This window comes from Aegilops tauschii, chromosome 7 (assembly GCF_002575655.3).
Source record: "Aegilops tauschii subsp. strangulata cultivar AL8/78 chromosome 7, Aet v6.0, whole genome shotgun sequence".
NCBI lineage: Eukaryota > Viridiplantae > Streptophyta > Magnoliopsida > Poales > Poaceae > Aegilops > Aegilops tauschii.
In genome coordinates, this window is record NC_053041.3 from 121,932,858 (window position 1) to 122,004,405 (window position 71,548).

At 45.0% G+C, this 71,548-nt stretch overlaps 5 protein-coding genes across 5 annotated transcripts; 1 reads left to right on the plus strand and 4 right to left on the minus strand.

Moving 5' to 3' along the window:
* Nucleotides 1-15,371: 15,371 nt before the first annotated feature.
* On the minus strand, nt 15,372-16,175 carry LOC141026916 (uncharacterized). Its single transcript, XM_073503795.1, has one exon. The coding sequence runs from the start codon at nt 16,173-16,175 to the stop codon at nt 15,372-15,374; it is 804 nt and encodes a 267-aa protein (XP_073359896.1).
* A 17,154-nt stretch (nt 16,176-33,329) lies between these two features.
* LOC109747941 (phosphopantothenoylcysteine decarboxylase) lies at nt 33,330-36,617 on the minus strand. The gene is made up of 3 exons (XM_020306985.4): nt 36,396-36,617; nt 34,086-34,434; nt 33,330-33,969 (listed from the first exon to the last, which is right to left on the minus strand). The coding sequence occupies exons 2-3, from the start codon at nt 34,413-34,415 to the stop codon at nt 33,652-33,654; spliced, it is 648 nt and encodes a 215-aa protein (XP_020162574.1). The 5' UTR covers nt 34,416-34,434; nt 36,396-36,617; the 3' UTR covers nt 33,330-33,651.
* Nucleotides 36,618-47,557: 10,940 nt separating this feature from the next.
* Nucleotides 47,558-48,343, minus strand: LOC123494686 (uncharacterized). The gene has a single exon (XM_045230724.2). It carries the CDS (start codon nt 48,199-48,201, stop codon nt 47,821-47,823), a length of 381 nt encoding a protein of 126 aa, XP_045086659.1. The 5' UTR covers nt 48,202-48,343; the 3' UTR covers nt 47,558-47,820.
* Nucleotides 48,344-50,438: 2,095 nt separating this feature from the next.
* Nucleotides 50,439-55,067, plus strand: LOC109747940 (G-protein coupled receptor 1). The gene is made up of 9 exons (XM_020306984.4): nt 50,439-50,762; nt 51,581-51,612; nt 51,930-52,099; nt 52,682-52,776; nt 53,155-53,256; nt 53,401-53,457; nt 53,686-53,829; nt 54,289-54,359; nt 54,477-55,067. Exons 1-9 carry the CDS (start codon nt 50,571-50,573, stop codon nt 54,628-54,630), a joined length of 1,017 nt encoding a protein of 338 aa, XP_020162573.1. The 5' UTR covers nt 50,439-50,570; the 3' UTR covers nt 54,631-55,067.
* Nucleotides 54,632-57,379, minus strand: LOC109747944 (polygalacturonase-like). The gene is made up of 6 exons (XM_020306988.3): nt 57,191-57,379; nt 56,944-57,075; nt 56,681-56,851; nt 56,512-56,532; nt 55,893-56,408; nt 54,632-55,808 (listed from the first exon to the last, which is right to left on the minus strand). Exons 1-6 carry the CDS (start codon nt 57,377-57,379, stop codon nt 55,575-55,577), a joined length of 1,263 nt encoding a protein of 420 aa, XP_020162577.1. The 3' UTR covers nt 54,632-55,574.
* Between the last annotated feature and the right edge of the window lie 14,169 nt (nt 57,380-71,548).

Genomic DNA, 71,548 nt, shown 5'->3' on the forward strand with positions numbered 1-71,548 from the left:
AGAGAGGAAAATATGGTTGTAGAAATTTTCATGTTACTAAATTACCTCTCGTTATGTTGAGATTGCTATTGTTTCTTTCCGCTTCCTTGCATATGCTAGTTTTTGCTTGCCTTGATAATTTGTTTGCCTATAAGATGCATATGTATAGAAAGTATGTTAGACTTAGATGTGTTTGTCACTTTTTTTATGATGCTCTCATTGTGCTTCAATTCTTGTCTTTCTTGTGAGCATCATTGAAATCTCAATGCCTAGCTAAAAAGGCTTTAAAGAAAAGCGCTTGTTGGGAGGCAACCCAATTTTATTTTATTTTCTTGCTTTTTACTGCTGTTTAGCAATAAATATTTGATCTAGCCTCTGTTTAGATTTGTTTTTATGTTTTAATTAGTGTTTGTGCCAAGTAAAACCTATAGGATCTTCTTGGATAATAGTTATTAGATCTTGCTGAAAAAGTCAGAAACTTTCTGCTCACGAAAACAATTGTTAAAAATCACCAGAAATTGATAAAATACTGATTCCAATTGCAGTATATCAATAAACAAATTTTCTAGGACGCACTATTTTGGTAGATTTTTATGAGTTCCAGAATTTTGCGTTAGGTCCAGATTACTACAGACTATTCTGTTTTTGACAGATTCTGTTTTTCGTGTGTTGCTTGCTTATTTTGATGAATCTATGGCTAGTAAAAGAGTTTATAAACCATAGAGAAATTGGAATACAGTGAGTTTAACACCAATATAAATAAATAATGAGTTCAATACAGTACCTTAAAGTGGTGGTTTGTTTTATTTCGCTAACGGAGCTCATGAGATTTTCTGTTGAGTTTTGTGTTGTGAAGTTTTCAAGTTTTGGGTAAAGATTTGATGGATTATGGAACAAGGATTGGCAAGAGCCTAAACTTGGGGAATCCCAAGGCACCCCAAGGTAAAATTCAAGGACAATCAAAAGCCTAAGCTTGGGGATGCCCCGGAAGGCATCCCCTCTTTCGTCTTCGTCTATCGGTAACTTTACTTGGGGCTATATTTTTATTCACCACATGATATGTGTTTTGCTTGGAGCGTCTTGTATGATTTGAGTCTTTGCTTTTTAGTTTACCACAATCATACTTGCTGTACACACCTTTTGAGAGAGACACACATGATTTGGAATTTATTAGAATACTCTATGTGCTTCACTTATATCTTTTGAGCTATATAGTTTTTGCTCTAGTGCTTCACTTATATCTTTTAGAGCACGGTGGTGGTTTTATTTTATAGAAATTATTGATCTCTCATGCTTCACTTATATTATTTTGAGAGTCATAAACAGCATGCTAATTTGCTTTAAATGTGAAATTAGTCCTAATATGATAGGCATCCAAGATGAGCATAATAAAAACTTCCATATTGAGTTCATTGAATATCATGAGAAGTTTGATACTTGATAAGTGTTTTGAGATATAAAGGTGGTAATATTAGACTGTGCTAGTTGAGTAATTGTGAAATTGAGAAATACTTGTCTTAAGGTTGGCAAGTCCCGTAGCATGCACGTATGGTAAAAGTTGTGTGACAATTTTGACGCATAAGGTGTTCTTTTATTGCTTTCCTTATGAGTGGCGGTCGGGGACGAGCGATGGTCTTCTCCTACCAATCTATCCCTCTAGGGGCATGCGTAGTAGTACTTTGCTTCGAGGGCTAATAAACTTTTGCAATAAGTATATGAGTTCTTTATGACTAATGTGAGTCCATGGATTATACGCACTCTCACCCTTCCACAATTTTCTAGCCTCTACGGTATCATGCATTGCCCTTTCTCACCTTGAGAGTTGGTGCAAACTTCGCCGGTGCATCCAAACCCCGTGATATGATAAGCTCTATCACACATAAACCTCCTTATATCTTCCTCAAAACAGCCGCCATACCTACCTATCATGGCATTTACATAGCCATTCCGAGATATATTGCCATGCAACTTTCCACCGTTCTGTTTATTACGACACGCTCCATCATTGTCATATTGCTTTGCATGATCATGTAGTTGACATCGTATTTGTGGCAAAGCCACCATTCATAATTTTTTATATATGTCACTCTTGATTCATTGCATATCCCGGTACACCGCCGGAGGCATTCACATAGAGAGTCATATTTTGTTCTAAGTATTGAGTTGTAATTCTTGAGTTGTAAGTAATAAAAGTGTGATGATCATCATTATTAGAGCATTGTCCCATGTGAGGAAAGGATGATGGAGACTATGATTCCCCCACAAGTCAGGATGAGATTTCGGACTAAATAAAAAAAGAGGCCAAAGAAAAAAAAGAGAAGGCCCAAAAAACAAAAAAAAAGAGAAAAAAAGAAAGAAAAAAATGAGAGAAAAAGAGAGAAGGGACAATGTTACTATCCCTTTTCCACACTTGTGCTTCAAAGTAGCACCATGATCTTCATGATAGAGAGTCTCCTATGTTGTCATATACTAGTGGGAATTTTTCATTATAGAACTTGGCTTGTATATTCAAATGATGGGCTTCCTCAAAATGCCCTATGTCTTCGTGAGCAAGCAAGTTGGATGCACACCCACTTAGTTTCTTTTGTTGAGCTTTCATATATTTATAGCTCTAGTGCATCCGTTGCATGGCAATCCCTACTCCTCTCATTGACATCAATTGATGGGCATCTCCATAGCCTATTGATTAGCCGCGTCAATGTGAGACTTTCTACCTTTTTGTCTTCTCACATAAACCCCATCATTATACTTTATTCCACCCATAGTGCTATATCCATGGCTTGCGCTCATGTATTGCATAAGGGTTGAAAAAGCTGAAGCGCGTTAAAAAGTATGAACCAATTGCTCGGCTTGTCATCGGGGTTATGCATGATGAGAACGTTTTGTGTGACGAAATTGAAGCATGGCCTAACTATATGATTTTGTAGGGATAAGCTTTCTTTGGCTATGTTATTTTGATAAGACATAATTGCTTCGTTAGCATGTTTGAAGTATTATTGTTTTTATGTCAACATTAAACTTTTATCTTGAATCTTTCAGATCTAAATATTCATGCCACAATATAAAGAATTACATTGAAAATTATGCTAAGTAGCATTCCACATCAAAAATTCTGTTTTTATCATTTACCTACTCGAGGACGAGCAGAAATTAAGCTTGGGGATGCTTGGTACGTCTCCAACGTATCTATAATTTTTTATTGTTCCATGCTATTATATTATCTGTTTTGGATGTTCAATGGGCTTTATTATACACTTTTATATTATTTTTGGGACTAACCTATTAACCGAAGGCCCAGCCCAAATTGTTGTTTTTTTTGCCTATTTCAGTGTTTCGAAGGAAAGGAATATCAAACGGAGTCCAAACGGAATGAAACCTTCGGGAACGTGATTTTCGAAACAAACGTGATCCAGAGGACTTGGAGTGGACGTCAAGCAATCAACGAGGAGGCCACGAGGCAGGAAGGCGCGCCCCCACCCTCGTGGGCCCCTTGTAGCTCTCCTGACCAACCTCTTTCGCCTATATATACTCATATACCCTGGAAACAACAGAACAGGAGCCGAAACCCTATTTCCACCGCCGCAACCTTCTGTACCCGTGAGATCCCATCTTGGGGCCTTTTCCGGCGCTCCGCCGGAGGGGGCATCGATCACGGAGGGCTTCTACATCAACACCATAGACTCTCCGATGATGTGTGAGTAGTTTACCTCAGACCTTCAGGTCCATAGTTATTAGCTAGATGGCTTCTTCTCTCTCTTTGGATCTCAATACAAAGTTCTCCTCGATTCTCTTGGAGATCTATTCGATGTAATCTTCTTTTGCGGTGTGTTTGTCGAGATCCGATGAATTGTGGGTTTATGATCAGGATTATCTATGAACAATATTTGAATCTCCTCTAAATTCTTTTATGTATGATTGGTTATGTTAGCAAGTCTCTTCGAATTATCGGTTTGGTTTGGCCTACTAGATTGATCTTTCTTGCAATGGGAGAAGTGCTTAGCTTTGGGTTCAATCTTATGGTGCTCGATCCCAGTGACAGTAGGGGAAACAACACGTATTGTATTGTTGCCATCGAGGATAAAAAGATGGGGTTTATATCATATTGCTTGAGTTTATCCCTCTACATCATGTCATCTTGCTTAAAGCGTTACTCCGTTTTTATGAACTTAATACTCTAGATGCATGCTGGATAGCGGTCGATGTGTGGAGTAATAGTAGTAGATGCAGGCAGGAGTCGGTCTACTTGTCACGGATGTGATGCCTATATACATGATCATACCTAGATATTCTCATAACTATGCTCAATTCTATCAATTGCTCGACAGTAATTTGTTCACCCACTGTAATACTTATGTTATCTTGAGAGAAGCCACTAGTGAAACCTATGGCCCCCGGGTCTGTTTTCCATTATATTAATCTCCCGTTAACAAGTTATTTCTGGCGCCATTTATTTTGCAATCTTTACTTTTTATCTTTATCATAAAAATACCAAAAATATTATCTTATCATCTCTATCAGATCTCACTTTTGAAGTGGTCGTGAAGGGATTGACAACCCCTTTATCGCGTTGGTTGCAAGGTTCTTATTTGTTTGTGTAGGTACGTGGGACTTGAGCGTGGTCTCCTACTGGATTGATACCTTGGTTCTCAAAAACTGAGGGAAATACTTACGCTACTTTACTGCATCACCCTTTCCTCTTCAAGGGAAAACCAACGCAGTGCTCAAGAGGTAGCATGCATCTGGGTACGGTAATTTATTTACTGTTTTTTTAGTGTTTCAGCCCACCGATTGGTGGGTGGACACATATGCAGGTGTTCATGTGTGTGCTGACATTTCATTGTTCACTTCTTACCAGGTCACGGGCCACGGGTTCGTACTGACGGGGAATGGCGCGAGTGCTTCTATTCAAGGTGTTGGCACGGTCGATCTGAAGTTTACTTCGGGAAGGATCATGCAGCTGAAGAACGTGCAGCATGTCCCCGCCATTAAGAAGAACCTCGTTAGTGGCTCCCTTCTATGTAGAGAAGGGTTTAAGTTGGTTTTCGAGTCTAATAAATTAGTTGTTACCAAATATGGACTATTTGTTGGAAAAGGTTATGAAAGCGGAGATGTTCCGCCTTTCCCTCGCAGATTTTTGTAATAAAGTCGTGAACCATATTCATTCGAATGTTAATGAATCTGAAGTTTGGCGTTCACGTCTTTGTCACATTAGTTTCGGTGTTATGACGCGGCTAGCTAAATTGGATTTTAATCCCGAATTTCACTTTAGCCAAAGGTTCTAAGTTCCTTTCTTGTGTGCAAGCTAAGCAACCTCACAAGGCTGCGGAGGAGAGATACATGGCACCATTGGAACTCATACATTCTGATCTTTGTGAGATGAATGGTGTGTTGACTAAAGGTGGAAAGAAATACTTCATGACATTGATAGATGATTCCACTAGATATTGCTATGTGTATCTGTTAAATACTAAAGATGAGGCTCTACACTACTTTAAGATCGATAAGGCAGAAGTTGAGAATCAACTTGAAAAGAAAATTAAACGAGTCCGGTCAGATCATGGTGGAGAGTACTTCTCGAGTGAGTTTGATTCCTTTTGTGCGGAACACGGCATTATTCATGAGAGGACGCCTCCCTATTCACCCCAGTCAAACGGGGTTGCCGAGCGGAAAAACTGTACTCTAACTGATTTGGTTAACGCCATGTTAGATACATCGGGTTTATCCAAGGCATGGTGGGGGAGGCTATATTGACGGCATGTCATGTCCTGAATAAAGTTCTGACAAAGGATAATGAGATCACTCTCTATGAGAAATGGGCAAAGAGAAGGACAACACTCTCGTACTTGTGTACTTGGGGCTGTTTGGCGAAAGTCAATGTGCCGATCCCCAAAAAGCGTAAGCTTGGACCAAAGATTGTGGACGGCATTAATTTGCGATACGCTAAGAACAGCATTGGCTATAGATTTCTAGTAGTGAAATCTGAGGTACTCGACCAGAAGGTCGATACAATTATGGAGTCTAAGGATGCTACATTCTTCGAGGATATTTTTCCTATGAGATATATGCAAAGCACTTCTAGACAGGAATCTGAGGAGACTCCTGAGCCTGCCATTCCTATGGATTATTATGAACAAACACATGATGAAAATTCTGAGGAGGATGACGAGGAAACCTTTGGTAGGGGCAAGAGACAAAGGACTGCAAAGACCTTTGGTGATGATTTCTTCGTGTACCTCGTGGATGATACCCCCACTTCTATTTCAGAAGCATATGCCTCTCCAGAAGCTAATTACTGGAAGGATGCGGTCCGTAGCGAGATGGATTCTATCATGGCTAACGGGACGTGGGAGATCACTGAGCATCCCTATGGTTGCAAACCATTGGGATGTAAGTGGGTGTTCAAGAAGAAGCTTAGGCCCAATGGTACGATTGAAAAGTACAAGTCTAGGCTTGTGGCCAAGGGCTATGACCAGAAAGAAGAGGAAGATTTCTTCGATACTTATTCACCTGTGGCTAGCCTGACCACCATTCGAGTATTACTCTCGTTGGCGGCCTCGCATGGTCTTCTCGTCCACCAGATGAATGTTAAGACGACTTTTCTGAATGGAGAGCTAAACAAGGAAATCTACATGCAACAACTAGATGGCTTTGTGATAGATGGTCAGGAAAGAAAGGTGTGTAGGTTGCTGAAATCATTATATGGCCTGAAGCAAGCGCCTAAGCAATGGCATGATAAGTTTAATACAACTCTGACATCTGTTGGCTTTGTTGTTAATGAAGCTGACAAATGTGTATACTATCGCCATGGTGGGGGCGAAGGTGTTATACTGTGCTTGTATGTTGATGACATACTGATATTCGGAACAAACCTCAAAGTCATTGAGGAGGTCAAGACGTTTCTATCTCAGAACTTTGAGATGAAGGACCTTGGTGTGGCTGATGTTATCTTGAACATCAAGCTACTGAGAGATAATGAGGGTGGGATTACACTTCTGCTGTCCCATTATGTTGAGAAGGTGTTGAGCCGTTTTGGATACTCGGACTGCAAACCATATCAAACACCATATGATCCTAGTGTGTTGGTTCGAAAGTTCGAAGGCACAGCTAAGAATCAACTGAGATACTCTCAAATCATTGGTTCACTCATGTACCTAGCGAGCGCAACGAGGCCTGACATCGCGTTTGCTGTGAGCAAACTGAGCCGGTTTGTTTCCAACCCGGGTGATGTGCATTGGCATGCTATTGAGAGAGTTATGTGCTATCTGAAGGGTACTATGAACTACGGACTTCACTATACGGGATACCCGTCGGTACTTTGAAGGGTATAGTGATGCGAATTGGATCTCTGATGCTGATGAGATGAAGGCCACAACTGGGTATATGTTTACTCTTGGAGGTGGCGCTGTTTCTTGTAAGTCTTGCAAGCAAACGATCTTAACGAGACCGACAATGGAAGCAGAATTAACAGCATTAGACACATCTGGTGTCAAAGTAGGATGGCTTCGAGATCTTGTGATGGAATTGCCATTGGTTGATAAACCGGTTCCGGCTATCCTTATAAAATGTGACAATCAGTATGCCATCACCAAGGTGAAGAGTTCAAAGGACAACATGAAGTCCAACAAACACATAAGAATGAGATTAAAAAAGCTGACAGAAAATTAAGAAACTCCGAAGTGATAGCGTTGGAGTATGTCCATACGGCTAAGAATCTGGCAGATCCCTTTACAAAAGGGCTATCACGTGTTGTGATAGATAGTGCATCGAGGGAGATGGGTATGAGACCCACATGAGTTGCCATGGTGGTAACCCAACCTATGTGATCGGAGATCCCGTGAAGTAGGACCTGGGGAAAACAAGCCAGTGGTGAACTGAGGAGAGTAACGATACTAACCCACTCTGTTGGAGATGGAATACTCTCGACACTGTGGTAGGATGACTACTGTCTCAATGTGTTCCAAAGCTTATGTAAGCAAGATGCTATCCTACAAAGTGATCTTTGGAGGAACACACCTATATGAGCCCGACTGCTGGTCACAGTCTATGAGATTGGAGTGATCTCTAGTAAGCTCATGAATAGGCCAGTAGTGTGACTTATATGTTCCACCCGAGGGGCCAGCCTTCCGCAGCCTAGTACTAGTAAGACATGTGGTGAAGCTTCTTTGCGCCAAACTGAGAATTCAAGGCTTAGTCCATTGTTCATTTGTGAAGGAGTGTAGCTGCTGGATCTAGGTGAAGTTCAACCTTAACAGGTCTTCACTGAAACACTGGTATATCGAAACAACAATTGGAATAGAGGACACAATAGGCCCTCGAGATCTGGTGGGGGACTGCTGAAATTTGGGGTGGGCTTTAGGCCCATCTAGCAATTTCTGAAAATCTCTAAGTGCCCATGTGGGTTTATTGGCACTAGGTGTAGTGGGAAGTTTAGTCCCACCCCGCTAGTGGAGAAGGAGTTGGACCTCTTTATAAGGGATTGTCTTCTACATGCTATTGGAGTTTGAGAAGAGAAGAGGCTCTCACACACTCCTCCTCCGCCGCCCGCCTCGTCACGCCACGCCACGCCTCGCCACGATGCGCCGCGGGTTGCGGGAATGAGCCGAGCCGAGCTCACACCTAGGCGCTTATTTTTGCCAGTCACTAACGGAGAGTTTCTGACAGCTGGGCCACGATCTGAGACGTCGGATCGTGGTCTGTCACGGACTCGGACGTGGGTCGAGCCCACATCCGCGCCTACGCCTAGATAAGTGTGCGGTGTCTCCTAACCCTAACTGCCACGAACAGATCACATCTGCTCCACGTGCACACCCACCGTCGTTCCTCTGTTGCTGCTCCTGCCGCCGGTGACTCCATCCTGTCCGCCGCGTACACGGTCGACGGGAGAGCAGGTCTCCGAAACCCCGCCCCTCCGGTTCCTGTACGGGAGAGGGGCGAATAGGTTTCTGGGAAGCGACTACGCGACTGCTCGCCTCCGTTCGTCTGCTTCCTCTACGTCCGCGTCATCTTCATCATCACCATGTCGCAGTCCGACGCCGACCGTCTCGCTGCCGAGAAACTCGAAGCCGACAAGAAGGCCGCCGAGGACACCGCTGCTGCCGCCACCGCCGCGGTGGCCTCTGCATGGCCTACTGGAGGGTATAACTCGTTTATCCTGCTCCTACTGTTTTCTGTTATAGCTCTAGTAGCATTATACGTAGATATATCTGCCATTAGCATAGCATGTGCTTGCGTGATTCAATATCAGCATGTTGTTAATTATGTCAATGCCATGCTAGTGATTTTTTTATGGATTAAGTTAGTCAAAAAGTTGCCTATTTACTCAACAGATGGTGTGTGGCGATGCTGCGGTGAGCCCGTCGGAGCATCTTTTATTTTAACTTTTAATTTAATAAATAAAAAAGGAACACCCCGACCTCTACATCATGCAAGTCCACGTCGGTGGCTTCTGCTCGCCAACTTGGACACGGACTCTTTCTTTCTCCCTGCCTCTCCCGCTCTGGTTTTATCCGTTTCATCATTGCCGCTACACAACATGTGATTGATTATGATGATGTCGACGACGGTGCAGCGCCGCCGCCACATGGATCGCCAGCTAGTCTGCACGCACGCACACGCACTCCGCTCTCCGGCATGGGAAGAGAATTAGGCCGCAAACTCTCCTGTGTCCCGATGAGAAGAGAAAAATTCACTGTAGGTCACAAAACTTGAGCTGGCTGACACTTAAGTACCACTACTTCAAAATACCCGAACTACAGTCCATGTACTTGCGCAGAGGGTTCACTTTGGTCCTTATATACGAATTGAGCTACGTATTCGCTGACTTGGCCGAGTCAGCCGTTGCCAGCTAGGCTTTGACCGCCACCTGTGTAGCACCTGGTCGGGGGGGTTAATACTAGTAGTCTGGTTTTTTTTTGCAAATGCGCCAACACCTGGTCGGAACGCTCCCGCACCTGGTCGGACCGCACCCGGTCGCTCCCTTATCCCCTCGCTCTCCGCCTCCTCTCCTCCGAACCCTAGCCAACTCCCGTCCGCGCCGCCGCAGCCATTGTCGACGTCGTCGCCCTCCGCCGCCGCAGCCATTGCCGACGCCCTCCTCCGCCTCCTCTGTCTCCTCCTTCATGTCGTCTTCCAGCTCCATCCGCTCTGCGCTGCGTGGCTGCACCGTTGTTGTACCACTGATCGGGTGCCCGAATTGCGGCGAGCAGGTGAGGTTCTACCGGTCTAGCACCGATGAGCACGATGGATGGATCTTCTAAAAGTGTGTGAACCACCATGTAAGTGCCAGTTCAGTAGATTCATGCTGTGTCAACTCACTGTAGTAATGAAGCAGAGCACTGATTAAATTGGTCTTTAGGTTGCAAAATCAGTTGGTTAACTAATGCAGTAGTTTAGACTGTCCTTGTATGCGAAATTATTACAGTAGCTCATGGTCAGTTGATACTGATTAATACAGTAGTTGGTTAACTAGGTTGCCATTGATTCATTCACTCTGTAATTTTGTGGAGTTGGTTAACTAGTTGGTTAACATGGTTAACTAATTTTACCACTGATTAATCAGGTCACTTGTGATTTCTGGCACTGGGAGCTTGAATATGTGCATCATCTGGTTGAAACAAGGCGTCTGGTTGGTGATGCTGCTGTAGATGCAATTGGTGCAGCTGAGGACAGGAGGGAAGAGCTTGAGAGGCAGAGGACTGAATCAATGGCAGGCAGAGGCATAGCTGGAAGGGTCATGGCTGGGAGAGGCAGGGCTGGAAGAGCTAATTATGTCAGCTCCAGTGAGAATAAGTATGCTACCAAGCAGCAAATTGCTATGCTTTTAGGATTAGGCAGAGAGATTTTGATGCTGCTAAAGCTGATGATTGCTTTTGTTATAGTGCTTTGTGTGATGTGTTTCACCTTAATTATGAAGAAGTGAAGTGTTATTAATTGAGTAGGTGCAGGTGTGTAAACTGAGCATACTAAAATGGTTGCTTTTGTTTGCTCAGTATGAAGTCTTAGTTGTAATGCTTGTTGTAATGGTTAATATGTCAGTAATGTGAAGCCCGCTTGACCTACTTGCTTTGAAATGCTTGACCTAATTGCTTTGAAAAAACGGATAGATGTATTTCATGTCACAAGTGTAGTTAAACTAATTCTCACAGAAAGTTACCTAATTCAAATTCTGTCAAATTGAATTTAGTTTGCAGTTCACTGAATTTTTATAGTTAACTGGATTTAGTTTGTAGTTCACTGAATTTTTATAGTTAACTGAATTTAGTTTGCAGTTCACTGAATTTTTATAGTTAACTGGATTGTACTTAACCTCATTGCTTTCAAATTACTGACAGAAATTCCTGTCACAACTGAACTAACTTTGCAAACTAATTGTTGTACTAAATGAACTAAGTTATTCCAGGCCCCCTTTCTCAGCACAACTGAACTCAAAAGCAAGCATGTACTTGCACCTGCTGCAAACACCCACCCAGCAACTTGCACTCTACATGTAGCTTTGGTCCACCACCAGTCCACCACCACCAGATCCCCTTCTTCTTCCTCATCTTTCATCTTCAATTTTGTGCACCACTAGATCCCTTCTCTCCTCTGTCCAATAGCACCAACAGATCCCCTTCTCATCTTCAGCTAGCAGCAACCATGGTGTCCTGGGATGATCTTCCCAATTCTTCTGAAGATGACTCTGTGACCAGCAAGGTTAGTGTGCTCCTCAATCTCACACAAATCTAGTATAGGGTTTCTCAGCTAGGGTTTCTCTCTCAATTGATTCCAAATGTCTCTCTTTGTTTAGCCACCTGCCACAATATCCTGTGAGGAATGGAGTGGCTTGGCTACAGATCTGCCTAGCTTTAGATGTGGGCATGGATCTTTGTGTGAGAAGCATGTGGCATTTGAATCTGTTGCTACTGGCAGAAGGTTTCTAGCTTGTGCACAGAAGGTTAGTAATTTTTTGCATTTGGCACTGTTAAACAGGAAGTGATTTGTAGTATTTTTAAGTTCCATCATCATGCACAGAACTGAATACTGGCAGTTAACTGAATCTCTTTTTTGTATGTTCTAAATTGTTAGGAGGTACCTAAATGCAGATATGTTGAGTGGGTTTGACCCTGAGTGGCCCGATGCTCTGAAGATGAGCCTAGCTAGCATATGGACCATGTATGAAGAGGAGAAAAAACAGAGGTTCAGACAGAATGTTGTGAGTGCTGAAGAAAACTTGAAGGTTCTTGAAGAGAAGAAGAAGATGGAAAATGAGTTGAGGCATTTCAAGCTTGATTTTGCTAAGACGGTGGCAGAGAAGGAGCAGGCAATCAGCCAATTAGGCAGCACACAACTTGCTCTGACTGATCTGAAGGAAGAACTTGAGAAGAAGAAGATCACAAACAAGTTAGTAACCAACATTCATCAGGTATTCAGGGTTAAAGCAGAGAAAGAGAGGGACCAAGCAGTGCAGGAGAGGGACCAAGTGATTCAAGAGAGGGATGACTTGAAGCATGAGAAAAGGAAGCTTGAGTACATGATTGGTGACCTATTCAAACACAAAGAGGCCACCAAGGAGAAGATAAGGAAGCTGAAGGGCATGCTGAATGAATTTGATTGAATCTGTGTCATTGTGAAAAAATGACTTTGTATCTTTCCTCCTGGATTTGTGTCAGTTGTACTTTTGTCAAATGTTAACTTAATTGGGTTAAGATAAGAAATTGAAGTGGGTTCAGATAAGAAATTGAAGTTGGTTCAGATAAGAAAATGAAGTTAACTGTCTCTGTCTTATATGACTGGATTTGCCTGAATTTATATGTCTGCAGTTGCTGTTTTATATGACTGAATTTGCCTGAATTTATATGTCTGCAGTAGCTGTTTTATATGACTGAATTTGTATGCCTGTACCAAATTTTTCTTAAAGAGAAAAAAATTACACAAAAAGAGTTTTGCCTGGGTCTCGAACCCAGGACCTGTGGTATTGAACATTGGTGGCAATGCCAGTGTGGTAAGTAGTAGTGCTTTGATCCAGGGTAGGTACTAACCTAGCTATTTAGCAGTTGCTAGTTGCCCAATGGCTCACGCCTCTTCCGTTTCCTTGTCTGCTCTTTAAGCCCACCCACCCACCGCTCCACTCTCCACTCTCCACTCAGTCCACCGCGTCGCCTCGATTACCCCGCACCAAACCCCCACTCAGCCGTCAAGAAAACCCTCGCCGCCGACCACCACACCGCCGTCGCGGACATGGAGAACGGCCCCGCCTGGAAGAGGGTCATTGATGACCTCGCAGGCGACGACAAGGCGATGCGCGCAGACCTGACAGAGATCGGGAAGTGGTTCCCTAGCATTGGGATGCTGCGTTGCCACGCGCGTGGCCTCCTCAAGGTGATGACCGACGACGAGTTGGACCGTGCCTGCGACGACCCCCAAGGTATCCCTCCTGCGCTTGTCCTCCGCTTCGCGATGTAGGAGACGCGCTCCAACGACCCGGGGCAGCGAGCCCGGTGGTGGATGTACCGGTCCGCCAGCGCGCCGCACCAGCCGGATCCGTTGCGCGTTGGCTCGCGAACGGAGCGCGTCCACAACGTCGACCTGGCCGTCCCCGCGCCTGTCAACACGGCGTACTGGGACCACTACCAGCCCGACCGCCTCGGGCGCGACGATGTCTCCGAGTACATCTCTTCCGAGTCGAAGTACGACTCTGGCTACGCCGCCGACTCGTCCTGGTCGACTGGCTGGGAGGAGCCGAAGGTGATTGTCCTCTCTGACGACGAGCCGGAGGTCAAGGTGGCGGCGCCCGTCGTCCCTGATCAGGAGGTCCAGATGGTAGTGCCCGTCGCCAGGGAGGGTGACAAGCACCGCCCCATTGTCGTCGAGCTTCTTCCAAATGTTCCTGACATCGTCAAGCAGGAGGTGGAGGTGGTCTTGGCCCTTCAAGCACAGGTGGACGTCGTAGCGCAACTAGAGAGGAAGAAGAAGAGGAAGGTGGCAGCTGACATGGAGGTTCGCCGCTCGGAGCGCCTCCAGAAGTTGAAGAACTGAAGATGAAGATGCAGTAGAAGGCATGAAGAAGATGCAGTTACAGTAGTTAGGTATGCTGAAATATACAGATTTTCAGCATATAAGTTATAAAAAATTAGTTTGTTAGGTGTGCTTGTATATTAAGCACATAAGTTATTTGTAATTTCTGGCTGTTGAACTGGCTATATAAGTGTTGAACTGGCTGTGATGCTATATGAGATCTCATGCTACATATGTGCTGAACTGTGTTGATGCTATATAAGTGGCAGTAATCCAAAAGTGTTTTGTTGGTATATAATGTTGTTGATGCAGTCTTGTTGCTATATAAGGCAACAATCCAAAATTGTCTTGTTGCTATATAAGGCAACTGAAGTAGCTGCTAAGGTTTTGAATCCTAACTAAATTTTTGTCTGAATCTTTGTCTTAACTGAATTCTGTCTTAACTAAATTCAGACAACTGTTAAGATTCAGTTAACTGTAAAAAAATCAATTAGCTTTTCAAACTAAATTCAGACAACTGTAAAAAAACAGTTAGTTTTCAAACTAAATTCAGATATCTTTGCAAACTACATTCAGACAACTGTAAAAAATCAGTTAACTTTGAATTCAGTGAACTGTAAAAATTCAGTTAAGTAGGTTGGAGGGGAGTGGAAGAATAATAAGTAGGTTGTCAAGTAACACTTGAGCAAAGCACCGTTCCTATCACACTGGCATTGCACGCAGTTTATCACACCACATGTCTTGGGTTCGACACCCAGGCCAACCTTTTTTGTTTTATTTTTTTTTATTTTTTTATTTTATGCAGTTAATTATCTATACTCCAACAGTGAATAAAGCAACTGATTCATTGCAGTTTTCAAATTAAATTAACTGAATAAAGCCAACGAACATGTTATTGTGATTCCATGTCTGCTCATCACCTTGGTTCCATCTTTCTTTTCAATCTCATAAGGCTGTTTTCTCCTACTCTTGTTTGAAGGCTTTCCTACTTTTTTTTCAAAGACAGGTGGCTTGATTTCACAGCCATTCATCTTCTGCCACTCACTCCTATCTCTGCAAGGCTTGATAATGGGTTTGTATGCTAGCTTGAATGCTTCTATACTGTAACAGGAGTGCACCAAACTCTCAGGATCAATCCTCTCATGTCTGCAGCATGCAATTGCATGGTGACATGGAACTCCACTAAGATCCCACCTTTTGCATGTACAGCTTTCTTCCTTCAGGTCAACAATGTATGTCATGTTCCTTTTGTCAACCTGAAAGATGCCATCACCAGCCCCTGAAACCATGCATGTAGCTGACAGCTCTATATTCTTCTCAATTCTTTTCCTAATTTTTGGGCATATTGAGCCAGGCCAGGTCTCTGCCTCTTTTCTTTTGTTGTAGAACCTGACCATGAGCTATGTTTTGATCTTGTCAATCATTGATCTGAGATGCATCTCCCTAGCCTCAAGAATATATTTGTTGAAAACCTCACAGTTGTTGTTCAGAAGGATATCACACTTGACCAATTCTCTTTGGAAGCCCCTAACCCAAGTGTTGGGTGGTAGCTGCTCAAGCCACTTGTATGCTTCTAGGCTTATGACCTTCATTTCCTCCATGCTTGCAGCCCACAGTTCTGGTGTTGTGCTCCTTGTACACTTCCATAACTGGTTTTTAAGAACATCTCCTTTGTGTGTTTGCTGAAAATTCTGCCATATATGCCTAACACAGTGTCTGTGCTCTGCATCAGGAAAGTGCTGCCTCACTCCCTTGATCAGGCCCTTTTGCTTGTCTGACATTATAGTCCATGGGTCTGTGTTTACAATTCCCAAGTCACTCTTCAGATTAGACAGAAACCATTTCCATGTGTTAGTGTTCTCTACCTCAACAACTGCAAAAGCTATAGGGTAAATGCAGTCATTAGGATCCATGCCAACAGCACACAGCATAACACCTCCATACTTTGTCTTCAGGTGGCATCCATCCAAACAAATGACAGGCCTACAAGCTTGCATGAAACCCCTTTTGCAGGCATCCAGAGAGAAATAACAACTTGCAAATATGCCATTACTGACACCCACATAGAAAGAACTCCCTGGGTTTGATCTTCTGAATTCTTGTGCATAATCCCACATGCTGCTGTACTGCTCCAACTCATCTCCTTCAATCACTTTCTTCAATAGCCTCTTAGCCCATCTAAGCTTGCTTCTTGTTGCTGTCATGTTCCAATCTTTCTGAACCACCCTTGCAAAAAAATTCATATTCATGTTTTCATCTGCTCTGAAAGAATCAAGATATTTTCCAGCCATAAAAGGAGCAGTGAATGACTTAACACACCATTTCTTTATGCATGTATGCTTTGGGTTGTATTTCTTGATCATGAAGTAGTTGATTCTCCCATCAAATGATGCAGACAAGGTCCAAGGGCACCCATCTTCACATATGGCATTCAGTCTTTTCCTATCATTTCTGGGGCATTTAATGTCAACTCTCTCCTGACAGCTATACTATTTGATAGCTTTCCTCAGGAACTCAACAGATCCAAAGGTCTGGCCAACTTGAAACTATGGTTTAGTCAGGTCTTCCTCTCTAAAACTTTTGAAATTCAGCTTCACCTTATCTTCATTAGAAGATGGCAGACACATATCCACATCTTCACACTAGTAGGAAAAGGGGCTTTTACCCCGGTTCATAAGGGCCTTTAGTCCCGGTTCTGGAACCGGGACTAAAGGGTCGTTACTAATGCCCTAGCCCTTTAGTCCCGGTTCTTACACGAACCGGGACTAAAGGCCGTCCACGTGGCCGGTGCGGGGAGCCCAGGCAGGAGGGCCTTTTTTTCCCGGTTGGTGTCACCAACCGGGACCAATAGGCATCCACGTGTCAGCACCTGGCAGGAGCTGAGGTTTTTGTTTTTTTTTAAAGGGGGTGGTTTAGGGGTTTTGGGGGGTTAATTTAGGTGTTTCATATATTGTGTTAGCTAGCTAATTAATAGAGAGAAGTGTCCTCTCTTATCTCCGTGCTTGGTCGACGCTACGTACTATATACGTATGGAGAGGAGTAGACACGCTAGCTAGTAATCAAATGAAGGAAACAGAAGATCGTCATGAACATATGCATACAGAGAGAAGTGATATCGACCACCTCTCCCTCTCCGAGATATTGGTCGAACAACAAGTTCTCGTATATCTATCCGACACTACCGGCTACATATATACAATAATTATCTCTTACAATACAATCTCCTAATTATATTGTAGGAACACAGGGTCCACATAGTATTCTCTGTTTTCAGCGATCACGTGGTCAAGGAAGAATGCCGCCAATTCCTCTTGAATTGCTCGCATACGATCTGGTGCTAGGAGTTCATCCCGCATCCGAAAGATCTAATTTGAAGAAGGGGGTCAATACATATATATATATATATATATATATATATATATATATATATATATATATATATATATATATATATATATATATATATATATATATATATATATATATATATGAATAAATGAAACTCAACACAAATGATGGTAATAAAATAAAATTGTGAATATTATTGCTTACGCACTTCATATTGTTCTTCAGTGTAGCCCCGCTCACAGGTCGTGTGGCGGATGGACTCACAAACGTAGTATCCACAGTAATTATTCCCGGGTTCCTGCCACAACCACTTTACAAGAAATAGAGGTCAATCAAACTGATAAGCAAGCATGCTAAATGGTATTGATGAAACTAGCGCTTGAATCACTAGGAGATGCGCGGAACATGCTACTATGGTACTTACTTTCGGGTGTCTAAATTGCAGCTTCTTCGGGAGTCCCGGAGCTTTTGAGGTGAATTTTCTCCAAACCCTGCCAGACAAAGAAAACAATTACTTGATATCAGGAAATGAACAAAGTTGCTGATATGGTGGATAATGATCGATTTAACTTACTTCTGGAGCATTTGAGTCATGTTCGCATAGTCCTGGGGATCTTTTCGTCTCGAGTCTAAGACGGTTACTATTCCCGGCTCAAGCTTAATCTCTAGGAGAATATAGTGGAAGCTGCGCATGCATGCATAAGTCATCAATTACATTACCATAACCTGGACTAATAAGGGAAACCGAATATGCACAAGACAGTAACACTCACTTGAAGTTGTAAGGAAAGAGTATTATATCTTTGTTTTGATTTAATACCAACGATTGTAGCAAGTTGGCCTCGGCTTCTTTGGGATGTTTTTCAACCGTATATGCATCTATGAGATTTGTGTTAATGAACCCAATATCACCGATTTGTCTTTTCTTCAATTCGGCGATCTTCAATCTGCATAATATAGTGAGGATAAGTATAAATACATGCAATGAAAGAGCTGACCTATATAGAGAGACTTAATGACAGAAGTAGTACTACTTACAGACAGTAGCAAGTGATCGTTGTTCTATCGAGGGACTTTTGATTGTAAAACTGGAAGAAATCCTCAAATGGAACATTCAGCAGTTCAATTCCAACGAGGTCATGCTCCGGTTTAACTCTCAGCGTCAAAGTACTCATCCCATCAGACTCTCTGCAGGTTTTCATGTACCAATCATGTAGTCTTCGCATCATCGTGCTTAGAGATCTGACATCTTTGACGAGAGGCTTCCCGTAATGGTATTTGTGTTCGTCCACCTCCATGATTTCATAATGTACATCGTCGGGCAGGTAATCTCCAAGATGGCTATAACCGGGCACCATACTCGGATCATTAGCGATGATGTCTTTTGACACCTTGAGCGGGGGCACGATTGGTTCGCTTGTTCGCCGAGCTGGGCAATTTTTTTCCCAGCTCGTCGTTCTTTCATCCTTTTATCACTGACAGTACTTCCCGACCGCTCCGCTTCGGCATATGCCTTTGCAAGAACGCGCTCATAGTTGCCTCTCGGCGGAGACTTTGGTGGTTTTGTCAGGGCAGCCAGAGTGCGCTTTGCTTTCACCGGATCTACCTTCTCCTCCGGAGGTGGATGTTTTCTTTGCTTTCACCCCTTCAAAGAAGTTCTTCACTTAGGCTCGCACGATCTTCGCGTTCTCCTCCTCGGTCCTCTCATATGGTAACTTCTCTAGAGTCTTCAAAGAAGGACCGAATCTGTATTGCCTCCCGCCTCTGGCAGCTGTACTGCTAGACGCCGGCAGAGCAGACGGAGCGGCTGCGGCTGTCTTCTTTCCTTGCTTACGAGGCGGAGGAGAAGGACTACGACGCGCCGGAGCAGCCGCAGCGGCGGCGGGTCTCTTCCGCCCTTGCTGACGAGGTGGAGACGGAGGAGGCTGGCTGCTCTGGCGCGTCGGCGCTGGCGGAGAAGGAGGCGGAGTGCCGCCACGCGCCGGAGAAGGAGGCTGAGTGCCCTGATCACTCGGCGGAGGAGGAGGCGGAGGAGGAGGCGGAGGAGGAGGCGGAGTGCCCTTACTCGTCGGAGCCGTCCAGTTCGGAAGCTTGATGAGCTCCTTCCGCCATAGGCATGGAGTCTTCAGAGCTAAACCCAGCCGAGTCTCCCCTTCACCGGTAGGGTGGTCAAGCTGGAGGTCCTCAAATCCCTCCGTTATTTCATCCACCATCACCCTATCATATCCTTCTGGAATCGGCCGGCAGTGGAAGGTTGCGCCGGGTTCAGTAGGTAAAACAGAGCCAACAGCCGCCTTGACTTTCAAGTTCTGCCATTCCGCCATAAGGTGGCAATGTTGAGACTCCGTGATAGCATCCACGGGGTAGCTAGCAGGAGCCGCATGCTCCAGCTGAGGCAACTCGGTGGAAGCCACGCTGCTTCTCCGCTGAGATGGCGGTGTAGCTTGGGGGGCAGTTTCGGCATCTCGATTGCCGTCTCGTTCCTCTAGCGCTTGAACCCTTTCGTGCAGCTTCTGAATTTGGATCTGCTCCACTTTTTTCCTCCTCTCCTGGGTTTTGTAACCGCCCGCGTCCGGAAAACCAGCCTTCCACGGAACGGAGCCTGGCATGCCTCGTGTCCGTCCAGGGTGCTCAGGATTCCCGAGGGCCATTGTGAGCTCGTCGTTCTCTCTGTCTGGAACGAACGTCCCTTGCTGCGCTGCATCGATATAGTGCTTAAGCTTCTTGACGGGTATTGCAAGTTGCTCGTCCGTCCAACGACACCTCCCTGATACAGGGTCCAAGGTTCCGCCAGCCCCGAAGAACCAAGTCCGGCAACGGTCTGGCCAGTTCATTGTCTCTGGTTCGATCCCTTTATCAAGCAGATCCCTCTCAGACTTGGCCCACTTAGGCCGGGCTTTGAGGTAGCCACCTGACCCCGTGCGATGGTGAAGCTTCTTCTTGCAGCATTCTTCTTGTTTGTCGCTGACATCTTCTTACTCTTTTTCGATGTCTTGTGGGCCACAAATGCGGGCCAGTGATCTCTGATCTTCTCATACCAGCCGATGAATTCTGGTGTCTCTTCTTTGTCGACAAACGTTTTCAGCTCATTCTTCCACCTCCTGAATAGGTCTGCCATCTTCTTAAGAGCATGAGACTTGATTAATTGCTCTATAACTGGCTTCTCCGGATCCTCCTCTGGCGGTAGGGTGAAATTTGCCTTCAGCTCAGTCCAAAGATCATCTTTCTGCATATCATTGACATAAGACACCTCAGGGTCTTCCTTCTTAGGCTTATACCATTGGTGGATGCTGATCGGGATCTTGTCCCTAACTAGAACCCCGCACTGAGCAGCAAAAGCATCCTTTGTCCGGAGGGTTTCAATCGGTTGGCCGTCGCGCGCGATTGCTGTGATCTCAAACCTTTCATCCGAGCGCAACTTTCTCTTCGGGCCTCGTCTCTTTACCGCAGTTGTGCTCGATCCGGAGGGCTAGAAAAAAGAAGAAAGACGAGTGTGTTAATTAATATGTGTACATACCAAAACAATGAATGCATCAATTAGCTAGTCAGCACAGGCTTAACTAATATATTTACCTGGCCGGACTCTGTTCGGTCACCGGAGCCGTCACCACGGGCTCCTTCTTGCACCAGCATTGGGTCACCGTCATGTCTTTCCTCCTCCACTCTTCGATCACCGTAGCCTGCTTCTTCACCCTGTTCTTCCAGACCATCATTGTCGTTAAGATACGACAAGATATCACCTCCGGCTAAGATTATGTCCCCCAACACCTCTTCTGCTTGCTCATCTCGTCCGTGCTCCATTGTTTCTGCAAATATTACAACATGGCAATTATTACACAAACATGACAGCAGGTGGATATATTAGTGCAAACGTAGACCTAGCTTATTCCGGGTTTGGGGTGGCCTAGGCAATGCTTCAAGGGTAGGGGCGCGGCGGGAGGGGGTAGGAGACCGACATCGTTTTTTTCTAGGGTTTGGGTGTCCTCGAGAGTTTTGGTCGAGCGAGAGGGCCGGGGGGTGCTCCCATGGTATAAGTTATCACGGTCGAGAGGGGGTATACATATCGACCGTCCATCATGTCGAAGTTATCTGGGAGGGAGTTATATATATCGACAACGACGACATACATACACGGGAAAATAATGTTATCGGGGAGGGGGTATATCGACCCCCCCCCACGTGTTGAAGTTATCGGGAGGGGGTTTTATATCGACAACGACGACATACATACACGGGAAAATAATGTTATCGAGGAGGGGGTATATCGACCCCCCCTCGTGTTGAAGTTATCCCCCCTCGTGTTGAAGTTATCGGGAGGGGGTAATATCGACAACGACAACATACATACACGGGAAAATAATGTTATCGGGGAGGGGGTATATCGACCCCCCCCCCACGTGTTGAAGTTATCGGGAGGGGTATATATCGACGACGACAGACCCAATAAAACATAAGAAAACGAAGAAGAAATAAAAAGAGGAGAAGAAGAAAGGAATAGAGGAGAGGATTGAAGAAAAAAAAAGAAGAAAAAAAAAAGAGGAGAAGAAGAAAGGAATAGAGGAGAAGAAGAAAAAATAGAAAATATTCTATTTTTTCTTCTTCTCCTCTATTCCTTTCTTCTTCTCCTCTTCTTTTTCTTCTTTTTTCGTCTTCTTATTTATTTCTCCTCTTCTTCCTCTCCTCTTCTTCTTTCTTTCCTCTTCTTATTTTCTTCTTTCCTATCCTTCTTTTTCTTCTTCTTCCCTTCCTAGCTAGATATATAAAACTTTTCTAAAATTGTAACTTTTGCATATATAAAACTCTTCCATGTGGATCATCATTTCTCATATATATCGAATATATATCCATTGTCATATATAAAAACTTTCTATATATGAACAAAAAACTTTCTATGAACAAAAAAACATTTTTGACATATATATTCATACATTTTGAACATCTACATACATACAAAAAAAAATTTGTTCACATATACATTATAGCCACATACACATATACATCACATATGAACAAAAAAATTAAACTAATAAAAATAAAAAAAAACATATAGCCACATATGAACAAAAACATATAGCCACATACATACACATATACATTATATATATATGATCAAAAAACAATTAACTAATAAAAAACAGAGCCGGGGCGGCGGCTCTCACAGCGGGGGCGGCTAGGGCGATGGCGACGGCGGGGGCGGCGAGGGCGCCGGAGCGCGGGGGCGGGACGGGGCGAGGGCGCCGGCGAGCACGCGCGGGCCGGGCAGGGGGGCTCGGGGCGCCGAGGCGGCGCGCGCGAGTAGGGGAGCACGAGGCGGGGCGGCGCATGGGGGCAGGGCGACGGCGACGAGCATCGGGCGGCGACCCGTCGAGGCAAGGGCGCGGGGCGACGGCGACGAGGAGCGGGCGGCGACGGCGAGCACGGGCAGCCTGGCGGTGTCGGGGGCAACCGGCGAGGTATCTGAAAATTTTCCAAGTGTTGCATTATACAGGCACACCTTTGGTCCCGGTTGGTGGCACCAACCGGGACCAATGCCACCCTTTAGTCCCGGTTGGTGCCACCAACCGGGACCAAAGGTCCCTTTTCAGCAGCCCAAAGGGCGGGAAGCGGCGGCCTTTGGTCCCGGTTGGTGCCACCAACCGGGACTAAAGGGGGGGCATTGGTCCCGATTGGTGCCACCAACCGGGACCAAAGGCCTTGCGCTGCCCGCGGCCAAAAGTTTAGTCCCACCTCGCTAGTTGAGAGGGGCTCGGAGTGGTTTATAAGCCCCACTGCGGCTGCCCTCTCGAGCTCCTCTCAAATGCAGGCTTACGGGCCTAATGTCATACTGTGCTGTCTGTGGGCCTATTGGGCCTTCTGCGGGCCTGAATCCTGGCCCAGGTTGGGTTTCTAGTCGTATTCAGGCCGTGGTGGCCCAATAGGTGGCAGTTTTTTTTTAAAAATTCCACTTTTTTGGTTCTGTTTTTTGCATTATTTTTTTTTTTTTTTTTTGCTTTATTTTTTAATTCTTTTTGCTTTTAGGTCAGCAAAATTATAAACTGTCTGTTAGTGCCATTAGTTTTAGAAAAAAATATAAACTTTCTATTAGTGCCATTAGTTCTTTATGAAAATTCTTTTTGCTGTATTTAGTTTTTTTTGTTTTCTTTTTTGCTATATTTATTTTGTTTTGTTTCTACTTACAACAAAAAACTTATTTATTTTATTTTATTTTGTTTCTAATTACTTATTTATTTTACTTTATGATAATTCTTTCTGCTATTAAAGTTTCTATCAAAAAAAGTTCTTTATGAAAATTCTTTTTGCTTTTAATGATTAAAAATAAAAAAGAGGCGCAATGCGCGTTGATTTGCTTCAAGCCTTTCGGAATAGTGTAGACTGCACTGCACATAGCTCGATGCAGTCTACCTTATTCCTCAAGGCTTGAAGCTAAGCAACGTGAGCATTGCGCCTCTTCTTCATCGTCTCTGCACTCAGGGCTTATAAACCGCTCCTAGTGCCTCTCAGCTAGCGAGGTGGGACTAAAAACCTGCTTAGCTAGTAAGAAACTCTAGTACCGGTTCATGCCACGAACAGGTACTAAAGGTGCTCGTGGGGCCACAGCCTCATAAGTACCGGTTCGTGGCACCAACAGGGACCAAAGGGTGGAATTGGTCCCGGTTCGTGCCACCAACCGGGACCAATGGCCTTGCACAGCGGCGTGGTGGTGAGTTTAGTCCCACCTCGCTAGCTAAGAGATAGTTGCACCTGTTTATAAGGTGCGGTGCGCCTGAGCTGTCGAGCTCCTCTCTAAAGCAGGCTTACGGGCCTAACCTCTCTGTACATGCCTGTGGGCCTACTGGGCCTTCTGCGGGCCTGAATCCTGGCCCATGGATGGGTTTCTAATCGTATTCAGGCCGTGGTGGCCCAGTAGGTGGCATAATTTTTAATTTTTGGCCTGTTATTTTTCATGCATTTACTAATTATTTTGAGCTATAAGACCCTAAAATTGAAAAGCATTTCAAATGAACTCTGAAAAGGTTGAAAGTTGGCATGGTATCATCATTTCATCCACATAGCATGTGCAAGAAAGTTGAGAGGGTTACGGCAAAAACTAGATGCACTTCTTGTACAAAACGGACAATGGTATCATACTCGTCTATTACAAAGTTGGCATGGTATCATCATAATAGTTGCGGGAGAAAGTCTTCACTTTTTCTTCGCTTGTGTCATTTTCTTATTGTGCCGTAACCATGGATAATCTTCATCGTTTATCAGGATGCTTGGGTCAGCCTTGACTTTGAAAGGAGGAATTTCATGAAACTTTTCATAATCTTCAGACATGTCTGTCTTGCCCTCCACTCCCACAATGTCCTTTTTTCCTGAAAGAACTATGTGCCGCTTTGGCTCATCGTATGATGTATTCGCTTCCTTATCTTTTCTTTTCCTCGGTCTGGTAGACATGTCCTTCACATAGATAACCTGTGCCACATCATTGGCTAGGACGAACGGTTCGTCAGTGTACCCAAGATTGTTCAAATCCACTGTTGTCATTCCGTACTGTGGGTCTACCTATACCCCGCCTCCTGACAGATTAACCCATTTGCACTTAAACAAAGGGACCTTAAAATCATGTCCGTAGTCAAGTTCCCATATGTCCATTATGTAACCATAATATGTGTCTTTTCCCCTCTCGGTTGCTGCATCAAAGCGGACACCGCTGTTTTGGTTGGTGCTCTTTTGATCTTGGGTGATCGTGTAAAATGTATTCCCATTTATCTCGTATCCTTTGTAAGTCAATACAGTCGAAGATGGTCCCCTGGACAACGAGTACAACTCATCACAAACAGTGGTGTCACCTCTGAGACGTGTTTCCAACCAACTGCTGAAAGTCCTGATGTGTTCACATGTAATCCAGTCGTCACACTGCTCCGGGTGTTTGGAGCGCGGACTGTTCTTGTGTTCATCGACATACGGGGTCACCAAGAATATCCGTCCCTGCATATTATTGAGTCCCCCCCTCCAAGCGTGCCTTTTCCAGTCAGTCTCCCCCCATACCGCGATTTAGGGAGACCTATCTTCTTAAGGCCAGGAATGAAGTCAACACAAAACCCAATGACATCCTCTGTTTGATGGCCCATGGAGATGCTTCCTTCTGGCCTAGCGCGGTTACGGACATATTTCTTTAGGACTCCCATGAACCTCTCAAAGGGGAACATATTGTGTAGAAATATGGGCCCCAGAATGACAATCTCGTCGACTAGATGAACTAGGACGTGCGTCATGATATTGAAGAAGGATGGTGGGAACACCAGCTCGAAACTGACAAGACATTGCGCCACATCACTCCTTAGCCTTGGTATGATTTCTGGATCGATCACCTTCTGAGAGATTGCATTGAGGAATGCACATAGCTTCGCAATGGCTAATCGGACGTTTTCCGGTAGAAGCCCCCTCAATGCAACCGGAAGCAGTTGCGTCATAATCACGTGGCAGTCATGAGACTTTAGGTTCTGGAACTTTTTCTCTGGCATATTTATTATTCCCTTTATATTCGACGAGAAGCCAGTCGGGACCTTCATACTGAGCAGGCATTCAAAGAAGATTTCTTTCTCTTCTTTCGTAAGAGCGTAGCTGGCAGGACCTTCATACTGCTTCGGAGGCATGCCGTCTTTTTTGTGCAAACGTTGCAGGTCCTCCCGTGCCTCAGGTGTATCTTTTGTCTTCCCATACACGCCCAAGAAGCCTAGCAGGTTCACGCAAAGGTTCTTCGTCACGTGCATCACGTCGATTGAAGAGCGGACCTCTAGGTCTTCCAGTAGGGTAGGTCCCAAAATATAGATTTCTTCTTCCACATGGGTGCGTGTCCCTCGGCGTCATTCGGAACAGCTAGTCCGCCGGGACCCTTTCCAAAGATTACGTGTAAATCATTGACCATAGCAAGTACGTGATCACCGGTACGCATGGCGGGCTTCTTCCGGTGATCTGCCTCGCCTTTGAAATGCTTGCCTTTCTTTCGACATTGATGGTTGGTCGGAAGAAATCGACGATGGCCTAGGTACACATTCTTCCTACTTTTGTCCAGGTATATACTTTCAGTGTCATCTAAACAGTGCGTGCATGTGTGGTATCCCTTGTTTGTCTGTCCTGAAAGGTTACTGAGAGCGGGCCAATCGTTGATGGTTACAAACAGCAACGCGTGCAGGTTAAATTCCTCCTGTTTGTGCTCATCCCACGTACGTACACCATTTCCATTCCACAGCTGTAAAAGTTCTTCAACTAATGGCCTTAGGTACACATCAATGTCGTTGCCGGGTTGCTTAGGGCCTTGGATGAGAACTGGCATCATAATGAACTTCCGCTTCATGCACATCCAAGGAGGAAGGTTATACATACATAGAGTCACGGGCCAGGTGCTGTGATTGCTGCTCTGCTCCCCGAAAGGATTAATGCCATCCGCGCTTAAACCAAACCATACGTTCCTTGGGTCAGCTGCAAACTCAGCCCAGTACTTTCTCTCGATTTTTCTCCACTGCGACCCGTCAGCGGGTGCTCTCAACTTCCCGTCTTTCTTACGGTCCTCACTGTGCCATCGCATCAACTTGGCATGCTCTTCGTTTCTGAACAGACGTTTCAACCGTGGTATTATAGGAGCATACCACATCACCTTTGCAGGAACCCTCTTCCTGGGGGGCTCACCGTCAACATCACCAGGGTCATCTCGTCTAATCTTATACCGCAATGCACCGCATACCGGGCATGCGTTCAGATCCTTGTACGCACCGCGGTAGAGGATGCAGTCATTAGGGCATGCATGTATCTTCTGCACCTCCAATCCTAGAGGGCATACGACCTTCTTTGTTGCGTATGTACTGTCGGGCAATTCGTTATCCTTTGGAAGCTTCTTCTTCAATATTTTCAATAGCTTCTCAAATCCTTTGTCAGGCACAGCATTCTCTGCCTTCCACTGCAGCAATTCCAGTACGGTACCGAGCTTTGTGTTGCCATCTTCGCAATTGGGGTACAACCCTTTTTTGTGATCCTCTAACATGCGATCGAACTTCAGATTCTCCTTTTGACTTTCGCATTGCGTCCTTGCATCGACTATGACCCGGCGGAGATCATCATCATCGGGCACTGGTTCCTCTTGATCTTCAGCAGCTTCCCCCCTTGCAGCATCATTGGGCACATCGTCTGGTTCCTCTTGATCTTCAGCAGCTTCCCCCGTTGCAGCATCACCGTATTCAGGGGGCACATAGTTGTCATCGTCCTCTTCTTCTTCGCCGTCTTCCATCATAACCCCCATTTCTCCGTGCCTCGTCCAAACATTATAGTGTGGCATGAAACCCTTGTAAAGCAGGTGGGCGTGAAGGATTTTCCGGTCAGAGTAAGACTTCGTATTCCCACATGTAGGGCATGGACAACACATAAAACCATTATGCTTGTTTGCCTCAGCCACTTCGAGAAAATCATGCACGCCCTTAATGTACTCGGAGGTGTGTCTATCACCGTACATCCATTGTCGGTTCATCTGCGTGCATTATATATAATTAAGTGTGTCAAAAACCATTACAGAACATCATGAATAGATAATTAAGTGACCAAATTAATAGAAGTTCATCATCACATTAGAACCAAAGTACATACATAGTTCTCATCTAACAACATATATATAGCTCTCCAGAGCATCTAATTAATTAAACCATACATTGAAACTATGTAAAACATTTCAATGCGAAAACAAATGCAATCATAATCGCAACCAAGGTAACAATTGATCCAACGGCATAATGATATCAAGCCTCGGTATGAATGGCATATTTTCTAATCTTTCTAATCTTCAAGCGCATTGCATCCATCTTGATCTTGTGATCATTGACGACATCCGCAACATGCAACTCCAATATCATCTTCTCCTCCTCAATTTTTTTTTATTTTTTCCTTCAAGTAATTGTTTTCTTCTTCAACTAAATTTAACCTCTCGACAATAGGGTCGGTTGGAATTTCCGGTTCAACCACCTCCTAGATAAATAAAATCTATGTCACGTTGGTCGGCATAATTGTCATAAACAATAAATGAACCAAATAGTTATAAAAGGATAATATATACCACATCCGAATCATAGACAGGACGAGGGCCGACGGGGGCGGATACCAAAACCATTGCACTATATAATAACAAGGAATAATAAAAGTAACAAAATTAGACAAGTAACTATCTGAAGTAAGAATTTTTTTCTTTCAGAAAGAAGATAAGAACAAGAGGCTCACCACGGTGGTGTCGGCGACGAGATCGGCGCGGGCGATCGACGGCGGTGAAGACGGGGACGGGGCGTGATGGACCGCTAATATAAACCTAGACAAATCTCGAGAAAAATGGAGCTAGGAGGTCGAGCTTCGAGAGGAGAAAGCTTAACTAGTGTGGCTCGGGCATTTCATCGAACACCTCATGTGCATAGGAGGTGAGCTAGAGCACCCAAATGCCCTCCCCTCGCCAGCTAGCAAAAATCAGAGCACTGTGGAGTGCTCTGCTGCAGCGATGGGTTATATATAGGCAACTTATTTGTCCCGGTTCTTGGCTGGAACCGGGACTAAAGCCCAGCCTTCTGTCCCGGTTCAAGCCAAGAACTGGTACCAATGGTTGTGGGCCAGGAGCGAGGACCATTGGTCCCGGTTCGTGCCCAGAACCGGGACAAATGGGTCCACATGAACCGGGACCAATGCCCACGAGGCCCCGGCCGGCCCCCTGGGATCAAGAACCGGGACGAATACCCCCATGGGTCCCGGTTCGTGACTGAACCGGGACTAATGGGCTTGCCATGCCCGAACCAAAGCCCTGTTTTCTACTAGTGTCAGTAGGATCATCAGCTTCTTCTTGGACTGCTTTACCTTTGCCTTTCTCACAATCAACATTTTTGTCAAACAAGTCATCATCGTCCTGCAGATCAATGTCTGAATCAACAATTTGTGGAATGTAATCTTCATCTGAATCCTGCACTACTGAACAACCAACTGTGTCTGCTACATCCATGTTCAAAAACCTACAGGATTTCCTGGCCCTAAACCCAAACTGAGATGAAAGGTAAGTAGTTCCAGGCTGGGGTGGACTTGGTATGAAGTCATCTTCTTCTGACTCTGCTACACTTTCTGACTTTGCTTCATCTTGCTCATGCTCTTGATCATGCTCATGCTCTTGATCATGCTGAGGCAGCTCCTGTTCCACTTGAGGGAGCTCAGCCTGCTCCTGTTCCACTAGAGTGAGCTGAGCCTGCTCCTCTTGCTGCTGTTGTCTCTGCTCTGCTTGCTGCTGGTGTGCATTCTCCTTCTTTGGCCTAATGCCACTGAACCTGACAATTGGAGGATCCTCATCATCAGAGTGGACTTGTACAACAGAAATATATGATCTCATGCTCTCATCATGATCAAGGAATATCTGTTGGAAGTGGTTGCCATTCAGAACACAATCCTTCATGTTTTCTGTCATAGTGTTGTCCCCTATCTTGATCTCTCTTAATCCATTCTTATACACTATCAATCCAGGAACACACCAATAAGCCCTGATCCTGCCCTCAAACTCATATCCAATTTCCTCCACTAGACTGGCAACAACATTAGGTGTCCAATTATCTATGTCACAGTAATCATACCAAATGGAGTGACCTTTGTGATAATCCCTATGCTTGCCAGCACACAGAAAGTAGCCACCATGTATGACCTCAACAGAGAAGTGGTTGCTTAAGGGTCCTGCAAAACAATCAAGTTGAAAAAGTTCAGACATTTCAGACTACAGAGAGGTTCAGACAGAGAGGTTCAGACATTTCAGACTACAGTTCAGACATTCAGACTTTTTTACTTTTTCAGAAAGAAAAGCAGAGATTCATGGCTCCAATTAACAAATGTATGGTCTTACAGGTCGAAAAGCAACCATCTTTGGTAAATCTGACACAATGTAATTGCAAATTACAACAATTTTTGGTCCAATTAACACTCTGACACTAAAAGCAAACTTTACTGCTTAAACCCTAGACCCCTGGACCGATGAAAAATTGGGGGGAGAAAGAACCCTAACCACTCCAGATCTCTGCAAACATGGCCATCTACTGCAAACCCCCCATGACGCAGCCCTATTTTTGGCCTGCCACAAAGATCTTCAAGAAACTGCTAAAACCCTACCACCCCACACCCAATCCGTCAGAGAGTTGAACGAACGCCCAAACCCTAGCTCGTACGCGCAATTGATGCGGCCAAGAACTCTACGGGAGCTAAATTGCACAGATCGAGCAACGGAGCTGCTGGCAACGGCGACGTACCGTACAGGGGCGGCGAGGCATCATCACGACGACGCGAAGGAGCAAGAGGCACATCACGCAGGCCCCTCCCGAACGGCGCAGACGGCGGCGGCTCAGCGTCCGACGACGTGCTCATGGAGCCGTCGTCGACGCCGACAAGCAAACGCACTACCTCGGCAGCGACGACGAGCAGAGAGGGTGCGGGAGGGAGGAGACAGGTGCGGGAGGGAGCGACCGGGTGCGGTCCGACCAGGTGCTGGAGCGTTTAATGGTCATGTAGAAGTGCATGCTCTAGCCAATGCAACCAAAAGACCGATCTTATGGAAGAGACTAGGCAGCACATTATACGTCAACACTCCCCCTCACGTGTGGCTCCCTCAGGCCTAAACGTGGACCGAAAGTGGGATGCAATCTAATTGCGCCAGCCGGGTCTTGAACTCAAGACCTCTTGACTCTGATACCACGTAGAAGTGCATGCTCTAGCCAATGCAATCAAAAGACCGATCTTATGAAAGAGACTAGGCAGCACATTATACGTCAACAGGTCAGGTTGGCGCATTTGAAAAAAAAAAACCGAACTACTAGTATTAACACACCCCCCCCCCCCCCCCGACCAGGTGCTACACAGGTGGCGGTCAAAGCCTAGCTGGCAACGGCTGACTCGGCCAAGTCAGCGAATACGTAGCTCAATTCGTATATACGGACCAAAATGAACCCTCTGCGCAAATACATGGACTGTAGTTCGGGTATTTTAAAGTAGTGATACTTAAGTGTCAGCCGGCTCAAGTTTTGTAACCTATGATGATTTTTCTCCGATGAGAACCTGTGGTTCAGCTGCGCAAGCTGATGCGTACTCCACCGGCTAATTCCTCTGCCTGATGCTGATCCACATGTAGGAGTATACATGCTGGTTAATACTCCGTACTTCAAAAAAGTCAAAGGCTTCATTCTCTACTCCAGATCGACCTCGCAGCGCAGTTGCTCGTGTCACGCAGTACATTTTAGCTGTGTTGGAGAGTCAGAGCTCTGGTATAACCGTATGAGTTTCTTAAGACATCGTGTTCGTTTTTTTTTCTCTTACAGGGAAAAGACGATCTGGAGTAATAACAATTTACTTCCACCACAGCAATCCCGTGCGAGTAATAATTTCTCAGCCAAACAGCTACTCTGCCCTGTATCCATCAGGTCACCGTATTCGCCTTGGTGAAATATAGCACGTGTATAGCGCAATGCATCGTGTCATTTTCGTCCCGAGAGACAAAGAAATACGTACCGGGAGAGATATGGTGACATGACACCTTGTACAGTGCTACCTTCGTCCCAAATTATTTGTCGCTTAAATAAATAAATAAATGTATCTAGTAGTACTTCTTTGAGTACTACTTACTATTTAAAAGATTTAGCAGGAGTTATACTAACCATGAAAGTGCCCACGTAATGCACTTTCCCAATGTAAACACGGTTACTTTAATATGTTGTCACACATTCCTCGGTTTTAATGTACTTCAAGTTCCTCGTCTTTTCCCTCAAAAAAATAATTGTCATCTTTCCTTCTAAATTATTTGTATTTCTAGTCTTGTACTGAGTTTTTCAGGCATTGTATTTTTTTAACAGTGATTGCAACGCAGACATGCACATGCATGTAAAAGCTCAAACCACCACACACATACACCCACACACCAGATCGGAGATTCAAGATTAACGAAATCACCACAGACATCTCGTTATCAACGAACGTCGCCTCCTATTTAAGCGAGACACCAAAGCATTAAAGCTAGGGTTTGATTCTTAGCGAGCTGAGGCCATCACCCTCCTAGCCATCCAACCACTACTTGGTTCTCTCAAACATTATATTGATCATAAATAAAATTATTCTTGATGAAACAGAGCACATGCATAGTGTCGTAAATCATGTCACTTCCGCCACGCGAAATAGAGAAATGTTGATTTATTTTCTGAATTAGTCGTGAGGCACAGAGACTGTGACATGACCTTTTGTATTTCAAAAATCTACACGTTTTCAGCGAGGATTGTTACAAAATACTAACCGTCCAGCCTAATTGGTTCGAGGCACTGAAGGTGCCCACGTAATTCTCTTTCGCGGTGTAAAGATGAAAAGGCGATAGCTACTTTTGTTTTTATTATTTGGGCAATTATCAGGTTCACCATTTATTTGTGATTCGGAATTTTCCACGCCGCAAAACACCTCAAACTCAAAGGCCCCTCTCTCTCTCTCTCTCTCTCTCTCTCTCTCTGATTTTGGTTGAAATATTCCAACTATAATTTCATGGCCGCCTCTTTCCTGCATTTTCTTGGAGTTTCATTTACTCGCAAAAATACGAAGTTCTGACGCGCTGGAGTGGACACGATTATCCGTTTATCCGGACGAGTCAACACTGCACCAACCATTCATCTCTCTACCACAACCGTGTGGCCTTGTGGGGGCTACGAAACCAAAACGTCCCTGTTACTGCAGGTAGCAGGAAGGCCAAGACGGTGACTGAACTGAATCCGCAACCTCCACCTGATGCTTATCTGGATTTGGACTTATCTTATCTCGTTGCCTGGTCACAGGTTCTGATTCACCCGAGCACTTTGCCGGGACACGTCACGTTCACACAATGCTCCGATCCTGACAGTGCAGACGTGCAGTGTCCAGCACCAAAATGGAGAAAGAGAATTTTGCCTCTTGCCGACGAGTTCCAGCTGGAGTCATTTGCAAAGCATCCCAGTAAAATTCAGAAGAGAAACAACGGAAGCAGATTCATCCATAGATAACATAACATAACACTGTGGCTGGAATAACATCAATTCCTCAGTCTCTATGGCCTAATAAGTACCTCTGTCCCATAATATAAGAGCATTTTTGACACTACACTAGTGTAAAAAACGCTCTTATATTATGGGACGGAGGGAGTAACATCTACTACAGTAACAAATATGCTGATCCATAGGTACTACATGTTGGGTCAATACAGACATCGCCGATAAACACCCAGATGTTGGCGGCACAGAAGAACTCAAGTACTAAGCATAAACACCTGAACACACTGACCCATCATCGCATCAGCTAGACAGGGCGGCTGCTGGAAGGGTTCGCAGGCGAAATGCCCATGCCGAACGTCTGCGACTTGCACGCGAGCCTCACGGTCGTGTGGATCTGCGAGGGCTCAGCCATCGCGCCGTTTCCGTAGTCGCCGCAGGCCAGCCTTTTCGTGGTGGGCGGGACCAGGGAAATGCCGAGTTGACTGATCGTCTCGATGTGGCGCGCCGTGAACGGGTTGTTCCACATGAAGGTGTTCATGGCTGGCGCGACGAAGATCGGCTTCTTGTAGTCCCATGCTCGCACTATGCACGTCAGGAGGTTGTCGCATAACCCACCGGCGATCTGTGAAGCTAATGAAATGTCAGTCTGTGCTGGAAAGAGAGCGGCTTGCTGTTCTCTTAACTGATTCAGGCATGCAACATCGAATCTAACGGTTCATGGAAGAAGAGACAACAGACCTTGGCCAGGGTATTTGCAGATAAGGGGGCGATCACCATGATGTCTGCCCACTTCCGCAGCTCTATGTGCAGAACCTCGTCTCCTATCTTCGTCCAGGTAGACCACTCATCATCATCAGTGTAAAGAATGACGTCGCTAGGGAGAGATGATCTATCAACAAAGTGCAATGATGACTTGGTGGCCACAGCTCGGACTTCCGCCCACTCGGAGAAGACACGACAGAGGCTCTCGAATTTTATAGCAGCTACACTCCCTGAAGCAGCAAGGAGGACCCGAGGCCTGCTGGGTTCCAGCTCCCAGCTTCCCTGTACCGGTTCTGATGTAGTCATCTGCTTTACTTGGATCGCCCTGCATTTGAGTTACAGGTATTCAGAGGATTTATGCTGGTACAGGAAAACATGATCCACAGTGCACACTCTGGAATCAAAATCAAGAAGAAAAATCATTTGAAAGATGCAAACAATATGTTATGTTGTCCCAAAATTCAAGCGGCCCTGAAATATATCTAGTACCACTCAGAGAATGATACGTCTGCATCTGTAATCATCAACACAGAAATTAAGTGTTGTCGGTCTGACTGAGGTGCAGTTTGGTTGCACTGCATGAGGGAACACGTTGACATCCTTAAAAACATAACCAACGGCTCCAATTTATCATTTACATCTTCTAATAGGGTCAAATGTACTATTTGAGGGAAGTAGACACTGGAATGGTAAGGCAATATGAGGTAATCAAAGTAATAATCTGAAACCTGATGTTACTATCATTATAGCACACATTCTGTATCTGAAGACCAAAGTTATGCGGCTAGGACTTGTTGATTCCTTTCTACAATTTTACCATTGACATTTGAGCTCCAATGCTAGTCACCATACTTAGCAATTTGGCCTTTTCTACATTTTGCACTATTTGATTGACTTAGGTTGACTCTTAATGGTTGTTGGAGACGCTGGGATTCTCATACTCTCATTTAGTCATTCATGGATGCATGTCATGAAACTATCAAAGATATTGTTAGTATGATTCAAGTGTCTAAAACTGATAAAGAACTCTGTTCACTAGGAACTAAGACAAAATTGTGGTGGTTGTGATTGCACAGCCACGATCATCGTGGCAAGTTACCACAGAAGTCATCCCACCTAAACCATGGTCGATATTTCCCGACAGATCAGATCGGGACCGGATCGTTTCTGGATAGTTCATTTTGGATAATAGTTCACATTCAGGGAAGGCGATTTCCACCTGATCTAGGGAAGGATATACTGTATCTGTATCTAGGGAAACATTCAGATATCTAACTATAACTTACCTTTCCTTTGGAAAACAGCAAAACAATCTAATGAATTCAGGTAGAACCAGGCATCACGCTTATGTATTTTGTACCAAAATGAAAATATTGTTTAACTGCTTGATCCAAATTTACTTGCTCAAATAAAATCTTTTAAATCATAGAAAATAAAAGTGGTCTAACAATCCATAAGGAATTCTAACAATTGCAAAAAATGCAGAGAAGTCAAACATGCTTTAATTTTTCGGCACTACTTCAGATGTGCAGGACTATGCTTATGTCCGAACTATGTAAAACTTACTATCTGTAGTGTAAAAGTTTGGCTGCTAAGTGTTTGCCTAACATATAATTAGTCTTCCTAGATTGCAATCAAAAAAATAGTACATATCACAGCAGAAGTGTCAGGCACGATTATGTAAGGGTTTGTAGATCGACTGTGAACTGAATACATCAAAGGAAGAACTAAGGCACCGGATCAACCCATTTCGGTTCCTTCTCTGCCCTGAGGCCCCTTGGCACTCAACCAATTTCTGTTGCACACCAACAACAATTGCAGCCTTTTGTGTCCAATCACACACGAATTCATGCCATCCAACTTAACTTGCATTTTGCAAACCCATGAGGCATATCAACATGAAAACTGCATCAGAAAAGCCACTAGTGTTTACGAAAGCGACTACTCTGGGCATAACTACCCTATGATTCTCTGTAAGCATGGAGCATACATGAAGCAGATCCAGACTGCTGCCCTCAAATGTAACTTGCATTTTGAAATCACATGAACAGAATCAGCATATAGCCTAACATTTTGTGTGAAAGCCACTAGTCCTCTATTTATTTAGGGACGAAACGCCACCAGCCTTCGCAGTAACTACCCTGTGATTCTGTATAAGCACGGAAGCTACGGGAAACAAATCGAAGAGGGGTTTAGCTCTTACTGGCAGCAACTTCATGGGCCAGTTTCTCACAGAGTACTACGACCACAGCAGCATCAGAGATTCAGAGTCCAGGATCTACTGACCTGGGAGGCGATTTGGTAGGAGCGTAGGCAGATAAGCGGTTGAAGACGGCGGCAGAGGCGGGAGGGGCCGGGGAGCTTCGTCGGCCGGCGGTAGGCGGAGGCGGCGACCGGGGCTGCCGGGAGCGGCGCGCCGCGGGCGGAGGGAATTGGGAGCGACTGGAGGCGCTGGCCGCTGTGGAGCGTCGGGACTGGTCGCTTCTCACTTGGTCAGACTCGGACTGGACTGGGCAGGGTCGTCGCTGGTCCGGTGTTGGGCCTTGCAGGCCGAAATCCTTCTCCCCTTGCAGATTGGTGCTTCGGCCCTCTTTTACCAGGCCTGGGTCGATCATACGAGTGCAAAAATATTGAGTAGATAGAGGTTCTAAAAAAAGATAAAATGGAGTAGAATACACCAACAAAACATTTTGTAGAAAAAAATTCCCAAGAAAGTATACAATGCGAGAAACCAAACCATCAACTCGTGCATTTAGAGAGTTTTGCACGACCGAACCAAAGAAAGAAATAATATTGTAGGTATATTCAGATATGTGCATCGGCCCTTTGAAGCAGAAGTAGCAATTGCATGAAAGAAATGACACTCTTTTTACAATGGTGCAACTCCCTGTTGAATCGGATTGCCTTGAATTGGTAAAGATGATAAGCAACAAAAAAGGAGTAAGATTTTGCATCTCAAAGCTGAAAGAGATTTTTGTATTACTCGTGTTAGTACAAGCCTGAGCACTTGTAGCGGTTAGATGTCTATGTAAAAGAAAGAAGGATGCACGAACGTTCGCTGCCACGCATTTGCAAACACACGGGATGGCATTTTGGTGCTTGCAGTTTTCAGGAAAATCATGGAAGTTCTTTTTATTTTTAGTGCAATTTTCATCAATAACTGACATCCACTAGTAGAAAAAGGGGCTTTCGTTCGGGCCTGGCCAGCCCATTAGTCCCGGTTCTTATACGAACCGGGACCAATGGGTGCATTCGTCCCGATTCGTGAGCCCAGGTGGCCGGCCGGGGCCTCGTAGGCTTTGGTCCCGGTTCGTCTGGACCCATTTGTCCCGGTTCTAGGCACGAACCGGGACCAATGGGCCTCCACATCCATTGGTCCCGGTTCCAGCCACGAACCGGGACAAATGAGTTGCCTATATATAGCCCATCGCCGGCGAGCAGAGCACTCCACACTGCTCTGTTTTTTGCTGGCCGGCGAGGGGAGGGCATTTGGGTGCTCTAGCTCACCTCCTATGCACATGAGGTGTTCGATGAAACGTCCGAGCCACACTAGTTAATATTTCTTCTCTCGAAACTCGACCTCTGAGCTCCATTTTCCCCGAGATTTTTCTAGGTTTAGCGGTCCGTCACGTCCCGTCCCCATCTTCACCGCCGTCGATCGCCCGCACCGATCTCGTCGCCGGCAGCACCGTGGTGAGCCTCTTGTTCTTATCTTCTTTTTGAAAGAAAAAAAAATTCTTATTTCAGATAGATACTTGTCTAATTTTCTTACTTTTATTATTCCTTGTTATTATATAGTGCGATGGTTCTGGTATCCGCCCCCGTCGGCCCTCGTCCTGTCTATGATTCGGATGTGGTACATATTATCTTTTTATAACTATTTGGTTCATTTATTGTTTATGACAATTATGCCGACCAACGTGACATAGATTTTATTTATGTAGGAGGTGGATGAACCGGAAATTCCAACCGACCCTATTGTCGAGAGGTTAAATTTAGTTGAAGAAGAAAACAATTACTTGAAGGAAAAAATAAAAAAAATTGAGGAGGAGAAGATGATATTGGAGTTGCATGTTGCGGATGTCGTCGATGATCACAAGATCAAGATGGATGCAATGCGGTTGAAGATTAGAAAGATTAGAAAATATGTCATTCATACCGAGGCTTGGTATCATTATGCCGTTGGATCAATTGTTACCTTAGTTGTGATTATGATCGCATTTGTTGTTGCATTGAAAGGTTTACATTGTTTCAATGTATGGTTTAACTAGATGCTCTGGAGAGCTATATGTTGTTCAATTTGAACTATGTATGTACTTTGGTTTTAATGTGATGATGAACTACTATTAATTTGGTCATTTATCTATCCATGTTCATTTGTAGTGCTTTTCAATTTCAGGGTCTTATAGCTGAAAAAAATCAGTAAATGCATGAAAAATAACAAATGAAGTCAGAAAGGGTTAAAATTGATGATGTGGCTTTGAATGGTGCATTTTGAACACAGAAAAACTATGGAGTTTAAATAAGTTAAAAAAATGAAATCCCTTTGTAACAGACGAGTTTCCGTATGAAACCCTGATACTTCGAAAGAGATTGTCTGTTTTGTACACGAAGTGCATCCAATTTTTGTCGTAACCCTCTCTACTTTCTTGCACATGCTATGTGGGTCAAATGATGATACCATGCCACCTTTCAACCTTTTCAGAGTTCATTTGAAATGTTTTTCAATTTCAGGGTCATATAGCTCAAAATAATCAGTAAATGCATGAAAAATAACAAATGAAGTCAGAAAGAGTTGAAAATTGATGATGTGGCTTTGAATGGTGCATTTTGAACACAGAAAAACTATGGACTTCAAATAAGTTCAAAAAAATGAAATCCCTTTGTAACAGACGAGTTTCCGTATGAAACCCTGATACTTCGAAAGAGATTATCCGTTTTGTACACGAAGTGCATCCATTTTTTGGCGTAACCCTCTCTACTTTCTTGCACATGCTATGTGGGTGAAATGATGAATTATTAAAGTATTTTCTATTCAAAATCATTAAAAGCAAAATGAATTTTCATAAACAACTTTTTTGTTACAAACTTTAATAGCAAAAAGAATTCTCATAAAATAAAATAAATAAGTAATTAGAAACAAAATAACATAAACTACAATAAAATATATAAGTAGAAACAAAATAAAATAAAATAAAATAAACTTTAGTAACATAAATGAAATTTATGAAACTAAAATTATCAAAGTATTTTCTGTTCAAAACACTATAAGCAACCTCTACTAAAATTATATAAAATTCATGCAACTAAAATTATCAAAGTATTTTCTGTTCAAAATCATTAAAAGCAAATAGAATTTTCATAAAGAACTTTTTTTGTTAGAAACCTTAATAGCAAAAAGAATTATCATAAAATAAAATAAATAAGTAATTAGAAACAAAATAAAATAAAATAAAATAAATAAGTATTTTGTTGTAAGTAGAAACAATAAAAAAAGCAAAAAAGAAAACAAAAAACTGGGAAAAAATAAAAAAATTGCCATCTACTGGGCCACCACGGCCTGAATACGACTAGAAACCCATCAATGGGCCAGGTTTCAGGCCCGCAGAAGGCCCAGTAGGCCCATCTGGCATAGCAGTGACAATTAGGCCCGTAAGCCTGCAATAGAGAGGAGCTCGAGAGGGGTGCGGCAGTGGGGCTTATAAACCACTGCGCGCCCCTCTCAAATAGCGAGGTGGTACTAAACTCCCACCACCAGGCCGCTGTGCGCGGCCTTTAGTCTCGGTTGGTGGCACCAACCGGGACTAAAAGGGTGGCATTGGTACCGGTTCGTGCCACCAACCGAAACCAATGCCACCCTTTAGTACCGGTTGGTGCCACCAACCGGGACCAAAGGCCGCCGCTTCCCGTCCTTTGGGCTGCTGAAAAGAGACCTTTGGTCCCGGTTGGTGGAACCAACCGGGACTAAAGGGGGCATTGGTACCGGTTGGTGCCACGAATCAGTACTAATGCCCTTGGTATATAAGAAAACACTTTGCGTTTTTCACACTCATCTCTGCAGTTGCCCCGCCCCGACGACGCCGCCAGGCTGCCCGAGCTCGCCCCGTCGACGCCGTCGCCGCCCTCTGCCCCGTGGACGCCGCCGCCCCTGCCCCGACCACGCCGCCGTCGGCCCGCCCGACCACGCCGCCGTCGCCCCGCCCCGACCACGCCGCCGTCGCCCCTGCCCCGGCCCGACCACGCCGCCGTCGCCCTGCCCCGCCCCGACCACGCCGCCGTCGCCTCTGCCCCTGCCCCGACCACGCTGGTCAGGCCGGCGCCTCCCCCTTCCTCCCTGTTTTTTTCCCACATTTATATGATGTTTTTTTTTCAGATTATATGTATATGTGTGAGTATATGTATGTGTGTATATATGATTATATGTCCTGTTTTTTTCAGATTTTTTGTTCATATATATGATTATTTGTTTTTTGCTTTTTTATAAAAATGTATATATGTATGTATGTTCTCTGTGTATATATGTTCATATATGCAAAAATTAGATTTTAAAAAAAGTTTTATCTATATATGTTCTCTGATTTAGTACATTTTAGGTTAGTTTCATTTTTAGAAAAAGTTTTATATATTTAGGAAGAAGGAAGCGAGAAGGAAGAAGGAGAAGAAGAAGAAAAAGTTTTATATATGAATATTTTTAGAAATTTTTTATATATATGCAAAAGTTACATTTTTAGAAAAGTTCTATATATCTAGCTAGGAAGAAGGAAGAAGAAGAAAAAGAAGGAGGAAAAAGGAAAATAAGAAGAGGAAGAAAGGAGAAGAAGAGGAGAAATAAATAAGAAGAGGAAAAAAGAGAAAATTCTATTTTTTTTCTTCTTCTCTTCTATCCCGATAACTTCAACACGAGGGGGGGGTCGATATACCCCCTCCCCGATAACATTATTTTCCCATGTATGTATGTCGTCGTTGTCGATATAACCCCCTCCCGGATAACTTCGACATGAGGGGCGGTCGATATATATACCCCCTCTCGACCGTGATAATTTATACCACGGGAGCACCCCCCCGGCCCTCTCGCTCGACCAAAACTCTGGAGGACACCCAAACCCTAGAAAAAAACGATGTCGGTCTCCTACCCCCTCCCGCCGCGCCCCTACCCGATCGACAAACTCTCTTGAGGCCACCCAAATTTACCAAGTTAAAAGAGCGTTGTCGTCGAGGCCACCCCGAACCCTTGAAGCGTTGTTGAGGCCACCCCAAACCCTTGAAGCGTTGCCGAGGCCACCCCAAACCCTAGAGAAGCGTCGATTCCAGGCCACTAATATGATTCCTTATTGTGCTGCTAGCTAGTTCTACGTTTGCCACTAATATATCCATCTGTCATGTTTGAATAATAATTGCCATGTTATAAATATTTGGAGAAACTATGGATGCGCACCCCCGAGACGAAGCAAAAGAAGCGGTGTTGGGGGAGATAATCGCACACGGAAGTGATGCCGTCTTGTCGTTTCTCAATGACACATGCACCGATGGTCTGGAAAGACAGGATGAAGAAGCAGGCTACGACGATGATCAAACAATGGAGGAGGAAGGACACCGTGATGACGGCTCCGGTGACCGAATGGAGGAGGAAGGACACCGTGATGACGACGGCTCCGGTGACCGAATCGAGGAGGAAGGACACCGTGATGACGGCTCCGGTGACCGAATGGAGTCCGGCCAGGTATATATATATTAATCAATTAAGCATGTGCTGACTATATAGCTAATTGATGCATTAATTGTTTTTGGTATGTACACATATTAACTCTCTTCTTTTTCTTCTTTTCTAGCCATCCGGATCGAGCAACACTTCGGTAACGAGACGAGGCCCGAAGAGAAAGTTGCGCACGGATGAAAGGTACACGATCATCGAAATTGATTGTGCTGGCCAACCGATTGAACCCCTCCGGACCAAGCAAAAATTTAATGCTCAGTGCGGGGTTCTAGTTAGGGACATGATCCCAATCAGCATCGAGCAATGGTTGAAGCCTAAGGACATAGACTCTCAGGTGTCTTATGTCAGCGATAGGCAGAAAGCTGATCTTTGGACCGCGCTGCAGGAAAATTTCACCTTCCCGCCAGAGGAAGATCCGAAGAATCCAGTTAAAAAGCCAATGATCAAGGCTTATGCTCTTAGGAAGATGGCTGAGCTATTCAGGAGGTGGAAGAATGAGCTGAAATCATCGTTTGTCGACCAAGACAAGACTCCAGAATTCATCGGCCGATTTGAGAAGATCAAAGATCAGTGGCCCGCATTTGTCACCAAAAAGAAATCTGAGAGAGCAGCGAAGATGTCAGCGACAAACAAGAAAAATGCTGCAAAGAAGAAGCATCACCATCGCACGGGGTCAGGTGGCTACCTGAAAGCCCGGCCGTTGTGGGACAAGGCTGAGAATGACCTCATTGATAAAGGGATCGAACCAGAGACGCGACGCTGGCCAGACCGTTGCAGGACTTGGTTCTTTGGGGTTGGGGGGAAAATTGGACCCTGTAACAGGGAAGTGCGTTTGGTCCAACGAGCAGCTGAACACACCCATCGAGAAGCTTCAGGAGTATATCGAAAAAGCGCAGCAAGGGACGTTCGTTCCGGACAGAGAGAACGACGAGCTCACAGAGGCCCATGGGAATCCTGAGCACCCCGGACGGACACGAGGCACGCCAGGCTCCCTTTCGTGGAAGGCTGGATTTCCCGACGCAGGCAGTTACAAACGCCAGGAGAGGAAGAAGAAAAAGGAGTTGACCCAACTACAGGCGCTGCACGCAAGGGTGCAAGCGCTAGAGGAACGAGACACAGTTCGCAGCACGCGACCTGCTGAAGCTACCCCGCCATCTCAGCAGAGAAGCGGCATGGCTTTCTGATAACCCACAAGTATAGGGGATCACAACAGTTTTCGAGGGTAGAGTATTCAACCCAAATTTATTGATTCGACACAAGGGGAGCCAAAGAATATTCTCAAGTATTAGCAGTTGAGTTGTCAATTCAACCACACCTGGATAACTTAGTATCTGCAGCAAAGTATTTAGTAGCAAAGTAATATGGAAGTAATGGTAACTATAGCAAAAGTAATATTTTTGTGTTTTGTAGTGATTGTAACAGTAGCAACGGAAAAGTAAATGAGTGAAGAACAATATGTGAAAAGCTCGTAGGCATTGGATCGGTGATGGAGAATTATGCCGGATGCGGTTCATTTTGTAACAGTCATAACATAGGGTGACACTGAACTAGCTCCAATTCATCAATGTAATGTAGGCATGTATTCCGAATATAGTCATACGTGCTTATGGAAAAGAACTTGCATGGCATCTTTTGTCCTACCCTCCCGTGGCAGCGGGGTCCTAATGGAAACTAAGGGATATTAAGGCCTCCTTTTAATAGAGTACCGGAACAAAGCATTAACACATAGTGAATACATGAACTCCTCAAACTATGGTCATCACCGGGAGTGGTCCCGATTATTGTCACTTCGGGGTTGCCGGATCATAACACATAGTAGGTGACTATAGACTTGCAAGATAGGATCAAGAACTCACATATATTCATGAAAACATAATAGATTCAGATCTGAAATCATGGCACTCGGGCCCTAGTGACAAGCATTAAGCATAGCAAAGTCATAGCAACATCAATCTCAGAACATAGTGGATACTAGGGATCAAACCCTAACAAAACTAACTCGATTACATGATAAATCTCATCCAACCCATCACCGTCCAGCAAGCCTACGATGGAATTACTCACGCACGGTGGTGAGCATCATGAAATTGGTGATGGAGGATGGTTGATGATGACGACGGCGATGAATTCCCCTCTCCGGAGCCCCGGACGGACTCCAAATCAGCCCTCCCGAGAGGTTTTAGGGCTTGGCGGCAGCTCCGTATCGTAAAATGCGATGAATCCTTCTCTCTGATTTTTTCTCCCCGAACACGAATATATGGAGTTGGAGTTGAGGTCGGTGGAGCGTCAGGGGGCCCATGAGGCAGGGGGCGCGCCCAGGGGGGCAGGCGCGCCCCCACCCTCATGGACAGGTGGAGGCCCCCCTGACGTGGATTCTTCTTCCAGTATTTTTAATATTTTCCAAAAATATGTTCCGTGGAGTTTCAGGTCATTCCGAGAACTTTTGTTTCTGCACATAAATAACACCATGGAAAGTCTGCTGAAAACAGCGTCAGTCCGGGTTAGTTCCATTCAAATCATGCAAGTTAGAGTCCAAAACAAGGGCAAAAGTGTTTGAAAAAGTAGATACGACGGAGACGTATCACTTCCACGGAGATGCTTCAGGAGCCTGTCTTCACGACTCCTGCTAGCTACCCCATGGATGCTATCACGGAGTCTCAGCATTGCCACCTTATGACGCAGTGGATGGAATTGAAAGTCAAGGCGGCTGTTGGCTCTGTTGCACCTCCTGAACCTGGCGCAACTTTTCACTGCCGGCCGATTCCAGAAGGATATGCTAGGGTGATGGTGCATGAAATCACAGAAGGATTTGAGGACCTCCAGCTTGACCACCCTACGGGTGACGGGGAGACTCGGCTAGGTTCTTGTCTGAAGACTCCATGCATATGGCGGAAGGAGCTCATCAACCTTCCGAACTGGACGCCTCCGCCTCCTCCTCCTCCGGCGAGTCAGGGCACTCCGCCTCCTCCTCTGGCGAGTGATCAGGGCACTCAGCCTCCTTCTCCGGTGCGTGGCAGCACTCCGCCTCCTTCTCCGCCTACGCCGGCGCGCCCGAGCAGCCACCAGCCTCCTCCTTCTCCGCCTCGCCAGCAAGGGCGGAAGAGACCCGCCGCCGCCCCGTCTGCTCTGGCGCGTCGTAGTCCTTCTCCTCCGCCTTGTAAGCAAGCACGAAAGAAGATAGCTGCAGCCGCTCCATCTGCTTCGGCTTCTAGCAGTACAGCCAGAGGCAGGAGGCAATACAGATACGGTCCACCTCTCAAGCCTCTAGAGAAGTTATCGTAAGAGAGGACCGTGGAAGAAAACAAGAAGATCGTGGAAAAAGAAGTGAAGGACTTCTTTGAAGGGGTGAAAGCAAAGAGACATCCACCTCCGGAGGAGAAGGTAGATCCGATGAAAGCAAAGCGCACTATCGATGCCCTGAGGAAACCACCAAAGTCTCCGCCGAAAACCAACTATGAGCATGTTACTGAAAAGGTATATATCAAAGCGGAGCGGTCGGGAAGTACTAGAAGTGATCAAAGGTTAAAAGAACGATGAGCAGCTGGGAAAAAAATTGCCCAGCTCGGCGAACAAGCGAACCAATCGTGCCCCCCCCCCCCGCTCAATGTGTCTAGCGACATCGTCGCTAATGATCCGGGGATGGTGCCCGGTTATAACAATCTTGGATATTACCTGCCCGATGATGTACATTATGATTTCTTGGAGGTGGATGAACACAGATACGAGTACGGGAAGCCTCTCGTCAAAGATGAAAAATCTCTAACAACGATGATGCGAAGATTCCATAATTGGTACATGAAAACCTGCAAAGAGTCTGGAGGGACGAATACTTTGTATCTGAGAGTTAAAGAGGAGCACGACCTCGTTGGAATTGATCTGTTGTATGTTCCATTTGAGGAGTTCTTCCAGTTCTTCAATCCAAAGGCCCTCAATAAATTAACGGTCACTTGCTACTGTCTGTAAGTACTACTTCTGTCATTAAGTCTCTATATATAACTCAGCTCTTTCATTGCATGTATTTATAATTATCCTCACTATATTATGTAGATTGAAGATCGTCGAGTGCAGAAAAACAGAAATGTATGATATTGGGTTCATTAACACAAATCTCATAGATGAATTTCAGGTTAAAAAGAGTGCCAAAGATGCCGAGGCCAACTTGCTCAAATCATTGATAATAAATCAAAACAAAGATTTAATACTCTTTCCTTACAACTTCGAGTGAGTGTTACTGTCATGTGCATATTCGGTTTCCCTTATTACTCGAGCGAGGTTATAATAATGTAATTGATGAGTTATGCATGCGTGTGCAGCTTCCACTATATTCTCCTGGAGATTAAGCTTGAGCAGGGACTAGTAACCGTCTTAGACTCGAGACGAAAAGATCCCGAGACCTATGCGGACATGACTAAAATTCTCAACAAGTAAGTTCAATCGATCATTATCGCACCATATCGGCAACTTTTTGTTCATTTCCTGATATCTCAAGTAATAATTATTTTCTTTGTCTTGCAGGGTTTGGAAAAAGTTCACCGCAGAAGCTCCGGGACTGCCGAAGGAGCTGCGATATACATACCGAAAGTAAGTACTACTAGCTAGCTAGTTGCGCGCATCTCGCGTTGATTCTAGCTACTTTCATCAATGCCATTTATAATGCTTCATTATCAGTTTGATTGACCTCTATTTCTCATAAAGTGCTTGTGGCAGGAACAAGGGAATGATTACTGTGGATACTACGTGTGCGAGTTCATCTACAACACGACTTGCAAAGATAAGCGGGGCTACTCTAAAAGACAATATGAAGTGCGTAAGCAATAACATTCACAATTTCATTTTATTGCACCATCATTTCTGTTGAGTTTCATTCATATATATGTATTAACCCCCTTCTTCAAATTAGACGTGGCAGATGCAGAATGAACTCCTACCACAAGATCGCATGAAAGCAATTCAAGAGGAATTGGCGGGATTCTTTTTTGACCACGTCATCAATAAAGCCGGAGAATACCATGTGGAACTTGAGTTCAAATGCTAGGGGATTGTAAGAGATATTATATATTGTATATGTATGTAGCCAGTAGCGTCGGATAGATAATACGGAAACTTGTTGTTCGACCAATCTCTCGGGGAAGGAGAGGTCGATCACTTCTCTCGGTATGCATGACGAACTTCTGTACTTAATGGTTTCCTTCATTTTCTTACTAGCTAGCGTGTCGAGGGCCTCTCTATACGTATAGTACGTAGCGTCGACCAAGCACGGAGATAAGAGAGAACACTTCTCTCTATTAATTAATTAGCTACCTAACACAATATATGAAACACCTTAATTAACCATACAAAACCCCCAAATCCACCCCCCTTTCAGAAAAAAAACAAAACCCTAGCCCCTGAACAGCTGACGCGTGGATGCCTATTGGTCCCGGTTGGTGCCACCAACCGGGACTGAAGGGTCTCCTGCCTGGGCTCGCAGCACCGGCCACGTGGAGGCCCATCTGTCCCGGTTAGTATAAGAACCAGGACTAAAGCCATAGGGCATTAGTAACGACCTTTAGTCCCGGTTCCCCAACCGGGACAGATGGGCCTTATGAACCGGGACAAATGGACCTTTTTCTACTAGTGATCCTTTGAATCTGGACCGTGTGGCTTTGGGGTTGGGGCGTTCGTTGGGATCTCACTTGCAGCGAACGTTCGCCAGGTATCATTACCGGAAAAAAAATGTTTGCATGCACTCAGAATAGTTGTGTCGCACGGATTGCAACACTTATAATCTATTGAGTAGAGCCGGATTTTACATACATGGACGGAGATCCAAGCAAAGACAGAACTAAACATCACCAAAACACACTAGAAAAGGGCAGAAAAGAAAGAGTTTGCGGCTTTCCGCGCGCGAAGCACACCTTCGTATGTACAAAAACCAAAGGTGGTGCCACACATACACCAACAAGATCAGTAAACCCTTTCACGGCCGACCACGCCATTAATTAGGTCGACCAGACCTCAGAAGCCGACGGTGGCCATCGGCCCGAACGACGCGGCGCGGGAGCATTCGACGCCGGGGGGCGCGTTGAGCGCGCCCAGGAGCGCCCTGCCCTCGACTAGCTCGCGGAGGGCCCTGGCGTAGCTCGCGCGCAGCCGCCGCAGCGTCCTCCGGTACAGCGCCGCCAGCCACCGCACCCGCACCCGCCGCAGCGCCCCGAAGAGCCTCCGCCGGCTCTCAGCCGATCCGCCGCGGCCGCCTCCCTCGCCGCCCAGCCTCGCCACCGCCATCCTCTTCCTCCGCCCGCCGCCACCGCTCGCCGCTGCCGACGCCGCGTCCGCCCTCGGGCGCCGCGGCATGCGGAACTGCATGGCCCTCCTCGCCGCCCCGGCGTCCACCATATCGATCAAATCAAAATGTATGCTCAGGGTTAGAGATCAGCTCGCTCTCTCGCTTGTTCCTGTTTCTTGCTATGCTACGTGAAGAAGCTATATAAGTGAGGCGCAAGCCATAGTGCTCTGCCGTCATCTGCGTGCGGCAGTTGAAATTTTATACAAAGATAACTAAATCTATGGCCTATACAGCTTTAGATGGCGTCTTTTCTTTTTCTTGAAGGGTAGTGCGTCCCACGGGAGCGCTCAAGGGCCGGCATTGACCGCTGTGACGTCCATCCATCAACGTTCGAGCAGGTGGTTTAGTCAGTTGGCCACCAATAATCAACAGAGCAGGATGCTACAAAGCACAAACGCCCCCAAATCAGGATGCGCCAATCCAGCAAGCCACTGACTCATACGCGTGTACTTCTGATTGCTGCATGCGAGACAAAAGTGCTGATGAACTTCTGATTAAGCTATTCCGATCGAGCTCGATCGCCTGCTAAGCTGCTTGCTGCAAGATAAGCTCGAGAAGGCGTCAGGATAAACAAATCTTTGGTTATGTACGACCGATCGACAGCCTGAGCTAAACTAAGATTCCGAGCTAGCTTCATCATGGGCGGGCGAACTGATCGATCGTCATTGACTTGACTAGATGACCTGTTCATTTTTGTTAAAAATGTGCGCAAGCTGCTGATTGAGGCCAGTCCGTGGGCTGCTGGAGCCTGTCGAGCTATTGAAATTATGAGCTAAATGGAGTTGACAAAATTCATTAGAAAATATGTTGTTCTGGGAAGGACAGCTAGGGTGGAATCGGCTATGCAAATAATGCTAGCTGAAAAACTCCCTCGTAGAATCACTAAGGCTTTCCTCAAAAATAGAACAGAGCTAAGACTTTAATTAGGTCGACCAGACCTCAGAAGCCGACGGTGGCCATCGGCCCGAACGACGCGGCGCGGGAGCATTCGACGCCGGGGGGCGCGTTGAGCGCGCCCAGGAGCGCCCTGCCCTCGACTAGCTCGCGGAGGGCCCTGGCGTAGCTCGCGCGCAGCCGCCGCAGCGTCCTCCGGTACAGCGCCGCCAGCCACCGCACCCGCACCCGCCGCAGCGCCCCGAAGAGCCTCCGCCGGCTCTCAGCCGATCCGCCGCGGCCGCCTCCCTCGCCGCCCAGCCTCGCCACCGCCATCCTCTTCCTCCGCCCGCCGCCACCGCTCGCCGCTGCCGACGCCGCGTCCGCCCTCGGGCGCCGCGGCATGCGGAACTGCATGGCCCTCCTCCGCCGCCGCAGCCGCCGCAGAGCCTGCTCATTTTTTTGTTAAAATTAAAAATGTGCGCAAGCTGCTGATTGAGCCCAGTCCATGGGCTGCTGGAGCCTGTCGAGCTATTGAAATTGCCCAGATCGAGAAGGTACTGGTGGAGTTCATTGTGTTCGCTTCAAATTATGAGTTAAATGGAGTTGACAAAATTCATTACAAAAGATGTTGTTCTAGGAAGGACAGCCAGGGTGGAATCGGCCATGCAAATAATGGTAGCAGAAAAACTCCCCTCATAGAATAACTAAACTTTTCTCGAAAAAATAACAGAGCTAAGACTTATGAAAAGTCAAATAACTCCAAATGCAATTTAAATCAAGATAATAGTATGTTGACAAGTATTTTGTTGTGCTCAAATCGCCGTACTTTTCTTCATCTCCTATTGTAATGACACAACGGCATTCAGTTACACACCATGCAATTAGTCAAAAGAAACCACTAAAAAATTATCAAAGTTCGTGAACCTAAATGAACTAGACTGACAAGTAAAGCAATTCTAGAATTCTAGTGTGGTTTCTCCTCAGGTAATAAGACATATCTTCTCTGGGAGAATAAAACTCAAAATGTACATGTTTGTTTTCACATTAAATATTTACATATATAATTTAAAAGAACAAATGTTTCGTTTCGACAATAATAATAAACAAAATCATAGAAAATAAAAAACTCATCACAATTTCGTCATAACTTTTGGTTTTTACTCCTTTGCCCTGAAAAAACAACAACTTTTTCTACACTCCTTTTTTTAGGGGAATTTGTTTTACAGTCTAATTCGTCCAAGACAAACTAGGGCTTAGTTTGGGCTTCTTTTTTTTTTGAAACTCCATCTCCCACGAATTTAGGCCTAAAAGTACACCCAATCCCAGCCCAGAACACCCATCGAAAGGCCCAATGAAGCCGAACCTTCGCTACGAAGGCACTCGGTCCCAACCCAACCCAACCCAACAGCCAACAACTTTCACCAGCCGTTCTCCGCTGCGCCACTTCTGTCCTCCCCCTTCCCTCAAAAATAAATAAATAAATAAATAATTCTGTCCTCCCCCACCTCCCACCACCGCAGAGATCACCGGCGACGGCGACGCGATGGCGGCGTCGGCCCTGGCGGCGTCGGCGGCGGCGAGCCAGTCCATGAGGAACCGCGAGATCCTCGACGCCGTGGGCACCACCGCGGCGGCGCTCTCGCTCGCCGGCTCCTCCTTCATCGTGCTCTGCTACCTCCTCTTCCGCGAGCTCCGCAAGTTCTCGTTCAAGCTCGTCTACTTCCTCGCCGTCGCGGTGAGAGCATCGGATCTGGGAGCTTTGCTTGATGTTTTATCGGTTTGGATGCTGATTGCGTGATCTGGCGTGCGCGTGGCTTGGAATTTGGGGCTTGTGGCGCGATCTGCGAGCAGTGTTTTGATAGTTTGGTCTGTAATTGAGCAATTTTGGTGTCTCTTGTCGTTAGTTTGCACAAATGGTCGTGCATACGAGCTCTAGTAGATGTGGAGAATTCGGTGCTGGAAGTAGTAAGGACCGGGATTTCAGAAATGTGCGTCCAATTTTGACCCGTGATGCTTATTTCTGCCAGTTGGGGCCATTATAGATTCGTTTTTCCGATAGTTTCGTAGCTGCAATAGCTTTAGCACGAAGCTAAGCATGTCTTACACTATGGTTAGCTTCAATTATTGATCAACTTAACACTTGTTTCATAAGATAATCGGAAGATGATTGAGATCATGTGACCTGTTGCCATTTCCACATGGGCCGCTCCAGTTTAATGAAGCTAAGCGGTAGGATGTCTTCCACATATATACTTGAATGCGGAAAAACTGGCTTCCAATAGGCATTTCTTAAATTGTTCATCTGCAAGAGATGACATTGCCCCCTAGCTCTATTTTGTTGTTGTTGGAATTGCAACCAGTGGGATGGTGAGCATCCACCTACTTTTGTTTCGGTGATAATAGAATGCGGAATTCTTTCTTAGAAAAATGAAATACATGTCTAGTCAAGGTGCTCTGCTGATACCTGTGAAAGCATTATGTGAAGCGAGCTTTCTTCATTGCTTTAACTACTGTATGGTTCAGTTTTTCTGACAATGTTCACTTCAATTGCAGGATATGCTTTGCAGCTTATTCACTATAATGGGGTATGTTGCTGTCTGTATAATTTTAATATACTCTCTGCTGAACGTAGTTGCTTCCTATCTTTCTGATTATATCCACCTTTGCTAATAACACTGACAAAAAGCCACATCAACATTTTATCATGGGTAGTATATATTTGATATTTCCCTACAATTATCAATAGGAGGAATGTAAACGGAATGTATAGCACCTTTTTCTGCTAGAACAAAACAGACTGTTATTTGTTCTCTTCCGTATTTTACAATGATATTTGCCATGCAGCTTGATTGCTGGGTTTTGTGGCAGATTAATTTAGTGAGTTTGTTATCTGATGTTGTAGGGGGCCAGCAAATGCATTCTATTGCTTTGCGCATGACTACAGTGCACATTTCTTCTGTGTGGCTTCTTTTTTATGGACAACCACTATAGCATTCACTCTTCATCGCACAGTTGTCAAGCACAAAACCGATGTTGAGGAGTTTGGATTCATTTTCCACTTGTATGTATGGGGTATGTATGTTGTTCACCACTTTGGCACTTCTCTGATTTCTTCATGTTTCCAAATTACTTGCAGTGACCTGTCCAACCAGTTAAAAAGCATGCTTTGAATAGGTTACATTTTTGAAAACTTCACAAATTCATAGCTGTGTCATCTATGTGTAGCTGATTTGCCAATGAATATGGAATTTTTTAGATAACATAGCTGTCAGCTGTGTTGGATGCATCATGCTTTGTCTGTCTTAATATTCAGGTTGCTATATCTCATGGCAGCATTTATATATGGCATACGTATGTAACCCATTTTTTGTGTTGCTATTTTCAACCCTGCCTATGCCAGTGCCAATTTCTGTTGTTTGTCCAATCAGATGCTCATGCCTATGTATCTCGAAAATGAGTACGCGTGATTTCATTTGCTGGCCTCATATAGTTGGAACTGGTAACTAGCCATGTTAGTAACTTGTGCTGCAGATTTTGTCTATGTATCATCTGAGTTTACCGCCCTAGGTACCCTTTATTATATTTCCGGACTAGTTCATATTATGTGTATATGGGTTGCTTTAAACATAGAGCCTCCTTTTTTTGATTCCTCAGGAACTTCACTAGTTACAACTGTATTACGTTCAATAGGAAGTGATTATGGAAGGCCAGGGACCTGGTGTTGGATCCAGCAGGGAAGCACGGGAAAGGTACATCTTTCTCTTTTATTAAGAGCTTGTTAATTTGGTTATACACACTCCTGTTGCTTAAACTAAGATACATTTGATCCTAATTTTCTTATATTATCAGTGATTCCAAGAACAGCTCAAATAGTTATCTTCCTGAATTCTACTGTTTCCATGTAGCATTTGTACATCATCCATAGCTGTTATCAAACGGTTCAAACTGCCATTCACTATTTATATGGATTTGTGACTTAGCTTGCTTGGACTACCTTCAGATTTTCAGACATTGCAATATATTGACAATCCATTTGTATGGTCATCACTTAGTCCCTGAGATGTAGACATGTTTTCACTGTATCATCTTCTTAGCAATTCCTTCACTAGAATGCCCTTTACTTGCAGATTTTACACTTGATTACCTTTTACCTTCCACTTTGGGGTGCCATTCTCTACAATGGGTTTACGTACTATCAAGTAAACCGCATGTTGAACAATGCGACACGGGTATGCGTACAACACACGTTCTGTTAACTGTTTTCTCTTGTATATTGACTATTGAGGGTAGGCTGACTGAGGCTTGTATTGTAGCACTTGATATGTTATGCTCTTTCTGGCTGTATCTTCTGAAAAGTCTATGTTAATTTGTAGATGGCTGTTGGCATGAGTGATCGATCAAGTCAATCTGACGTGAGGGCAGACAAGAAGGTATATGCATTGTGTACATCATCAGTTTTTAACCGAAAACAGACTGTTCAACATTGTTAGTCCATAAGCTTCTCTTATGTTTATCTACTACTTCTTTATAAGATTCGATGATAAAAAATTACAACTGCTTTTATTGTGAGGAATATGTCACTATGTAGTCCACTCATCATGATGCTACTTTGGTGTGTCCTTGATCAGCTTCTTACCATTATTTGCTTCCTTCTGTAGGCATTTAACCGGTGGGGTTATTACCCTCTGATTTTAATTGGTTCATGGGCTTTCGCAACAATCAATCGCCTGTATGACTTTGCTAATCCTGGTCACAAGATATTTTGGCTATCCATCCTTGATATTGGGTTTGCTGGACTTATGGTGAGTCTTTGGATGTTTTTGTTTTCCATTCTTAGACTAGATGCTTCTGGATTCATATGATGCAAAGTTTCTAACTGGGCTTCGTACTTCCTGGAGATACTGAACCAATACATGTTATCGTTTTGTCATTCTATTGATAGTTCTACTCCAAAAGATGGGCATGCTTTCATTCCAACATGTTTATTTCTTTATTTCTTGGAACGAGCCCATGCAATTGGCTTGTATTTGCTAGCCTTCATTATAGAACTAAATTAGTTTAATAGATTAGGAGAAAATCCACCATCAAAACAGGCCTTAGGGTATTTATGAGTTATGACTCCCTCTTGTTGCTGTATTTGCTGGAATCATACTGTTCCTCTGTGCCTGCATTATCTACAAAATAATTTCGTTCATAGTTTTATTACATATTTCTCCTATTTTTCATCAATTCTCTAGACTAATGTTCCCTAATATTTTTAGGGCCTTTTTAATTCGATTGCTTATGGTCTCAACTCTTCAGTGCGCAGAGCAATTGCAGAAAGAATTGACATGTAAGTTGTGTTCCATAGACCAACTTTCCGCAACCATATGTTTTTCCCGGTCATGTACCTTGCACTATTCTGGTTGTAGTCGGTAGTGATAAAGGGCCTGTTTCCAAAATTTTCCAGGTATCTACCCGAGAGAATCAAAAGGAGCCTCCCTACTTTGTCAAGATTGAGAAGTCAGCAAGAAAATGAGCTGACCTCTCTTATTGTTGAGAGTAATAACAGTATAACAGAAACAACAATGCGAGTAACACCTAGGAGTTCTCTAGCTGGCTGAGTTTGTTCATATCTTTCGGGCTCTTCGTCAAGAGGGCGGTTTATTAGTGTGTACCATTTACATCACTGTAGGAGCAGATGCTTAGCACTTACACTGACCATTTGGCATATCAGGTTGTCCGCGGTACATAAGAGGTTGTTTTAGGAGATAGCCAACAGTGGGTAGATACTTAGGTAAGTTGGTGTGGTTGCCGTTATTCTTGCCCCACCCTCATGTTGTACTTCTTGAGAACTCGTCTCATCGGTTTGGCGAAACTGACTACGGACTGATTGCTCTTGTATACTAGCACTGTTCCATACAGTTCTTAACCCCTTTGGGGTATGGTTTCCCCTTGTTTTCTGCCCAAAATGTACCCTTCTGATTGGCCATAAAAAGAATATTGGCCCTTGGTTGTACTTTGGATATAGATATTTTAACTTTTTGGCCACTTTACTGCATTTTCCGTCCAACAATTGTGAAGTCATGACAAATATTTTTGATAGCCAAAATTTGAACTTGTGTTGGGTTCTCATAGTACTGCTGCTTCTTTGGAAAAAGCATATAATTTTCCAGTTTCAGCTTGAGTAGAAGTGCCGCACCAAGTTTGCTAAATGCTCAAAAGGGTTTATGCATCAAGAGCAGGCAAAGCCTCTCCACATGAAATTTTGCTAAAGTAATTAATGCTCTACTATCTCCCGCTCCGTTATATATATAGAAAAAAACAGACCACACAGTGGATACTCATCAAAAATACAAAAAGAACAACTCCTCAACAATGAGTAGAGCGTGGCGGCGATCACTAGTACACTTCAATGTTGGCATGTGTCCTTCTATTGCACTTATCTACTCAAAATCCTTCCATTGGAAGACTTCACTCGGAAAATCAGAGGAAGCGTATCAAAAACATGTAACCCTTTCTGCTCATCATATACAACTAAAAGTTCTCAAATCCTTGCCATATATTTTCAGTCGTTGAGACTACATGGCTGTGGCATGACCGTTCCCAGTTTCCTCCATTTTGCATTCTCACAGGTGCTCTTTGCATCACCGCCTCCTCGTTTTAGAGTAAGCCTGACGTTGTGCAAGGCTATCCCATGGCAAGGCACAGCTCTACTGCAACTGAGCTTGATGGCCTCTCTTGAGGCACTTGTCCCCCTAATGTTCTTGAACAACACATTGCTCACCTCCACAGCCGATTTCTACACCAAAAAAACAACACGCTAGATTATATCTATGCGCATAAACAAATGAATAAAACCGACACAGTCGCCATGTTCTTTTACCTGTTCATTACATGGTGTGGCCGAGTCGCAGTAGTTCTGGTCGATGATGATCGGGTTCTGTACATTATCCATCATCATGTTCTGGAACACGATGTTCTTTGCGTAGCCCCACCCGCCCTGCCATGTCTTGATACGAGCCCCATTCGTCGTGCCGCGCAGTCGCGCCCCGTCGATGGTGATGTTTGCAACTTGGGCTTGGGAATTGCGATCGCCTAAGCTCCCGATGCTTATCCCATGCCCCGGTCCACACACAATGTTGTTGACATGTAGGTTCTCGGTTCCATCCTCGATTGACATGCAGTCGTCCCCGGTCTTGATTGCACAGTCCATGACTTTGACATCCTTACTATGGGCGATATGGATGCCGTCGGTGTTGGGGCTAGTGCCGGGTGCTGTGATCGACAGGCGTGACATCCTTACATCGCTGCAATGCTCCACCGATATGTGGATTTGCTGGCTGTTCAGCAGTTCTAAATTATTCACTTCCAGATTTGTGCAAGAATAGAACGTCAAAGCCTGGAAAGTGAAAAGAAATTAAGATAGCCAATATGTAATCAAGAAAACAAGGCTACTCGATTGGAAAATCTGAAGTAAGATGATGATTAGAAGGTGCACTCACCGTTGGAGCTTGTCTGCAAGGCTGTCAATGAAAAGAACAATTCATATTAGAAAGCTTTCAGGAAAAGGAAATGAAAGCTGTAATAGTTAAACTTCAAAGTTGACAGTGAAACTTTGCAATTTTCTAGTGGCTTTCATGAATGCGCAACTTAGAAGTTCAATATACTTACGAGTTTTGAGTTTACTTTGCAGGAGTTCTGCCACCAAATCTTTCCATTTCCATCAATGGTCCCACCACCGGTGACGGTAAGGCCTCTCACAGATCTGAACAAAATCCAGTGCCTAATGGTATCCTCTATCCAATATAATCTCTTTGGAGGGGCTACCAAAGTGCCTTCAATCTGGAATTTGGTACTCCAACTTGTCATCTTTGTTTGCAAAATTTTATGAAAGAAAATGATGCATGCATGTTCTTGTTATTCATCTGTCTCACCATTAACGTGATACTGGATTTGCATGGGCCGGAGAAGGTTAAATGCTTGGTTAGGTATTTCTTGCCCCCGGGGATGAGCATGATGCTAGGATTCAAAGAGGAGCAAGCTGCAGCCCACGCCTTCGACAATGCCTACAAGAGGTGGATGCGCAAGAAACCGATGGTAAGCCTTCCGTATCGATTTCCATTTCTAGTGAAATGAATTATGCTATGTATTTTGAGGTGGTTTTGCACTATACATACATACCTTTGTGTCGCCATGGCGCCCATCGCCGTAAGCCCCATATGTGAGCACACTGAAAACATGATCCGACTGTAGGGACCGGCCTCTATGGTCAGCCCCATTCGTCGAAGGGGCCATTTTCATGCCTCCCTTGGCAAGAGCACAACACAAGAACAATGACAGTAGAGAGAAAAGGGGCACAATGGAGGCCATTTGTGCAAGAAGAATGCCTTCTTAGTATGTGCTGTTGGTGCAGAAGCTGATGGAATCAAGTATTCCATCGTGAGGATTATTTATAGGCGCCAAGTTGGGTGGGGGATCTTTGGATCTTCTTAGCTCAGGTTGCTTCTGGTTGATTAGGTAAGTTGGCACAGATGTTTGGACCGAAGCAAACCGAAGATTCTCTCGGCATGGGAGTCAAGATAAATGTGCTTCGAACATTATGCCTGCCATTGCATCCAACTAACCCAGTTTGGGTTTTGAGGTTATTTCAACACTATATCCTGACAGCAAAAATTATGGACACCTGGAGCACCCAGCCGCCCACCTGTGGAGACAGATCATCTGAAAATTGCATGCATTTCTTCGGTGCTGCACTCCTCAGACCCACTAACCTTGCATGGATGCTTGAACCCTTACAGATGTATGACCCGCTGGCTGGTGGAAGTTATGAATCACCGTGCACCTTATCAGTGCCAATGACAAATCATCAAGGAAAGAAGGCATGTGAGATTGCATTTGAACAGAGCTTTCAGTTATAGGATCTTAGCCGAGAAAGGAAAGGCGTGGGGCTCGATTCAAGGTTGCCAATTTGATGGAGATTTCTTGCGCTAACAGTTTTAGCGAGGTCGTTATCTTCTTGCCGGTATGAAGGTCGTGGAGTAAGAACATCTACAGCCAAACTCCTCCACTTTCTTCCTAAACGTCCGGACCCTAAAACGTCACCAAACCGAACCCCCCAAATTCGGTCGATATATTCGGATTGTCCGACACCCTTCATATACAACCCATATGTGTGACGGATATGAGACGGCCCGGACACGTTCATCACGTTGGATAGGCCCATCCCGACCACTACCGCAGAACTAATTATCAGTGGCGGGTGTAAAAGGCCTATAGGTGGTGACAGGGCGCCCGTCACTGATATGCCGTTAGTTGCACTACTACATTCTATCAATATTCTCATCGGGCATGCTAGCCGTGTACTTTAGACGAAATCACGTCGAGCAAGATGGATTAGCAAACGGGTAACCATCATATTTTTTCTAGGACAAGCTAGTGTGTTTGGGGTTGAGGCAGAAAAAGAGACGTATTAACTTGCCGGTGCAAGTTTCCCAGCGTGAGTCCATAAGCAACCCGAACGGCTGGACGGTCCGCCTACAAAAGCCATGTGCATTGAGCACGTGGGCCATTGAAGTGTAGCAAAAGGTCACATCAAAGGGAATATGCTTCTAAATACAACTAGAGGTAATATCACCCTCGATCCATGAACTTGCACAAAATGTGATGATTTAGTCCAAAAGTTGCAAAATGTCACTGAGGACTCCCAAAACTTGACACCCTATGTGATGATTTGGTCCAGAGCGAATCACAGCGCGACAAGTGGCAGTCCAGAGCTTGGACCGGTCAGCACTAGCATTTTTGCAATAAACCCCCTGCCGTTTCGTCGATTTAACCCGCGCTACACCCCACCTGAATTTAATAGAACTCCCGTTCCACAGATCCGTTCGATCCCGGCTGTCTTGTCGGGGGAGACCGCGGTGGCGATTTGCTGATGACGCTAGCCATCACGGCGTCATCGCCGGAATTCGTCGGCGGCATTGAGCCACCTCCTTCCGCTCATCTCATCCGGCCGCTCGGCGTCATCCCGCCGGACTATGGTGAGCCTCCGCCTCGACTCTGTTCCGCCTCTGCCTTGTTCCGCCTCGCCTGTGCAATGTCGTTGCCGTCAGCACCAGCACCGCCGCGTCGGTGTGTCTCACGGTGGTGTGAGGGGTGAATGGGTTTGTTTTACGGCAGTAAAGCTAGGGTTTTGGCCGATTAGTAGTTACGGCAGTAAAGCTAGGTTTTTGGGCGGCAAAGTCGTGGGTTTGGCCCGTCTCCATAGTTGGTTTTTCCATTCATAAGTTAGTTTGTTAGACTAGAGTAGTGGTTTGGTCCTCCATTAATGGTTTGGTCTCTTCAATGACAGCATATGGTAGTAATCTGACTTTAGTGGCAGTGGCTTCTGTTCAATGCCACCAAATTTAGTTGTTCAATGCTCCTGCTTACTTGTGAAATGGTCATGGTCATGCTCAGGTGTTAGTGATGCCAGCAATTGCTTCTGTTCAATGGCACCAACTTCAGTTAGCTCAAGTTTCTGATTTTCTGACATTTGACCGAATTTTATCAGTTAACTGTAGTTATCTGAATCTTTTCAGTGCACTGTAGTTATCAGAATGTTTTCAATACGCTGTAGTTAACTAGAATTTTCAGTTAACTGCAGTGAACTGAATTTTACAGTTAATACACATCATTGTTTTCAATAATGTTGATGTAGTGCTTACAATTTACACATATTTGATGCAGTGTGTGATTCAACAAATGGACAAAGGGTGGACACTCCTTTCTTTACACTTGAACTTGAGCATGGTGGAATTTTCTGTGGACCAATCAGTAATTTGGAGTACTGGAACCTCTTCAACACGCCAGGCGCAGGGTCTAGTAACCCGCCGGGGGTCATGTGCCCGGGTCTGGGACCCCTGTTCAGCCACAAGTGATGGGGCCTCCCCGGGTGCACCATGCCCCGCCGCAGAATGTGCCAATACCACCGGGTCATTATGCTAACCCACTGGAGAACATGGTCGCCGCAGCAGCACGGCTGGCAGCTCTCCCAATTGACGGCGACTCTCCAACGGCTATTGAAACCCGCCGGGTCAGAGAACTCCTTCAGACAGCACTGGCGCAGCAAGAGGCGTACTCTTACAGCCGGGACAGGATCCACTCAACCCCTCGTCCAGGCCAGAGCCCGAGTTCTAGCAGACACATGGTCTCAGCGACCGGCTCAAGTAATGTCCGACGCCATGACCCGCCCCCTGGTCATGGCCCGGCTCATAACGGAGGCAAAAAGGCAGTCTCTCCGGCGTTGAATAGAGATTCCACCAAGTTCCAGGCTTGGTCCGTTGGCGCACTCATTCTGGCGGTTCAAATAGAGTAGCTCTCTAAAGAGCAGAAGGCTGGGCTCTTCTCCAAGGTAGACTTCGCAGAATACTTGGAAGTTGCATATGTTTGACACGGAATTGGGTCCTATGTCTTGTGGCCGCAGATCAAAGAAATTCAGCACATCTCTAAAGAACTTTGAGCCGGGCGGTGCGAAGCCCCGGCTCATGTGATCCGCAAATATTACCACCTCCCCGTCCCTTGGTTGTGGTCTCTCCTCTGACGGGTCAGGGGCGCAGTAAGACATGACATCCTTCTTGGGCAGGTAACCCGTTTTCACAAAGTCTGCTAAGGTTTCGTCAGTGACGTTGGACCTCATCCAGTTGCACGTGATGGGTGCTTTGGGAGCTTTGGGAGGCATGGTGAAAGTCGGAAGCCTATGATAAAAGGAAACGTCCGGTTTAATTATAAGCCGGAGGAAATTTACAGTTCAATGTTCAAAGTGGCGGCTTATGAAGGAGCCTAATGACATATAGCTAAATGCATCGGGTTATATAAGCCGCTGGTGGTATTGAGAGTAATTCAATTGTCTACAGCTTTATCATAAAAGAGCCGGAAAATTTTACGGCGCGTGGCTTCTTTGAGCCGGACATCTAAGCCGCCATGACTCAACAGATGCAGTTTTTACTAAGTGTGGTGAAAACAGGTTTCACACATCGCAGTAACTAATTTGGATCAAAATGGTCGACTTAAGAGGAAAATTTCTAGACCTAAAACAGACGCAGAAGAAGTTCGCGGGTTCGAACGGAGCTTCTATGTAGTAAAAGGGGATCTATGTACATTGGGAATGGAAGTGAAACAACTACCGCAACAGTCTATACAGTCTAAAGATCAAGAAGGGTGGTAAAAATGAAATCTACCAAGGGCTCGCGATGAACGGTGAAGAACACGGGAAGAACGGCCAAGAACCTAATGTGGATCTACTCTACGGAGTAACAGGGACTTACGGGTGCTGGAGAGATGCGGAGATCGCCGCCGTTATCTGGTCACGACAGGTTGATGCAGCGGCCGGAGTTGGTGAAGACAGGAAGACCCGCGGCGGCGGCGGTGGAGCTCGAGCGCAGCACAGTGGCGAGAGGAAGAAGATGGAGGTGGCGAAGTGACCGGAGGCTCATTGGGCCGGGCTACTTATAAGGGCAAGCTCATAAGTGGGCGCGAGAAACGAGGAGGCCGGCGCGGTTATCTCACCGTAACAAACGCCTCGATTTTCGGGACGGCAGTTAAAGATAAGATCCGTTGCGGATATGGTGGAGTAAAAAATGGACTTAATGGAAGATGGCGTCACGACGGGTTACCCGGAATCCAGAAGATGACGTCACGGCGGGTATGGCCTTCACACAATTGTAAGCCGGAGATTTTCTGTTGAAAGGATTGAAGATTGACATGAGCCGGCTCAAATCAATCTGGGGCCTAATGTTGAGGATATAAACCTTAGAGTCACCCGCCAGGAGGGGCCGGGTTACTCATAATGGTCATCGCCTGAAGCCCGACGCCAAGCTTGAAGACGGCGGGCCAAAGATGGGCTTAAGACCCGGATATGGCTTAAGGCCCGTAGTTACAACAGCCATTATGATAGAACTTATAGTGTAAGGCAAGAATAGTTGAGAGTCCGAGCCGGACATTCTTATGAGCCGGCCGGGACTCTGAGAGCTGCTGGGCGTCAACCTCTCTATATAAAGGGATGACCCGGCGGCAGTTTAGAGGGGAGAGATCTCGTCGAGAGCCAGGAAAAGCAATTAAGCTCCCTGGTCATCGAAACCCTAATCAATACCACCTCAACTGGACGTAGGCTTTTACCTTCACCGCAAGGGGCCGAACCAGTATAACCCTCGTGTTCCTTGTCCCGCTTAACCCCTTTAAGCTTCCTAGTTGCGATGGCTCCACGATTAAGTCCTAGCTCGAGGACATCTGCCGTGACAATTCCACGACAGGAACCCTTCAGTGGAGGTTCTTGATTATGTTGATGCTACCACATTCTCATATGCTGTCATTGAAGAGCACCTGACTTGGTTGGGATATCCAGTGGGTGAGCACATAATTTACTGGTGCTTGCCTGACAAATCAATTGCAAATGGTTTGGTCCGAATTAAATCTGATGATGATGTGCAACATATCATCAGAGCTAATGTTGAGCATAAAATGTTGGCTAGTATGGCTGACCATGCAGATTTCATCAGCAATTTCAGGGCTGAATCCATATGCACATTGCCATCAATTCAGTGCTCTGTTGCAATGCACATTGCAAGTGAGGCATCTTTCCACCACAGTGTCACTTCTGTCAATGAAGAAGATCCAATTTCAGAGATTGCTGCAACTGGAACAGAACCTCAAAGTTTGCCGATAGAAGGTGTATAGCACAATTTGCTTACTGAAGATGGAGCAGCGGTTATTGAAGATATAGTTGTTTCTGAATCAGATTTCAGTGATAGTGATTATGACATAGATGAGGGGGATGATGATCTTTATGAAGACAACATTGACTTTGATGTTGATGAACAAGCTGAGGAAGAAGAGGATGATGTGGAGCCAGATGACTATTTGCTTGATGATGGAGATCTTAATCTGCCCATAGAGGAAGCAGAGCAGTTGAGGTACAAGCTTACAACCTTCAATTCAAAGGTGGACATGGTTTCCCTCGTCTTTAAAGTTGGGATGGTCTTTGCTGATGTGAAGGAGCTAAGACTTGCTATTACGGCATATTTTGTTAAGAACAGAGTTCAGATCAAGAAGTTCAAGAATGACAAAACTAGAATAGAGGCTGTTTGTGAAAGAGGTTGCCCATGGTGGCTAAAAGCTGGCAATGACAACAGGATAGGGGGATTTTTAATATTGGCTTACTATGTAGAGCACTGTTGTCAGAAGAAATGGAAGATAAGGTAGATGACAGCTAAATTTCCATGCCAGTATTTCATAGATGAGTTCAGGGATGACCAGAAGATGTCACTTGTTACATTTGCAAGAAAGATCACCAAGGAATTAAATGTGACCCCTAACAGATGGAAGCTAGCTAGGGCTAGAACTGCAGCCCTGAAAGAGATACATGGTGATGAAGAACATCAGTTCAGTAGGCTATGGGATTATGGTCATGAATTAAGGAGTACAAACCCTGTGTCTACATTTCTTCTATCAACTGAGCTGGTGAAAGACACAAAATTTCCAATGGGCAGGAAGTGTCTGAAGACACTGTATTGGTCTTATGATGCATGTAAAAGAGGGTGGTTAAAGGGGTGCAGGCCTATCATTTTCATTGATGGATGTCACATGAAAACAAGGTTTAAAGGAGTGTTGCTTAGTAATGTTGGGATTGATCCAAATGACTGCATTTTCCCCATTGCAATGGGTTGGGTTGAAGTAGAATGCACAGGATCCTGGGAATGGTTTCTGACAACTTTGAGGCATGATCTAAACATCACTAACACTGCTCCTTTCACAATTATGAGTGACAAGCAAAAAAGATTGATAAATGCTGTGCAGAAAGTGTGGCCAGATGCAGAGCATAGATTTTGTGTGAGGCATATCTATCAGAATTTCGATGAGAAGCACAAAGGAGAGTTGCTGAAGCAAGACCTGTAGGCCATTGCAAGATCACCAAACAAGGTGAAGTGGAGGCAGAGCTGTCAGAAAATGGATGCAGATAGTTCAGCTGCATTTCATTGGACTGAAAGACGTGATCCAAAGACTTGGTGTAAAGCATTTTTTAGTGAATTTCCCAAATGTGACATTTTACTGAACAATAATTCTGAAGTGTTTAACAAGTAATCAACTTCATTTTTTGTGCAGATCATAGTAAGGTGAAATTTTCCAATCATTGTCCATATGAAACTAATGAGAGTTTGCCATTCTTTGTGCAACTATATCCTTGAAGGCAGAGAGAGATGGCAGTGTTGTCAATGCTTGAATATATATTTTACAAAATCATGGAAAGGCTTGTGAGCAAACAGAGAGAGGCAATAGAAAAGTGGGCAGGGTAGAGAATATGCCCAAAGATCAAGAAGAAGTTAGACAAGAACACTGAGTTTGCTGCAAATTGCCATGTTTCAGAAGCTGGCCAACAAAAATTCAGAGTTCAATCTCGAAATTCTAGCTACATAGTGGACTTGTGTTTGCATACTTGTGATTGCAGGAGATGGCAGTTATCTGGTGTGCCTTGTGGCCATTGCATAGCCTGTTGTAGGGAAGAAAGAATTGACCCAGAGTTAATGGTTCACTAGTACAGCGAGGTGTTATACAAACGGGTTTTAAACCCTTTCCGCGACGGCATTTGGAACCGTCGCCTAGTGAGTGACGGCGATAGGGGGTCCTTCCCACACGACTCAGAAACCGTCGGGGATATGCCCTCCTGGCACACACTCTCGGCAAAATGAGGCTGTGTGCGACCGGCGAGCGCTCAAATACGGAAATACGTACAGTAGAGCTAAAAAATACAATTATATAGGCGAAATTATTTCCGGTCGCAAGTACATCCCATACAGTCAGTCCCCGCTAAACGTTACCGTTCGTATGTACATCCCACACAGTCGCGCCAAGGAAAACGTTTCCGTTCACATGTACATCACACACAATTTTCCCTGTTAAATCGATTGTGATAGCGTTGCCATTGCACACGATATTAACAATTTTATCGTTTGCGTTATTGAATGCATCACACACGGTGCGTAGAAGAAACTGTGTGGCAAAGGCTGTCTATCACACACAATTTTTATGTGGTAAACGTTTGCGCCAGGTGGCCTAACGCAAAAAGTTTTCAAGAGGATGTCGTGTGTGATTGTTCATTAATCTAACACGGTTTATTCCTAGAAACTGTGTGCATTATTAAATACATCACACACGGTGTTTTCTCAATAACCGTTTGCAATAGAAAAACCCAATTAGCATGCTAATTATCCGATTATTAATAATCCATTTATTAATCTAATTGACATTTCATATTAAGCACACAATATATTTCATTTTCATAATTAAAATACATCAGAGTACAACATCATATAGCTTTAGCACTCAGCTACCCCATTACACAACTACATCAGCACCAAGTTTCACATGCAACATCTATAACCTTTCGAAATTAGCATCATAGACGGTACATAGACACATGTATCTCATGTGGAAAACTGCTGAAGCAGAAGGTGAATATTGAGCCTTCATTGATGTCGAAGGTCATTGTAACTTTAGGCCAGTGCCTGTGGATGATTGACCGTCCATCCTTCGTCCTCTTCAGGAACACTTCAATATTGAACCGTGGGTGTTGTATGAATACCTTCATCGCCTCCTGACCATACAGGTGGTTTGAGAGATAAATGTGACGCCCGGATAATTAAGCTACAGTAACCCTCTACTAATGACGCCATGTCACCACGTTTACTGTTGCTAATCTCACGATGATTCCAATCCCGTTCGGATTCAAAATTAAAATTCAAGTTAAACAATAAAAGTTTTCAAATATTAAAACCAAAATGTTCTGGATGTGACAAATAATTCATTAGTAATATTGGTGGAGAAACAACATTTTTGTAAAATGTTTGACTGCCCTAGACTAATTAAAAACAGTGGCTAAAATAATAATTTAATTGCTTTCGAAATTAGGAAAATGTTAAACTGATATATTTTGGCTACAACTAGGTTTGGCAGTGGCCTATATTGATGATACTAATTTAGGTGCTAACTTGGTATTTCATAAAACTAAAATAAAAGAAACTATAAATGAAAACAGAAAAGAATAAATAAAAGAAAAGGAAAAACAAAACAAACAAAAAGAGAACAACCCCCCTCCCCCCGGGCCAACCGGCCCAGCAGGCCAACCCAACTGGCCCAGGCCAGCCCACCCCATTCCCACTTAACCCCCCACGCCCCCGAAAACCCTAGCCTGCACACGCGTTCTCCCACCGCTGGGCGCAACACCGGCCGGCCGGCTCACCGTGCCCGCTGGTTGCAGCCAGATGTGCCCCGCCCCATGCGCCCCTGGGCGAGCGCCCACGCGCCCGCATCCAACCCCCGGTGCCCGGTAAGGCCCCCGGGCCTATGACGAGGGGCCCGAGCACAGAACGTTAAAAAAATAAGATAAAAATAAAAATAATAACAACATTAATTAATTAGTAATTTATTTAATTAACTTACCTAATTAACTAACTAATTAGTTATTTAACTTGATTAAACTAATAGATTACCGTAACAGTCAATGACAGGGGGGCCCCACCCCCAGTTGACCAGTCAAAGTCTGACTAGTCAAATGGGACCCCCTGGTCGCACATGTCAGCCAGTGTACATTTTTGTGTACACGGTACTGGGTACATCTAGCGACTTAACATTTAATTTTCGAATTAAAATAATTAAAAAAGGAATTAAAACTTGAAAAAATAATATAAAATAAACCGTAACTCGGATGAAAATACTTTGTACATGAAAGTTGCTCAAAACGACGAGACGAATCCGGATACGTAGCCCGTTCGTCCGCCACACAAACCTAGCCTAGCTAACACGCAACTTTCCCCCTCCGGTTCATCAGCGCAAAAACGCGAAACACCGGGGATAATTTCCAAAATGTTTCCCCCCTTCGCCGGTATCACCTACTGCCGCGTTAGGGCACATCTAGCACCGCTCATTGTCATGTCATGCATCGTCATGCTTACGTTTGCATTATATTTATTGTTTCTTCCCCCTCTTCTCTCCGGTAGACTACGAGACTGACGCCACTGCTACCCAGTACGACTACGGTGTTGACGACCCCTCCTTCTTGCCAGAGCAACCAGGCAAGCCCCCCTTTGATCACCAGATATCGCCTGTTCCTTCTCTCTACTGCTTGCATTAGAGTAGTGTAGCATGTTACTGCTTTCGATTAATCCTATTCTGCTGCATAGCCTGTCATTGTTGCTACAGTTGTTACCCTTACCTGCAATCCTAAATGCTTAGTATAGGATGCTAGTATTCCATCAGTGGCCCTACATTCTTGTCCATCCGCCATGCTATACTACCGGGTCGTGATCACTCGGGAGGTGATCACGGGTATATACTTACATACATATTATATGATATATGTGGTGACTAAAGTCGGGTCGGCTCGTAGAGTACCCGCAAGTGATGTTGATGTGGGGGCTGAAAGGACAGGTAGCTCCATCCCGGTAGTGGTGGGTCTGGGTTCCTGACGGCCCCTGACTGTTATTTTTTGGCGGAGCGACAGGGCAGGTTGAGACCGCCTAGGTGAGAGGTGGGCCAGGCCCTGGTTGGCGTTCGCGGATACTTCAATTAACACGCTTAACGAGATCTTGGTATTTGATCTGAGTCTGGCCACAGGCCTATACGCACTAACCAACTACGCGGGAACAATTATGGGCACTCGACGTCGTGGTATCAGTCGAACCCTTCTTGATGTCAGCGACTGAGCGGCACGCGCCGGGTTGGACCGCGTAACGCAACTTCCTTTGTAATGGAGGTTGCTAGGTCTGCTCACCGGCCGCGTTCGCAACGTGAAGGTGTGCAATGGGCGATGGGCCCAGACCCCTGCGCGCATAGGATTTAGACCGGCGTGCTGACCTCTCTGTTGTGCCTAGGTGGGGCTGCGACGTGTTGATCTTTCGAGGCCGGGCATGACCCAGGAAAGTGTGTCCCGCCAAAGGGGATCGAGCGTGTTGGGTTATGTGGTGCACCCTGATACGTCTCCAACGTATCTATAATTTTTGATTGTTCCATGCTATTATATTATCTGTTTTGGATGTTTAATGGGCTTTATTATACACTTTTATATTATTTTTGGGACTAACCTATTAACCAAAGGCCCAGTGCAAATTGCTGTTTTTTTGCCTATTTCAGTGTTTCGCAGAAAAGGAATATCAAACGGAGTCCAAACGGAATGAAACCTTCGGGAGAGTTATTTTTGGAACAAACGTGATCCAGGGGTCCAGGGGACTTGGAGTGGACGTCAAGAAAGAAGCGAGGAGGCCACGAGGCAGGGAGGCGCGCCTGCCCCCCTGGGCGCGCCCCACCCTCGTGGGCCCCTCGCAGCTCCACCGACATACTTCTTCCTCCTATATATATCCATATACCCCGAAAACATCTAGGAGCACCACGAAACCCTATTTCCACCGCCGCAACCTTCTGTACCCGTGAGATCCCATCTTGGGGCCTTTTCCGGCGCTCCGCCGGAGGGGGAATCGATCACGGAGGGCTTCTACATCAACACCATAGCCTCTCCGATGATGTGTGAGTAGTTTACCACAGACCTTCGGGTCCATAGTTATTAGCTAGATGGCTTCTTCTCTCTCTTTGGATCTCAATACAAAGTTCTCCTCGATCTTCTTGGAGATCTATTCGATGTAACTCTTTTTTGCAGTGTGTTTGTCGAGATCCGATGAATTGTGGGTTTATGATCAAGATTATTTATGAACAATATTTGAATCTCCTCTGAGTTCTTTTATGTATGATCTGTTATCTTTGCAAGTCTCTTCGAATTATCAATTTGGTTTGGCTTACTAGATTGATCTTTCTTGCAATGGGAGAAGTGCTTAGCTTTGGGTTCAATCTTGCGTTGCTCGATGCCAGTGACAGAAAGGGAAACGACACGTATTGTATTGTTGCCATCGAGGATAAAAAGATGGGGTTTATATCATATTGCTTGAGTTTATCCATCTACATCATGCCATCTTGCTTAATGCGTTACTCTGTTATTATGAACTTAGTACTCTAGATGCATGCTGGATAGCGGTCGATGTGTGGAGTAATAGTAGTAGATGTAGAATCATTTCGGTCTACTTGTCGCGGACGTGATGCCTATATACATGATCATGCCTAGATATTCTCATAACTATGCACTTTTCTATCAATTGCTCGATAGTAATTTGTTCACCCACCGTAATACTTATGCTATCTTGAGAGAAGCCACTAGTGAAACCTATGGCCCCCGGGTCTATTCTCTATCATATAAGTTTCCAATCTATTTTACTTTGCAATCTTTACTTTCAATCTTTATCATAAAAATACCAAAATTATTTATCTTATTATCTCTATCAGATCTCACTTTTGCAAGTGCCCTTGAAGGGATTGGCAACCCCTTTATCGCGTTGGTTGCAAGGTTCTTATTTGTTTGTGTAGGTACGAGGCGATTTGTGTGTAGTCTCCTACCGGATTGATACCTTGGTTCTCAAAAACTGAGGGAAATACTTACGCTACTTTGCTGCATCACCCTTTCCTCTTCAAGGGAAAACCAACGCAGTGCTCAAGAGGTAGCACACCCCTGCAGGGAAGTATATCTATTCGAATAGCCGTGTCCCTCGGTAAAAGGACGACCCGGAGTTGTACCTTGACCTTATGACAACTAGAACCGGATACTTAATAAAACACACCCTTTCAAGTGCCAGATACAACCCGGTGATCGCTCTCTAACAGGGCAACAAGGAGAGGATCGCCGGGCAGGATTATGCTATGCAATACTTGGTGAACTTACCATCTACTCTCTTCTACATGCTGCAAGATGGAGGCTGCCAGAAGCGTAGTCTTCGACAGGACTAGCTATCCCCCTCTTATTCTGGCATTCTGCAGTTCGGTCCATTGATATTGCCCATTTACACAGATACCCATGCATATGTAGTGTAGATCCTTGCTTGCGAGTACTTTGGATGAGTATTCACGGTTGCTTTGCTCCCCCTTTTCCCCTTTTCCTTTCTTCCTGGTTGTCGCAACCAGATGTTGGAGCCCAGGAGCCAGACGCCACCATCGACGACGACCCCTACTACACCGAGGGTGCCTACTACTACGTGTAGGCCACCGCCGACGACCAGGAGTAGTTTAGGAGGATCCCAGGCAGGAGGCCTGCGCCTCTTTCGATCTGTATCCCAGTTTGTGCTAGCCATCTTATGGCAACTTGTTTAACTTATGTCTGTACTCAGATATTGTTGCTTACGCTGACTCGTCTATGATCGAGATCTTGTATTCGAGCCCTCGAGGCCCCTGGCTTGTAATATGATGCTTGTATGACTTATTTTTATTTTTAGAGTTGTGTTGTGATATCTTCCCGTGAGTCCCTGATCTTGATCGTACACGTTTGCGTGCATGATTAGTGTACGATTGAATCGGGGGCGTCGCAAGTTGGTATCAGAGCCGACTGCCTGTAGGAATCCCCCTTCCACACTCCTTGGGCAAAGTCGAGTCTAATCATTACAATTTTTTTACTAACATGGCTGTGTGTCTTACGGGCTCACGTCACCATTGGGTGGTATTATGATCTTTTATTCCTCGTCTATACTTTGGGACTCTGATCTCTCCTCTATTCAGGGTAAATGATTTTACTAATTCTAACTCTAGGTTCTCGTACACACCTCCTGCCGGAGAGCCCTTTCATTCCAGATGATCGACTGCTTCACCAGAAGATTTTGTCGATACTCGCCGATGTTCTCCCAAGACCTTGTGCCATCGCTTTTGCAATTTCCGACCACCGATAAATCCTTATGGATAACTACTTACATTTGTCGTCCATACAATCATTCCCCGTTGATCTTGTTATTACAAGATACCCCGAAATTCTCTCTAATGTTCCGAGAATACTTTGTGCCTACTGCCTTGCAGTTCTTTGCCACATGAATACCCCTACGGATAATTTCTCGCACTTACCGAGTATCCACTCATCCCTAGTTGATTCATGTATGTCACCAATCTTCGGAATACCATTTGATCTTCCGAAAATCCTCAGCAGCCTATTGCTCTTGAAATTCTTGCTTGCTTACATTATGGTTAATCCCATAAGTCTAGTAATCTTATTGGCATCCTTTGTCACTATCATTTTGAGTCGCTCGCAATCCTCAGGATTTATCCTTCCGGCTCAGACATCATTTTAAACATGAGCTGGTTCTCGACCAATCGGATTGCCATCGATGGTACTCCTAAGCCTACGCAACTTATCCATCCTTAATCAGAGCATTTGCTTCTATTCCCTTGATCGGAAATCATAATTCTTTTGCATTTGAGCTTTGAATTAGTCAGTTGTTTCTATAGTCGGATCTCCTTGCATTATTTCTTCCTCTGGTTGAGTACCGATGATCACATCAGATCCCTTGAGGACCACCGGATCCTTTGTTGGATTTTATCCGATAGTGTCCTTCATATTCAATCACTTTGGAAGTTCTTTCTCCATTGGTAAATCCTATCCTCTGATTGACCAACCATGGTCTGCTTTCGAGCTTGTGTTATTTACTCCTGAAG

Bases quoted from the DNA above. Each gene is read 5' to 3' on its own strand.
- LOC141026916 (XM_073503795.1), bottom strand. From the start codon at position 16,175: ATGACAGCAACAAGAAGCAAGCTTAGATGGGCTAAGAGGCTATTGAAG.
- LOC109747941 (XM_020306985.4), bottom strand. From the start codon at position 34,415: ATGACTACATCAGAACCGGTACAGGGAAGCTGGGAGCTGGAACCCAGC. The intron at 33,970-34,085 runs GTCTGTTGTCTC...TTAGCTTCACAG, and splicing joins CTGCAAATACCCTGGCCAAG to ATCGCCGGTGGGTTATGCGA.
- LOC123494686 (XM_045230724.2), bottom strand. From the start codon at position 48,201: ATGGTGGACGCCGGGGCGGCGAGGAGGGCCATGCAGTTCCGCATGCCG.
- LOC109747940 (XM_020306984.4), top strand. From the start codon at position 50,571: ATGGCGGCGTCGGCCCTGGCGGCGTCGGCGGCGGCGAGCCAGTCCATG. The intron at 52,100-52,681 runs GTATGTATGTTG...TTGATTCCTCAG, and splicing joins TTTCCACTTGTATGTATGGG to GAACTTCACTAGTTACAACT. The intron at 52,777-53,154 runs GTACATCTTTCT...CTTTACTTGCAG, and splicing joins AGCAGGGAAGCACGGGAAAG to ATTTTACACTTGATTACCTT.
- LOC109747944 (XM_020306988.3), bottom strand. From the start codon at position 57,379: ATGGCCTCCATTGTGCCCCTTTTCTCTCTACTGTCATTGTTCTTGTGT. The intron at 57,076-57,190 runs GTATGTATGTAT...CACCTCTTGTAG, and splicing joins GGCGCCATGGCGACACAAAG to GCATTGTCGAAGGCGTGGGC. The intron at 56,409-56,511 runs GTGAGTGCACCT...TTCACTTTCCAG, and splicing joins CTTGCAGACAAGCTCCAACG to GCTTTGACGTTCTATTCTTG.